Source organism: Rutidosis leptorrhynchoides, chromosome 8, assembly GCF_046630445.1.
Source record: "Rutidosis leptorrhynchoides isolate AG116_Rl617_1_P2 chromosome 8, CSIRO_AGI_Rlap_v1, whole genome shotgun sequence".
NCBI lineage: Eukaryota > Viridiplantae > Streptophyta > Magnoliopsida > Asterales > Asteraceae > Rutidosis > Rutidosis leptorrhynchoides.
Genome location: NC_092340.1, coordinates 89,944,048 through 90,016,136, shown reverse-complemented (window position 1 = coordinate 90,016,136; position 72,089 = coordinate 89,944,048).

The window sequence follows — 72,089 nt, the reverse complement described above, 5'->3', positions numbered from 1 at the left end:
CAATACTTGCAATACCCTCATGAACTTGGACTCTCAAGTCTGAGACACCGTCTGTCTCCTGAAATCAACACAAAAAAACACATTTGTATAGCATCAGAGGTTGCAAACTCATGTAGTTCCATAACAATTAGCAGACCAAAATCTTTTACAATTCGATAGGGAATCGGCTATTTATCGTTCTCGCTCGGGAGCCAAAACGAACACGCGTGATACCTATTGTACAGGACCTTCGACCAGGCCTTTGTCGATTCGAAACCAATACCACTACATTCGCCCCACCCGCATAAAAATGCTTAAAAAGTTGGTCAACGGATCAAAGGCGGTCAAAGTCAAACAAAGTTGTCAAAGTCAGTTAAAATCGGTCAAAGTCAATCAAACTCAAAAATCAAACTCAAAATTTATCTAAGTATGTTGGAAACTAAACTTGATTTGGGCTATGTGTTTTGGATTTGGGCTTGCAAGTATCCAAGTATTTTGGATCAAGATTGTAGTCCATTATGTAGAAACTTCTTGAAATATGTAGTATTGAAAGTGTGTAGAAAAATCTTTTAAAATATCTAAAGATAATACTTAGAAAATATCTAGATAATGCTTAGGAAAAATCTAGATTTTAGTAGATGATGAAGAGTTCTAGACTACTCCATTGAGTAGTATAAATAGAGGGCTTCACTCCTCATTTGTAATCAAGCAATTCAATAAGCAACAAAAGAAAAGCTTTCAATATCAATCAAACATCTAAATCATCAATCCTCTCTTCCACAAATAATATACATAACTTCCTATTTCCAACAAATTGGTATCAAGAGCTTGGTTCGACAAGATGATGGCCAACAATGTCATCACATTTCCTCCCCTCACAAAGGATAATTATGATCGATGGAGCATCCAAATGAAGACCTTCCTAGGTGGACAAGACCTATGGGAGATTGTGGAGGAAGGCTATGAGGAACCTACAGAAAAAGGTTCTCTCAGCAAGGAGAAAAAGTTATTGAAGACCAACGATCAAAAAGCTCTTTCCATCATCCAACAAAGTGTAGATGATGGAGCTTTTGAGAAAATTGCAAGTGCAACCACCGCCAAGAAAGCATGGGAGATCTTGGAGAATTCTCACAAGTGAGTTGAAAAGGTGAAAAAGGTTCGACTACAAACCCTACGAGGTGAGTTCGAATCCTTAAATAAGAAAGACTCAGAATCAATTTCTGTTTATTTTACAAGAGTCTTGGCGATTGTCAATCAATTAAAGAGGAATGGTGAAACTCTGAGTGATGTAAGAGTCATTGAGAAGATTCTTTGATCATTAGATTCAAAATTCGACTATATAGTCGTAGCCATCGAAGAATCTAAAGATCTAGAATCAATGACTATCGATGAACTCATGGGTTCACTACAAGCCCTTGAAGAGAGGTTCAATAAGAATAATAAGGAGCCTTTGGAGCATGCTTTACAAGCAAAACTATCTTTCAAGGAAGAGAGCAGTGAAAAGACTCATCAAACGAGTCAACGAGGTCGTGGTCAAGTACGTGGCCGAGAACGAGGACAAAGATATATCAAACGTGGAGGTTATAGTTCTTACAGAAATGAAGAAAGAAGTCAAAATTTTCACCCGACAAGAGGTCGCGGGAGAGGCTACACAAGTAGAAGGCCAAGGTATGACAATTCTCAAACCAAATGCTATAATTGTCATAAATTTGGCCACTATGCTTCGGAATGCGAGAAGTCAAACAATTACGTGCAAGAAAAAGCAAATTTTGCACAAGAAGATACTGAAGCCGTGGAAAACACTTTGTTACTAGCATGCAAAGGTGAAGATAACGGAGAATTAAATTTGTGGTATCTCGACACGGGTGCAAGCAACCATATGTGCGGTGACAAAAATATGTTTGTGGAGTTAGACGAGGTAATAAGTGGAAATATCACCTTCGAAGATTCCTCTAAAGTCGCGGTTAAAGGCAAAGGTAAGATCCTCATCCGCTTGAAAAATGGAAGGCATCAATTTATCTCTAACGTGTATTATGTGCCCAATATAAAGACAAATATACTGAGTATTGGACAACTCTTAGAGAAAGGCTATGATATTCACATGATAAATCGTAGTCTTTATCTGAGAGACCAAAAAGGAGGTTTGATTGCTAAGGTGCCAATGTCAATGAATAGGATGTTCTTGCTAAATATTCAACATGACATTCCAAGATGTTTAAAAGCATGTTTCAAAGATAATTCTTGGCTTTGGCACATGAGATATGGGCACTTAAATTTTGAAGGCTTAAAATTATTATCAACTAAAGGAATGGTGAAGGGTTTGCCTCCAATTAATCATCCGGATCAAATATGTGAGGGATGCCTTCTAGGAAAGCACTTCCGAAATAGTTTTCCAATAGAGGCTTCTGTAGAGCGAAGAAACCTCTAGAACTTATTCACACAGATTTATGTAGACCCATCAGTCCACCGTCTTTCGGTAAAAATAGATATTTTCTTCTATTCATTAATGATTTTAGTCGAAAGACATGAGTCTATTTTCTAAAAGAGAAGTCAGAAGTTTTTGGAATGTTCAAGAAGTTTAAAGCATTTGTGGAAAATCAAAGTGGTCTCACCATAAAGGCGATGAGATCCGATCGTGGAGGAGAGTTCACATCCAAGGAATTCAAGGAATTTTGCAACAACAATGGGTTACGACGTCCTCTAACTCTTCCATATTCACCTCAACAAAATGGTGTTGCGGAAAGAAAAAATATGACCATTCTTGATATGGCCCGGAGTATGTTAAAGAGCAAAAGGATGCCTAAGGAGTTTTGGGCTGAGGCAGTGGACTGTGCGATCTATCTAGCAAATCGTTCGCCCACTAGAAGCGTCAAGAACAAAACGCCCATTAAAGCTTGGAGTGGAAGGAAGCCCGGCATCTCACACCTTCGAGTGTTCGGAAGTGTGGCATATGCTCATCGGCCAGATCAGAAGAGGACGAAGCTCGATGATAAAAGCGAGAAACTCATATTCGTGGGCTATGACTCAAGTTCGAAGGGTTACAAGCTATACAATCCCAAGAATGGTAAAGTAATCTCAAGTCGAGACGTGGTGTTCGATGAAGAAGCAACATGGGATTGAAATGTTCCCGAAGAGGAGAACTACGACTTTCTCCCTTATTCATTCGAGAGTACTGCAAGGAACGAAGAATATCTAGAAGTTCAAGAACCTTCTAGCACACCATCTCCGCACTCTTCACGTACTCCAACCACTACACCTAATGAAGTGACACCAACATCAGGAGGAGAATCAAGTAGGCTACAACATCACACAAGGAGCATTGAGGAGTTGTACGAGGTAACACAACCTATGGAGGATCTATCATTGTTATGCCTTATTGCCGATTGTGAGCCAATAAGCTATGAAGACGCAACAAAAAGTCAAAAGTGGAAACATGCCATGGATGAGGAGATTCAAGCAATCCAAAGGAATGATACGTGGGATCTTGCTACTCTACCAAGAGGGCATAAGGCTATTGGTGTAAAGTGGGTGTACAAGGACAAGAAGAATTCCAAAGGTGAAGTTGAAAGATACAAGGCAAGGTTGGTGGCGAAGGGATATAGTCAACGAGCTGGCATAGACTATGAAGAAGTATTTGCTCCCGTCGCTCGTCTAGAAAATATAAGATTAATAATCTCACTTGCGGCTCAGCATAATTGGAAGATTTATCAAATGGATGTCAAATCTGCGTTCCTTAATGGCCACTTAGAAGAAGAAGTATATATAAAACAACCTTTGGGATACATCGTGAAAGGCTAAGAGAATAAGGTTCTGAAATTGAAAAGGGCCTTATATGGATTGAAGCAAGCACCTCGAGCATGGAATAGCAGGATACACAAGTATTTCCAGCAAAATGACTTTACAAAATGCCCACATGAGCATGCTCTCTATACCAAAGTAAGCAAGGAAGGAGATGTTATGATTGTGTGCCTATATGTGGATGACTTGATATTCACTGGCAGTAATCCCAAAATGTTTAAGGAGTTCAAGAAAGCAATGGTTCGGGAGTTCGAGATGACCGACATTGGACTTATGGCATACTATCTTGGGATCGAGGTAAAACAAAATAAAGAAGGAATATTCATATCCCAAGAAGGTTATGCGAATGAGGTGCTCAAGAAGTTTAAGATGAATGACTGCAAGTCAATGAACACACCGGTGGATTGCAATCTCAAATTGTCAAAAGATGATGAAGGATACTTGGTGGACCCAACACAACACAAGAGTTTGGTTAGAAGTCTAAGGTACCTAATGAAATGACCCATCATAATCCATCCGCACGAAGTCCATATTGATTACAAACAATTCACAATAATTGATTACATCGCGAGGTACTTGACCTCTATATGATACATTTTACAAACATTGCATTCGTTTTTAAAAGACAAACTTTCATTACATCAAAAGTTTCCGGCAGGCATACCATTTCATAATATATCTAACTATAATTGAATTAATAATAATCTTGATGAATGCAACAATTCGAATGCAACGTCTTTTGAAATATGTCATAAATGACTCCAAGTAATATCTCTAAGATGAACAAATGCACAGTGGAAGATTTCTTTAATACCAGAGAATAAACATGCTTTAAAGTGTCAACCAAAAGGTTGATGAGTTCATTAGTTTAACATAAATAATCATTTCATAATTTTAATAGACCACAAGATTTCATATTTCCATTTCTCATAAACATACGTCCCGTGCATAGAGACAAAAATATCATTCATATGGATTGAACACCTGGTAACCAACATTCACAATATGCATATAAGAATATCCCCATCATTCCGGGATCCTCCATCGGACATGATATAAATTTCGAAGTACTAAAGCATCTGGTACTTTAGATGGGGCTTGTTGGGCCCGATAGATCTATCTTTAGAGTTCACATCAATTAGGGTGTCTGTTCCCTAATTCTTAGATTACCAGACTTAATAAAAAGGGGCATATTCGGTTTAATAATCCAACCATAGAATGTAGTTTCATTTACTCGTGTCTATTTCGTAAAACAGTTATAAAAACATCGCATGTATTCTCAGTCCCAAAAATATATATTGCAAAAGCATTTAAAAAGGGATTAATGAAAACTCACGCATATAAATATTGTAAAACAGTTAATAAAGCATTTGCATGTATTCTCAGCCCAAAAACGTAAAGAGTAAAAAAAGGTAAATGAAACTCACCTAATGTATTTTGTAGTAAAAATACATATGGAGACATTGAACAACAGAACAATACAGGGTTGACCTCGGATTCATGAACCTATATCATTGGTATATTTATTAATATGCATAATTGTAATCGAATAATATATATATATATATATATATATATATATATATATATATATATATATATATATATATATATATATATATATATATATATATATATATATATATATATATATAATTTTATTAATTATATCATTTTTATATTAATAATATATATATATATATATATATATATATATATATATATATATATATATATATATATATATATATATATATTTCATATATTCATTTTGTATAGAAAAATATAAATTTCATTATGTTATATATATTGAATATATTTTTATATAATTTGTTTGTTAAAAATAATGTAGTACCTATAATAATGTTGGTAATGGTAAAACGATAATAATGATAATACTTATTATTACTAATAAAGATAATAATGTTAATAATTATTTTAATGGTTATGGTAATGATAATGAATATCGTAATTATAACTGTAAAATATGAATTTCATTGTTAATGATATTTATGATAACGATTTTTGTAATTATATATTGTTAATACACATGATAATATAAATGATGATTCTTATAATTATATTAGTGGTAATAGTAATAGAAATCTTAAAATTAATTTTTAATGATAATAATAATAACTTATAGTATGATAGTTATAGTATTACATAACTTAACCACAGAAACAATAATAATTGTATCAATCTTATTACTAATGTTAATCTTAATGATAATACTTTTGTTAATAGTAATAATAATAATTTAAAAAAAATGATACGAATAATGTTATTAATGATACAAGTTTGTATTAGTTTCATACTAACAATAATAATAATAATCCTACTTATAATAATAATTATATTAATATTAATACTAATAATTACGCTAATAATAATACTTAGTGATATTTCTTAATAACAAAGATGTTAATATTATTAACCATAATATTTATGCTACATAATAATAATAACAATAATTAATGATAACAATAACAATAACAATAATAATAATAATAATAATAATAATAATAATAATAATAATAATAATAATAATAATAATAATAATAATAATAATAATAATAATAATAATAATAATAATAATAATAATAATAATAATAATAATAATAATAATAATAATAATAATATAAATGAATTGGAAGTGGAACTACCTTTTATGGCTCAAAAAAATAAGTAACTGCCCAGGCCGGGACTCGAACCCGCGACCTCTCCTAAACCCGTCAACACCCTAAACCATGGCTCTGCTAATCACTTTTCTGTTATTCCTATAACTCGTATATATTAAACATGATTTTACAGTTTCTTCTTCTTCATCCCTTATGAACGAATCACTACCAAACTAAAATCATAACGGTGTTTATAAATTGGATTATGACTGTAATTGAAATAGAAACGAATAACAAGTAATTATGTTGGCCAAAACAACAAAGAAAAACAAAGAAACAGATTAGAAAAGGAGCTGTAACAGCTCGGTTGGAACCAAAACGAACTCGATACCTTAATTAGATTTTAAGACGTTTTTAACCAACGGTTTCTACATAACATAGGTAGCAAATGATTCTTAAAAACTTTTGAAATCAACAATTGATCCAGTAACATCAAAACGCCTTCGAATTTTCTGATGAACAAAATAGTTGACTTTTTAAATTGGAAGTTTGACTCTAAAATTCTTATTCGATATTAGAAATTGATGGATGAAACTTTGCAGAAAGATCGTTTAGAACATTCCTAACAACATTGCGTTAACACTTTTTGAAATTTACTTCGAATTCAAAGATTTGCAATTTGAGTTTAGAAACAGGGACGTTGAGCTGTAAAAAAAAAATAACAACGTTTAACATCTACATGTGGTTATAAGCTGAAGAGTTGAGTGGTTCCACTCATAAGTAAGAGATAAAACGTTGGTTTTACAAGGAAAGAGGTATCGACAGACTTTGATCAGACAAGAAGATGAAGCCAAAAAAAATAAAATAAAATAAAAGCAGGTAAATAAGCTTAACAGAAACGTACTGTGATGTTAAGTTGATTGGTACCTTTGATGAAGACTTGTAACAAATTAAGGATATAAACAAAATAATAACACAGTTCGATCATGACAGCAACAGCAAATTGACTCTGTATGATTTCATTCTTAATTAAAATTAATATTGATAATTAGTAAATTTAAATAAATACCTTAATACATTAATAATAATAATATTATTAGTATTAAATATACTGATTTATTTACATATCTGCATCTATTTTTATGGATGGCTGTTATTATGTAATTCGGTATATTCATATATATCTTTATGTATCTATATATAATTGTATATATAAATTTATTTGCATAAACATTTATATAAATATACATTTATAATATATATATATATATATAAATATATTTATATGTATCCGATTTTTATATATGTTTTTATTTATGTAAATAACTAAAATTTGTATATATATATATATATATATATATATATATATATATATATATATATATATATATATATATATATATATACTAATTTTACTTGCACATATCAAGTTTTACACTTTCATATTCATATATATAATATTGATTATTCAAATATTTATATTAATGTTTAAAATGAAGTTATTGTTAGTAATATTAACATTATGGTTATGTTCAAACTTGTAATTTAAAATTTATCAATTTTTATCCTAGTTACTAATTATATAATATATGATATAATAACTTATATCAAGTATTTAATATTTATAATTTACGATCCATATGATATTATTTATGTTTAGAATTCGTATATATATATATATATATATATATATATATATATATATATATATATATATATATATATATATATATATATATATATATATATATTATTAGCAACTTATCTATTCTGTACCTTATTTTTACATTATTAATTTCAATTGATTGAAGTGCATTTTATTAAAAAAATATTTTTATGTATACTTGTATTTATGTTTATATCTATATATTTATTTACAAACAATGGTTCGTGAATCGTCGGGATTTGTCAAAGGTTAAATGAATGTATGACAACAGCTCAAACTTTTTGAGACTTAACATAACCGACTTTGCTTATCGTGTCAAAGATCATTTAAAGACTAAGTTTAAATTTGATCCGAAATTCCCGGGTCATCACAGTACCTACCCGTTAAAGAAATTTCGTCCCGAAATTTGAGTGAGATGGTCATGGCTAACAATAAAAATGTTTTCATGACGAATATGAGTTGATAAATTGAGTTTTATCATCATTGAGTAATATGGATAAGAATAATTTGATTATTCGAAGAGTACGAATGAAGCTATCACCAAAGAGTGAAATAGGAAAGTAAAGATTTATCTTAATTTTTGACATAGTCAGGTTTGAATTTAGAAAATAAGGCGCGTCTTAACTTTTGACATTTCCTTGGTTGAATTCCAGAATTCAAGGGATTTAAAGAAAATCTTGAAGATCTATAAGATCTGATTCTTCGAGATTTATGGAAATTAAGATCTCTTTAATTAAATACAGTGATCTGCCCCCGATTACTACGTCTGATATTTCCTTTATAAATTTACCCTTTCCGTTCCATTTATTTTCACCACTACTATACTCAATTCCCAAATTCAAAAGATTTATGAAAATGCTTAACCTTGTTCTGATCCTTGTTCTTATTCTAACTATCGCAATGATCGTTCTTCCTTTATAACTCCCACCTGAAGAATCTGTTTATTTCTATTATGCACTAGGGAGTATTGTATTTATAGTCCTCCCGTGTCTTTATATTGCTATACGTACAGATATCCACGGTTTGTAATTTCGGTGTCGTCTTTGGGCTTTATATTTTCTCTTATATTTTGGATCTCTTTGCCTTTCTATTATCCTCTCGACCTTAGGTAAAGCGAGTAACGGTCCAGAATTCATAAGTATGGAGTTTCGAATGAACTTACCGTTCTAAATAAGAAAGAACGTAATAGCACAATTTGATTTGCCAAATTATCAGAATCACTGAGAATAGAACTATCAAGAAAATACTTTCTTGATATGTTCAGAAGTTAAGCATAATGAAAGAGTTATGTAACATGGCACGTGATGACGTTAGGATCTGTGAATCATCACGTCCCATTAGAAACTCAGCATGACTTACTGTAATATAATCACGTTGATCAAGTGTCATTATATTATACTAACTCATGCATCAGTTCCCAACATTACTTCAATAACATTCATATTTTAAGCTCGAAAGTTTACAGAATATAGAAACTAACAGTTTCTATATGATGTAATACGATAGCACAAAGAGATTAATAATTTCAGATAAGAATAGTTATAAAAATATCTCCAGAAATATGGAGGATATTTATAATGAAAGATACGATAATATCTCAGAATATCTAAGATCAGTGAATGATAGAAACTATTGTCTGCAAGGGTTTAGAGTAAGGAGCAAGATATTCACTAAAGACTTTAGCAGACATTGAATCATTTGGATTCTTTGAAGTCAAACTTATTCTTTGTGATTTGTCCACGGATTTCTTCATAATTTCGCATAATCTACTTTTCGGTACTAAATTTTCTATTGAATGTTTCCAATATAATGATACACAGGAAGCACGAAGAGGTATATAATTTCGGACGAGAATATTTATAAAAATATCCGCAGAAATATCGAAGATATTGATGATGATATTTTGGAATTTCTAAGTTCGATGGTTGATGGAGAAAGATTTTTCACAAGATTTTAACATGACTTCGGAGCAAGATATTCTCTAAAGATTTCAACGGGCCCAGAATTACCTGGATTCTTTGAATATAGGGTATAGTCCTTGTATTTGTTCTTAGTCTCCTTTACGGTTAGCTCAATCCGTTTTCCAGTTCCAACTTTTCTGAGCTTTTTCAACAAATTATTCTTTATCATCAAACTTCTGACGACTAAGGTCATTTACGGTTGCCTACAGTTTCTGCTGCTTCATTCAGCTTTTTCAAAGTTCAATGTATTGATTCATAAGCTGTGTGCCTTTTCAAAATTTTAGAATGAAAGATCATAATTCTAAGAGATAAATGTTATATGGATACATATAACTATTGATGTAGATATGCTGTGAGTTTTCAAAGTACTGATAGCTGATTCCTGGTAGTTGGTATGGCAGTATTCGTTACAAGATGCGGATGAGTATATGATAGGATTTCGATGAATAAACATAATGATTTATCAGAGAGAGATTTAAACCAAGAAGCAACGAGGTTGCTGGTACGTCTGCTGGTAATATGGTAAAATATGAAAGGTTCCCCGGTAACAATAAAAGAGCACGTATATATATCAAGGTTATAATAAGGTTGTTTCGAACGAAAAGTCGAAGTTGACTTGCTGGAGCTGTGACAAAATTGGCTACCTTGAAAAGGGATAGAAAAATTATTTTTTTGCTAATAAATGCCGAAGGATCTGACGTGGTTACGTGTTAAACTTTTACTCAGTTGCCGAGAGTTTCTCAGGTGCATAACTATATACATAAATCTTTTCTTCCGTAGATGAAGTGCGGTTGGTTCATCCTCTCGATTGAGGTGTTTTCAAGAATCATGAAAGGTTTGAATGCAGAATGTAATCGTGAAAATACAAATGAGGTTTAGGACGAAATCAAGTGGCAAACTTGAAGAATTATTTAGTTTTATATGTTATAATCAATATTTTAATTCATTTTAATTGTCCAATGTCATTAGTCCACAGTCGATAGTCCACCTTTAACAGTCCAATAATTCATATATAATTTAATATATAATATTCGAATTAATTAATACGTATCGTGAACCGTATACATCTCAGACTCGATCACAACTCAAAGTATATATATTATTTGAGAATCAACCTCAACCCTGTATAGAGAACTCGATCATTACTGCATATAGAGTGTCTATGGTGATTCCAAATAATATATATAGATGCGTCGATATGATATGTCAAAACCTTGTATACGTGTCCCGATATTTAAAGTGCGTAAAATAAATACAGAAATTAAATGACGATAAATAAAATGCGTAAAGTAAATAACAGAAATTAAATGACGATAAATAAAATTGCGAGAATATAAATTGCGATAATTAAATTGCGATAAATAAAATATAATCAGTTAGCTAGGAACAATTAGCTGGAACAATTAGCGTGGATTCTTAACAAAATTTTTTTTCGTAGTTAATTTGTTTGTTTCTATCAAATTTTTATTTCATCAAATGTTTTCTTCATTATGCCACTTGTTGGATTCTGATAGATCAAAATCCCAATATGAAATTTGAATGAAAATGGTTATTCTGTGGTGAACGAATAAGTATGTATGTGGATGTAAGTAGGATAGTAAATGACTGTTGAATCAGGTTCGAAGAATGTACAATATAACTTATTAATGTGAAATCTAAATATTCCTCGGGTATTACCTACCAGTTAAAATATTTTCACCATTAACAGTTTGTACGAAGAATTTCTAATTACAATCCTTATGAAAATATATAAACATATATATTTTCTTCAGATGTAATCATGGATTTAATGAGTCAATATGATATTAATCTCATTTGATTTACCGTTAGAACAAGAATATATAATCTCTAAAACATTAGAGATTACATAATCGCCATGTCGAACGAAGATAAATGAGGTAGAACGATACGTAGAACGAAGATCATACTCGAAGTACAGATGGTGATATTGAGGCATGGATTATTGATGGTATTGGTGCTGTTATTGATGGTACTGTTGGTGCCGGTGATGTTGCTGAAGCTGGTAAATTTTGCACCATATTCTCCAAATTTATTTTTCGAGAGCGAAGTTTGTGGACTTCTTCTATTATTCCGGGGTGATTGTCGGTTGGAACGAGCAGATGAATAAGGTTCAGAATTGTGGATAGAATATAATCTTGTCGAGTTACCCTGGAAATGAGACTGAAAATGGTGTTTCGAACAGGTTCGCCGGTAAACGCTTCAGGTTCATTGTTAAGAGGTGAATTCAATTGGTGGAAGGGATTACCTTCTGCGCGTTTCCATTAATTAAGTCGACTACGAATCCATCAGATGAATTGAATATGGCTGATTGGTTGATTCATGCTGATGACGTTGTTTTCGGAGCTTAGGTGAACATCTATGTCGGAATAGCTGTCGGAATAACTATCGGAATAGTTATCGGAATCTGAGGGACTCGAACTAGTTGAGGGATTCATCTCGTACGATCAGATGAAGGATTTTCAAGAAGAAATAGATTATAAGATGTAGATTAGTGAAAGAACCCGTCCTAATCTATCCGGACGAAGTCCATATCGATTATAAACGAATCACAACAATTGATTACATCGCGAGGTACTTGACCTCTATATGATACATTTTACAAACATTGCATTCGTTTTTTTAAAAAGACAATCTTTCATAACATCGACAGTTGACGGCATGCATCCCATTTCCTAATACATCTAACTATATTTGACTTAATAATAATCTTGATGAACTCACGACTCGAATGCAACGTCTTTTGAAATATGTCATGAATGACTCCAGTAATATCTTTAACAATGAGCTAATGCACAGCGGAACATTTCTTTCGTACCTGAGAATAAACATGCTTTAAAGTGTCAACCAAAAGGTTGGTGAGTTCATTAGTTTAACATAAATAATCATTTCATAATTTTAATAGACCACAAGATTTCATATTTCGATTTCTCATAAACATACGTCCCATACATAGAGACAAAAATATCATTCATATGGATTGAACACCTGGTAACCGACATTCACAATATGCATAAGAATATCCCCATCATTCCGGGATCCTCCTTCGGACATGATATAAATTTCAAAGTACTAAATCATCCGGTACTTTGGATGGGGCTTGTTGGGCCCGATAGATCTATCTTTAGAGTTCGCGTCAATTAGGGTGTCTGTTCCCTAATTCTTAGATTACCAGACTAAAAAGGGGCATATTCGGTTTAATAATCCAACCATAGAATGTAGTTTCGATCACTTGTGTCTATTTCGTAAAGCATTTATAAAAGCAGCGCATGTATTCTCAGTCCCAAAAATATATATTGCAAAAGCATTTAAAAAGGGAGCAAATGAAACTCACCATACTGTATTTTGTAGTAAAAATACATATAACGACATTGAACAACAAAACAATGCAAGGTTGGCCTCGAATTCACGAACCTATATCAATTATTTATCAAATAGTATTAACACATATAATGATAGTAAACAAATGTTATTATTATACTTAATATTTATATATATATTCAATTCTTATTAAAATATTTTAATTAGAGTATATATATGTCATTTATTATAAATTTTATATATATACTTAAAATATTATATAGTGTATCAAAATGTATATTTATATGTATGATTATGTTCAAATATATATTTATACTATATGTACATTATTTATATATAAAATTATGGATAATAATATTTTATAACAATTTATATAATATTAATGTAACATGGTATATGTTATAAGTATATTTTATACACAAAATATTTATTTGTTACTAATAATAATTTTGATGAAAATAAAATGATAGTTTTTAATACAGATACTAATTTCAATGAAAATACCAGTTAAAAATTTTAAAATAATGATACTTTTAATAATGATAACCATAATAATACTGATAATATTAATGATTATAATAATAGTAATTTTTATTACTAATGATAATGATATAGTTGTAATAATCATAATAATGGTAAAAGTAATATTAATGATAATGATAATAATAACACTAATATTCATAATAATTAATAATAATATCAATACTAATAATAATAATAATAATAATTCTAATACTTGTATTAATAACAATAACACTCATTAATAATAACGATAACAATAAGATAGTAAATATAGAAATAATAATAATAACAATAATAAGGATTACAACCTTTGAAGTTTGAAGCTATGCTTAAAAAGAATGCACCACGCCGGGACTCGAACCCGCGACCACTCGCTCCACACTAACACCCCCTACCATTCGACTGATCCCGTTTTTCTGTTGTGTTACCCAACTAATTTGCTTTTATAATATTTCTGTTTCTTCTATCTTCTTATTTTTCTTTGTAAAATGTGCAGCGATATGGATCCACAGAATTTGGGTTTCGGCCCAACTAGTAACAAGGATCCTAGCCCAAGATTTATGGCCTAATTATATAAACCTAATTTGTATCTGATATTGATACTGTCACGAGGTTTATTTATTTATTTATTTTATCAATCTAATCGACATATTAGGTTTACAGCTCATTATATCACATTCTCGAAATCACCATCATAATCATTACAGCAACCGTATGTAGGCATACACAGGAACGTATCATCATCTCCATCAATTTTTAATCACGTATCATCACAAAATAAAAACCTGGATAGATTCAGTTTATCGTCATCTTTATCATCATCAGTTCATCACCATCGAATAGCAGCCTTGGTAGCCTGAATATTAGCATATCAGTGATCGAGGATGATGATATTTGTGATGGTTTCAAGTGGTGGCTAAGTGGTAATGGGTTTAGTGGTGTCATGAAGAACCGAAGATAGGAACACATATATAATCATGGTGATGATGTTTGCGATGATTGATTGTTTATAGTAGTCTTCGATTGAAACAAAAACAGTAAGTGGTGAGGATAATGGTTTGGTGATCAATTATTGATGGGTTTATGATGATGATAAAAGTAGAACCCGAAACAAGAAATAACCAAACGGTTCTTACGGTTGATGATGGTTTTGTAGTGGTGGGTTATTGATGGTGGTGGTAGCCGTAGGGGAGAATAAGGAAAACAAGATGGTGGAAGTTTCGAGCATGTAAGGGGTGATAAAAATCTCGATGGTAGTGGTTCAAAGAAAATAATGGTGCTGTTTGGTTAGTATAGCAGCAACCAGAGATGTTCACGAAGGAGATGGTTGTTTGATCTTTGTAATAAAAAACCAGAAACAGTAATAGTACGAATGGTATTGGGTTGCAGGTGAAATTAGGGTTTTGAATTTGATACAATTCGAATTAACTGGTTTACAGGTATGAGATTGTATATTTATTCATAATTTTCATTTGTAGTTCTTGATTTGATTTCATTAAAATTATTGTCTCATATTGTTAAGTTCTAGGTGGTGATTGCCATGGTTGTAGGGTGGTGACCGAATGGTTGTTTGAGGAGGAAAGGATTATTGAGTTGATGATTGATTATCGAATGAGTAATACATGAATGGGTTCTTGCATTTTCTGTTTTACTTCTTCAAATCGTGAGCTTTCAAAAAAATAGCTGTAGTTGATATTGGTGATGAGAAGTCAAATTCAGCTCCTTTACAGCTTGCACTGATCGATTAAGTATCAATTAAAGTTGACAAGAAAGATTTTCAAGGACAGAAGAATAATAAAGAAAAATAAAGAAGTTGAATATGACCAATAACAGATTTTGTCTAAATCCTTTATTTTCTGATTAGTACGACTTTATAGTTATCAAACAAATTTGTTTACAGTACGAGAGAGATGTGAAGCTGAAAGATGTAAGATTCGACATAAAGAGAAAAAATAATAATTAAATAAATAAGATCCTATGCAGTTTTTCTTTTATCAGATTCGTATATATAACTGCTTTCTTTATGTATTCAATAAACATTAATAATTAAAATGCATATATTAATAATAATAACACTAATTAATAATAATTTTATAAATTATAATAATGATTAATAATATTATCAATAATGTGAATAATAATAATTTATAATAATGGGAATGATATTATTAGTAAATATATCATAATAAAAATCTAAAAAAAAAACTTTTACCCTTAATTACAATAAAAATGATATTACTAATAATAACAATAATATTAGTAATTAAATGTTTCCAATTTCATATATATTTTATATATACATATATTAATAATATTGACATTAATATTACTAATAATAACGAAAGTAATAACATAGATACTAATATAACAACTATAATTTAATTTGTAATTTTCTATATTAGTATTACATTTTGCTAATTACGTAATGTCTAATAATTATATCATATATGTAATACATATAATATTTATATATTTTATATATGCTTCAATCATAATGCTTCTTTATAGAAATCATATGTATATATATGTATATGTTTTAATAGTTACTTAATCACTCTATTTATTATTTTACATCATTAATTCAAATGTCTATTTTTAATACTTAAGAAATATTTTATTTCGAATTATATTTCCAATCATTATAAATAATATGTATCTATTTATAATTTGTTGTTCGTGAATCGTCGGGAACGGTCGAAGGGTAATTGATTACATGATTATAGATTTCAAAACTTTCGAGACTCAACATTACAGATTTTGCTTATCGTGTCGGAAACATATAAAGATTAAAGTTTAAATTTGATCGAAAATTTCTGGGTCATCACAGTACCTACCCGTTAAAGAAATTAATCCCGAAATTTGAGTGAGGTGGTCATGGCTAACAATAAAAATGTTTTCATGACGAATATGAGTTGATAAATTGAGTTTTATCATCATTGAGTAATATGGATAAAAATAATTCGATTATTCGAAAAGCACGAATGAAACTATCATGCGAGAGGTCCCAACAGGCATCGTCCACCTTCGCCTAAAAACTTGCCCAAATTTTTAGCCGTTAGTAAAAAAAAAAATTTCAACGGCTATCCCAACGGTCACTTTTACACTATAAAAAATACCAACCATATACTTCATTTTGTACACTCAAGCATATATTTCTTTTATATTTCCACCTTTCTCAAATTCAGAAATCAAACACTCCCAACTGCAAAATGTTAACACTTCCCTCAATGATGGTTTCGTTCGATGTTCATTACGGAGGTGATTTCCGTAATCAAATGAAGGAATATAAGTGGGGCGACAGTATTTCGTTTGAAGATATCGACATTCGTGATGTTGGTTTACAAGACTTGCTATCCTTTCTGAAGGAAAAAGTTCCGTGTGAATTCACGTCTGTGTTCTTTTATAAAGACGATTATGATGCGGATTGTAGGGCAAGTTTTCTGTGTACCGATGATCAATGGTACTTTATAAAAGATACCATTGAAGATCGCGGTAAACGCATTTCTTTGTATGCAGTTCTTGAAGATGAAGAGACGTTGGGTTATCGTTACCTCGATGAATTAGCTGAAGCAGCAGTTGAGGCATCAAGAGAAATTCCGATGTCTCCAGAGTACCTCACGGATGGTGAAATGACTGGTGAACGCAACTTTGCAGATGACAATTGACGAAGACTAGTAGTTTGATTGAAATCTTTTAATTTTTAATTGTCGTGCTGTTTTAATTTTTAATTATTGTGATTTCAGTGTTGTTGTCGAGTTTTATATCTTCCTTTATGTTTCGGAGCTCTTCGTCTTTTTAATCTCCTCTCGATCTCTAATAAAACGAGTAATGGTCTAGAATTTGTAAGTATGGAGTTTCGAATGAATTTAATGTTATAATCAATAAAGGACGTAATAGCACGATTTGATTCATCACATTACCAGAATCATTGGGAATAGAGATATCAAGAATATACTTTCTTGATATGTTCAAAAGTCAATTAAAATGAAAAAGTTATGTAACATGACACATGATGGTGGTATGATCTACTGTGAACCATCACGTCCCATTAGAACTCAGCATGACTTACTGTAATATAATCACGTTGATCAAGTGTCATTATATTATACTAACTCATGCATCAGTTCCCAACATTACTTCAATATCATTCATATTTTAAGCTCGTAAGTTTACAGAATATAGAAACTAACAGTTTCTATATGATGTAACACTGATAGCATGAAGCGATTAATGATTTCAGATAAGAACAGTTATGAAAATATCTTCAGAAATATGGAGGATATTTATAAATGGATCTACGATGATATCTTGGAATTTCTAATATCGATGGATGATGAAGAATATTTACCCGTAAGGGTTTAGATTCGGAAGCAAGGTATTCGCTAAAGATTTCATCAGAAACAGAATCATTTGGATTCTTTGAAGTCAAACTTATTCCTTGTGATTTGTCCACAGCTTCCTTCATAGTTTCGCATAATCCGCTTTTCGGTACTAAATTTCCTATTAGATATTTCCAATATAATGATACACAGGAAGCACGAAGAGGTATATAATTTCGGACGAGAATATTTATGAAGATATCCTCAGAAATATCGAAGATATTGATGATGATATTTTGGAATTTCTAAGTTCAATAGTTGATGGAGAAAGATTTTTCCGTAAGATTTTAACATGACTTCGGAGCAAGATATTCTCTAAAGATTTCAACGGATCCAGAATTATCTAAATTCTTTGAATATAGGGTATGGTCCTTGTTTTTGTCCTTGGTCTCTTTCGTGGTTAGCTCAATCCGTTTTCCAGTTCTAACTTTTCTGAGCTTTTTCAACATACTATTCTTTATCATCAAACTTTCGATGATTAAGGTCATTTACGGTTGTCTATGATTTCTGCTGCTTCATTCAGCTTTTTCAACATTCAGAGTATTGATTTGTGACTGAGTGCTTTTCAGAATTTCAGACTGGAAGGTCATAATTCTAAGAGATAAATGTCATACATATAACTGTTGAAGTAGATATGCTGTGAGTTTTCAAAGTACTGATTGTTGATTCCCGGTAATTGGTATGGCAGTTCTCGTTACCAGATGTGGATGAGTATATGATAGGGTTTCAATGAATAAATATAATGTTTTGTCAGAGAGATTTAAGCCAAGAAACAACGAGGTTGCTGGTACATCTGCTGGTAATATGGTGGAATATAAACGGTTCTCCGGTAACGATGACGACAGGCAAACTTATATATCGAGGTTATAATAAGGCTAATTCGAATGAAAATTGAAGTTGATTTGTTGGAGCTGTGACAAAATTGGCTAATTTGGAGAGGTGTTGTAAAGTTATTTTCGATAATAACATGCCAAAGAAGTTAGCACAGATACGTGTTAAACGTTTACACAAGTTCCGAATGTTTTCAAGTGCATAATTATATACATCAATCTTTTCTTCCGTAGATGAAGTGCGGTTGGTTTATTCTCTCGATTGAGGTGTTTTCAAGAATCATGAAAGATTTGAACGCATATTGTAATCGTCAAGATACAAATGAAGTTTAGGATGAAATCAAGTGGCAAACTTGAAGAATTGTTTAGTTTCATATATTATAATCAATATTTTAATTCATTTTACTTGTCTAATGTTATTAGTTCACAGTCGAGAGTCCACAGTTGACAGTCCAATAATTCATATATATAGTTTAATATATAATATTCGAATTAATTAATACGTGTCGTGACCCGTTTACGTCTCAGACTCGATCACAACTCAAACTATATATATAGATGGGTCGATATGATATGTCAAAACATTGTGTACGTGTCTCGATATCTAAAATGCGTAAATAACAGAATGACGATAAATAAAGTGCGTAAAATAAATAACAGAAATTAAATGACGATAATTAAAATTGCGAGAATGTAAAATGCGATAAATAAAAGGTAATCAGTTAGCTAGGAACAGTTATCGTGGATTCTTAACAAAATTCTTCTCATAGTTAAATTGTTTGTTTCTAACAAGTTTTATTTTGTCCAATGTTTCTTCATTATGCCACTTGTTGGATTCTGATAGATCCAAATCCAAATATGAAATTTGAATAGAAATGGTTATTCTGTGGTGAACAGATTCATATATCTGTGGATGTAAGTAGGATAGAAAATGACTGTTGAATCAGATTGAAAGAATGTACAGTGTAACTTATTAATGTGAAACTAAATATTCCTCGGGTATTACCTGCCCGTTAAAATATTTTCACCATTAACAGTTTGCACGAAAGAATTTTTAATTACAATCTTTATGTAAATATACTTACATATATATTTTCTTCAGATGTAATCATGGATTTAATGAGTTAATATGATATTAAACTCATTTGATTTATCTTTAGAACAAGAATATATAATCTCTAACATATTAGAGATTACATAATCACCATGTAGGACGAAGATAGTTTTTATAGAACGATTCGTAGAACGATGATTATGCTTGAGGTATAGATTGCGAGATTGAGACGTGTGATGATGTTGTTGTTGTTGGTACTCCTTGGTATCCATGGTGCGTATGACTTTGATGTTCGAGGTATAGATTAAGATGTTGAGGTGTGGGATGCAGATGTTAATGTTGGTGGTGGTGATGGTACTGTTGACATTGGTGGTGGTACTGGTTATGCTGCTGGTGCTGCTGCTGGTGTTTGTAACCTTCGCACCATATTCTCTAAAGCCACTACCCGAGCGCGAAGCTCGTTGACTTCTTCTATTACACCGGGGTGATTTTCAGTTCGGACTAGCGGATAAATATAATCTAGAATTTGGTATAGTATATAATCGTGGTGAGATACTCTGGAGATGAGAGAAAAGATGGTGTTTGGAACAGGTTCACCGGTAAGTGCTTCAGGTTCTTCGCCAATAGGGCAATGTGGCGGATGGAAAGGATCACCTTCTTCTTGTCTCCAATGATTGAGGAGGCTACGAACCCATCCCCAATTCATCCAGAATAGATGATGACTGATTGGTTGATCCATTCCGGTCACACTATTTTCGGAACATGAGTGGGATTCCATTTCGGAACCCGAGTGACTTGAACTAACGATGAATTCCATTTTGTACGATTGAATAAAAAATTTTAAATACGAAATGATTTTCTGGCTAATGAGTGGTATTCTTAATTACATAGAATATCCATATATATAGAACAAAAGGTTTCGTAGATTAAGGAGGAATTTACGGGATACGCCAGATAAGGTTTTCAGTAACAGATACGCTAAGATATGAATCTTGTCTATACACTATTCATGCAATCAATGCAGCAAGACGTGTCTAGACTAAGAATGGTAAGCAGATAATTTTTGACACGAAATGATAAGCAAAACTTTTTGACATGCAGACCAGGTCGAAGTCCAGACTCACTAATGCATCCTAACGACTCATCAGTTAGACACACTAATGCAGACCCGGTTCACTAAGACCACCGCTCTGATACCAACTGAAAGAACCCGTCCTAATCCATCCGGACGAAGTCCATATCGATTATAAACGAATCACAACAATTGATTACATCGCGAGGTACTTGACCTCTATATGATACATTTTACAAACATTGCATTCGTTTTTTTAAAAAGACAATCTTTCATAACATCGACAGTTGACGGCATGCATCCCATTTCCTAATACATCTAACTATATTTGACTTAATAATAATCTTGATGAACTCACGACTCGAATGCAACGTCTTTTGAAATATGTCATGAATGACTCCAGTAATATCTTTAACAATGAGCTAATGCACAGCGGAACATTTCTTTCGTACCTGAGAATAAACATGCTTTAAAGTGTCAACCAAAAGGTTGGTGAGTTCATTAGTTTAACATAAATAATCATTTCATAATTTTAATAGACCACAAGATTTCATATTTCGATTTCTCATAAACATACGTCCCATACATAGAGACAAAAATATCATTCATATGGATTGAACACCTGGTAACCGACATTCACAATATGCATAAGAATATCCCCATCATTCCGGGATCCTCCTTCGGACATGATATAAATTTCAAAGTACTAAATCATCCGGTACTTTGGATGGGGCTTGTTGGGCCCGATAGATCTATCTTTAGAGTTCGCGTCAATTAGGGTGTCTGTTCCCTAATTCTTAGATTACCAGACTAAAAAGGGGCATATTCGGTTTAATAATCCAACCATAGAATGTAGTTTCGATCACTTGTGTCTATTTCGTAAAGCATTTATAAAAGCAGCGCATGTATTCTCAGTCCCAAAAATATATATTGCAAAAGCATTTAAAAAGGGAGCAAATGAAACTCACCATACTGTATTTTGTAGTAAAAATACATATAACGACATTGAACAACAAAACAATGCAAGGTTGGCCTCGAATTCACGAACCTATATCAATTATTTATCAAATAGTATTAACACATATAATGATAGTAAACAAATGTTATTATTATACTTAATATTTATATATATATTCAATTCTTATTAAAATATTTTAATTAGAGTATATATATGTCATTTATTATAAATTTTATATATATACTTAAAATATTATATAGTGTATCAAAATGTATATTTATATGTATGATTATGTTCAAATATATATTTATACTATATGTACATTATTTATATATAAAATTATGGATAATAATATTTTATAACAATTTATATAATATTAATGTAACATGGTATATGTTATAAGTATATTTTATACACAAAATATTTATTTGTTACTAATAATAATTTTGATGAAAATAAAATGATAGTTTTTAATACAGATACTAATTTCAATGAAAATACCAGTTAAAAATTTTAAAATAATGATACTTTTAATAATGATAACCATAATAATACTGATAATATTAATGATTATAATAATAGTAATTTTTATTACTAATGATAATGATATAGTTGTAATAATCATAATAATGGTAAAAGTAATATTAATGATAATGATAATAATAACACTAATATTCATAATAATTAATAATAATATCAATACTAATAATAATAATAATAATAATTCTAATACTTGTATTAATAACAATAACACTCATTAATAATAACGATATCAATAAGATAGTAAATATAGAAATAATAATAATAACAATAATAAGGATTACAACCTTTGAAGTTTGAAGCTATGCTTAAAAAGAATGCACCACGCCGGGACTCGAACCCGCGACCACTCGCTCCACACTAACACCCCCTGCCATTCGACTGATCCCGTTTTTCTGTTGTGTTACCCCAACTAATTTGCTTTTATAATATTTCTGTTTCTTCTATCTTCTTATTTTTCTTTGTAAAATGTGCAGCGATATGGATCCACAGAATTTGGGTTTCGGCCCAACTAGTAACAAGGATCCTAGCCCAAGATTTATGGCCTAATTATATAAACCTAATTTGTATCTGATATTGATACTGTCACGAGGTTTATTTATTTATTTTTTTTATCAATCTAATCGACATATTAGGTTTACAGCTCATTATATCACATTCTCGAAATCACCATCATAATCATTACAGCAACCGTATGTAGGCATAATCAGGAACGTATCATCATCTCCATCAATTTTTAATCACGTATCATCACAAAATAAAAACCTGGATAGATTCAGTTCATCTTCATCTTTATCATCATCAGTTCATCACCATCGAATAGCAGCCTTGGTAGCCTGAATATTAGCATATCAGTGATCGAGGATGATGATATTTGTGATGGTTTCAAGTGGCGGCTAAGTGGTAATGGGTTTAGTGGTGTCATGAAGAACCGAAGATAGGAACACATATATAATCATGGTGATGATGTTTGCGATGATTGATTGTTTATAGTAGTCTTCGATTGAAACAAAAACAGTAAGTGGTGAGGATAATGGTTTGGTGATCAATTATTGATGGGTTTATGATGATGATAAAAGTAGAACCCGAAACAAGAAATAACCAAACGGTTCTTACGGTTGATGATGGTTTTGTAGTGGTGGGTTATTGATGGTGGTGGTAGCCGTAGGGGAGAATAAGGAAAACAAGATGGTGGAAGTTTCGAGCATGTAAGGGGTGATAAAAATCTCGATGGTAGTGGTTCAAAGAAAATAATGGTGCTGTTTGGTTAGTATAGCAGCAACCAGAGATGTTCACGAAGGAGATGGTTGTTTGATCTTTGTAATAAAAAACCAGAAACAGTAATAGTACGAATGGTATTGGGTTGCAGGTGAAATTAGGGTTTTGAATTTGATACAATTCGAATTAACTGGTTTACAGGTATGAGATTGTATATTTGTTCATAATTTTCATTTGTAGTTCTTGATTTGATTTCATTGAAATTGTTGTCTCATATTGTTAAGTTCTAGGTGGTGATTGCCATGGTTGTAGGGTGGTGACCGAATGGTTGTTTGAGGAGGAAAGGATTATTGAGTTGATGATTGATTATCGAATGAGTAATACATGAATGGGTTCTTGCATTTTCTGTTTTACTTCTTCAAATCGTGAGCTTTCAAAAAAATAGCTGTAGTTGATATTGGTGATGAGAAGTCAAATTCAGCTCCTTTACAGCTTGCACTGATCGATTAAGTATCAATTAAAGTTGACAAGAAAGATTTTCAAGGACAGAAGAATAATAAAGAAAAATAAAGAAGTTGAATATGACCAATAACAGATTTTGTCTAATTCCTTTATTTTCTGATTAGTACGACTTTATAGTTATCAAACAAATTTGTTTACAGTACGAGAGAGATGTGAAGCTGAAAGATGTAAGATTCGACATAAAGAGAAAAAATAATAATTAAATAAATAAGATCCTATGCAGTTTTTCTTTTATCAGATTCGTATATATAACTGCTTTCTTTATGTATTCAATAAACATTAATAATTAAAATGCATATATTAATAATAATAACACTAATTAATAATAATTTTATAAATTATAATAATGATTAATAATATTATCAATAATGTGAATAATAATAATTTATAATAATGGGAATGATATTATTAGTAAATATATCATAATAAAAATCTAAAAAAAAAAACTTTTACCCTTAATTACAATAAAAATGATATTACTAATAATAACAATAATATTAGTAATTAAATGTATCCAATTTCATATATATTTTATATATACATATATTAATAATATTGACATTAATATTACTAATAATAATGAAAGTAATAACATAGATACTAATATAACAACTATAATTTAATTTGTAATTTTCTATATTAGTATTACATTTTGCTAATTACGTAATGTCTAATAATTATATCATATATGTAATACATATAATATTTATATATTTTATATATGCTTCAATCATAATGCTTCTTTATAGAAATCATATGTATATATATGTATATGTTTTAATAGTTACTTAATCACTCTATTTATTATTTTACAACATTAATTCAAATGTCTATTTTTAATACTTAAGAAATATTTTATTTCGAATTATATTTCCAATCATTATAAATAATATGTATCTATTTATAATTTGTTGTTCGTGAATCGTCGGGAACGGTCGAAGGGTAATTGATTACATGATTATAGATTTCAAAACTTTCGAGACTCAACATTACAGATTTTGCTTATCGTGTCGGAAACATATAAAGATTAAAGTTTAAATTTGATCGAAAATTTCCGGGTCATCACAATTAGTACCCTTCAATACATAGTTTACATATGCATATATAATACTAAAATTCCATAAGTTACAGAGGAATCTACGGAAGCTGTCAGGCAAAGTTAACAATAACAGATACGTTAAGATACGAATTTATCTATACACTATCTATGCAATAGAGGCAGTAAGACGTGTCTAGACTTTAAGAATGATAAGCAAATAATTCCCTAAGAATGATAAGCAGGTAATTTTCGATACGAAATGATAAGCAAAACTTTTGACATGCAGATACGGTCGAAGTCCAGACTCACTAATGAATCCTAACGACTATCAGTTAGTCTCACTAATGCAAGACCTGGTTCGCTAAGACCACCGCTCTGATACCAACTGAAATGACCAGTCCTAATCCATCCGGACGAAGTCCATATTGATTACAAACGATTCACAATAGTTGATTACATCGCGAGGTACTTGACCTCTATATGATACATTTTACAAACATTGCATTCGTTTTTAAAAGACAAACTTTCATTACATCAAAAGTTGACGGCAGGCATACCATTTCATAATATATCTAACTATAATTGACTTAATAATAATCTTGATGAATGCAACGATTCGAATGCAACGTCTTTTGAAATATGTCATAAATAACTCCAAGTAATATCTCTAAGATGAACAAATGCACAGCGGAAGATTTCTTTAATACCTGAGAATAAACATGCTTTAAAGTGTCAACCAAAAGGTTGATGAGTTCATTAGTTTAACATAAATAATCATTTCATAATTTTAATAGACCACAAGATTTCATATTTCCATTTCTCATAAACATACGTCCCGTGCATAGAGACAAAAATATCATTCATATGGATTGAACACCTGGTAACCAACATTCACAATATGCATATAAGAATATCCCCATCATTTCGGGATCCTCCATTGGACATGATATAAATTTTGAAGTACTAAAGCATCCGGTACTTCGGATGGGGCTTGTTGGGCCCGATAGATCTATCTTTAGAGTTCGCGTCAATTAGGGTGTCTGTTCCCTAATTCTTAGATTACCAGACTTAATAAAAAGGGGCATATTCGGTTTAATAATCCAACCATAGAATGTAGTTTCATTTACTCGTGTCTATTTCGTAAAACAGTTATAAAAACATCGCATGTATTCTCAGTCCCAAAAATATATATTGCAAAAGCATTTAAAAAGGGATTAATGAAAACTCACGCATATAAATATTGTAAAACAGTTAATAAAGCATTTGCATGTATTCTCAGCCCAAAAACGTAAAGAGTAAAAAAAGATAAATGAAACTCACCTAATGTATTTTGTAGTAAAAATACATATGGCGACATTAAACAACAGAACAATACAGGGTTGGCCTCGGATTCACGAACCTATATCATTGGTATATTTATTAATATGCATAATTGTAATCGAATAAATATATATATATATATATATATATATATATATATATATATATATATATATATATATATATATAATTTTATTAATTATATCAATTTTATATTAATAATATATATATATATATATATATATATATATATATATATATATATATATATATATATATATATATATATATATATATATATATATATATATATATTTCATATATTCATTTTGTATAGAAAAATATAAATTTCATTATGTTATATGTATTGAATATATTTTTATATAATTTGTTTGTTAAAAATAATGTAGTACCTATAATAATGTTGGTAATGGTAAAACGATAATAATGATAATACTTATTATTACTAATAAAGATAATAATGTTAATAATTATTTTAATGGTTATGGTAATGATAATGAATATCGTAATTATAACTGTAAAATATGAATTTCATTGTTAATGATATTTATGATAACGATTTTTGTAATTATATATTGTTAATACACATGATAATATAAATGATGATTCTTATAATTATATTAGTGGTAATAGTAATAGAAATCTTAAAATTAATTTTTAATGATAATAATAATAACTTATAGTATGATAGTTATAGTATTACATAACTTAACCACAGAAACAATAATAATTGTATCAATCTTATTACTAATATTAATCTTAATGATAATACTTTTGTTAATAGTAATAATAATAATTTAAAAAAAATGATACGAATAATGTTATTAACGATACAAGTTTGTATTAGTTTCATACTAACAATAATAATAATAATCCTACTTATAATAATAATTATATTAATATTAATACTAATAATTACGCTAATAATAATACTTAGTGATATTTCTTAATAACAAAGATGTTAATATTATTAACCATAATATTTATGCTACATAATAATAATAACAATAATTAATGATAACAATAACAATAACAATAACAATAATAATAATAAAAATAATAATAATAATAATAATAATAATAATAATAATAATAATAATAATAATAATAATAATAATAATAATAATAATAATAATAATAATAATAATAATATAAATGAATTGGAAGTGGAACTACCTTTTATGGCTCAAAAAAATAAGTAACTGCCCAGGCCGGGACTCGAACCCGCGACCTCTCCTAAACCCGTCAACACCCTAAACCATGGCTCTACTGATCACTTTTCTGTTATTCCTATAACTCGTATATATTAAACATGATTTTACAGTTTCTTCTTCTTCATCCCTTATGCACGAATCACTACCAAACTAAAATCATAACGGTGTTTATAAATTGGATTATGACTGTAATTGAAATAGAAACGAATAACAAGTAATTATGTTGGCCAAAACAACAAAGAAAAACAAAGAAACAGATTAGAAAAGGAGCTGTAACAGCTCGGTTGGAACCAAAACGAACTCGATACCTTAATTAGATTTTAAGACGTTTTTAACCAACGGTTTCTACATAACATAGGTAGCAAATGATTCTTAAAAACTTTTGAAATCAACAATTGATCCAGTAACATCAAAATGCCTTCGAATTTTCTGATGAACAAAATAGTTGACTTTTTAAATTGGAAGTTTGGCTCTAAAATTCTTATTCGATAATAGAAATTGATGGATGAAACTTTGCAGAAAGATCGTTTAGAACATTCCTAACAACATTGCGTTAACACTTTTTGAAATTTACTTCGAATTCAAAGATTTGCAATTTGAGTTTAGAAACAGGGACGTTGAGCTGTAAAAAAAAAAAAAATAACAACGTTTAACATCTACAGGTGGTTATAAACTGAAGAGTTGAGTGGTTCCACTCATAAGTAAGAGATAAAATGTTGGTTTTACAAGGAAAGAGGTATCGACAGACTTTGATCAGACAAGAAGATGAAGCCAAAAAAAATAAAATAAAATAAAAGCAGGTAAATAAGCTTAACAGAAACGTAATGTGATGTTAAGTTGATTGGTACCTTTGATGAAGACTTGTAACAAATTAAGGATATAAACAAAATAATAACACAGTTCGATCATGACAGCAACAGCAAATTGATTCTGTATGATTTCATTCTTAATTAAAATTAATATTGATAATTAGTAAATTTAAATAAATACCTTAATACATTAATAATAACAATATTATTAGTATTAAATATACTAATTTATTTACATATCTGCATCTATTTTTATGGATGGCTGTTATTATGTAATTCGGTATATTCATATATATCTGTATGTATCTATATATAATTGTATATATAAATTTATTTGCATAAACATTTATATAAATATACATTTATAATATATATATATAAATATATTTATATGTATCCGATTTTTATATATATTTTTATTTATGTAAATAACTGAAATTTGTATATATATATATATATATATATATATATATATATATATATATATATATATATATATTAATTTTACTTGCACATATCAAGTTTTACACTTTCATATTCATATATATAATATTGATTATTCAAATATTTATATTAATGTTTAAAATGAAGTTATTGTTAGTAATATTAACATTATGGTTATGTTCAAACTTGTAATTTACAATTTATCAATTTTTATCCTAGTTACTAATTATATAATATATGATATAATAACTTATATCAAGTATTTAATATTTATAATTTACGATCCATATGATATTATTTATGTTTAGAATTCATATATATATATATAGCAACTTATCTATTCTGTACCTTATTTTTATATTATTAATTTCAATTGATTGAAGTGCATTTTATTAAAAAAATATTTTTATGTATACTTGTATTTATGTTTATATCTATATATTTATTTACAAACAATGGTTCGTGAATCGTCGGGATTTGTCAAAGGTTAAATGAATGTATGACAACAGCTCAAACTTTTTGAGACTTAACATAACCGACTTTGCTTATCGTGTCAAAGATCATTTAAAGACTAAGTTTAAATTTGATCGGAAATTCCCGGGTCATCACACCTAACCGGCACGAGGCCAGATATTCTCTACGGAGTTGGACTAGTAAGTCGATACATGGAAGTACCTACAATAAATCACTTGAAGGCGGCCAAGAGGATACTTCGCTACATCAAAGGTACGATTGACTATGGCCTGTTTTATTCATCTTCTGATCACTTCAAGCTAGTTGGATACAGTGATAGTGATTGGGCTGGAGACATAGATGATCGTAAGAGTACGAGTGGTTTCGTGTTCTATATGGGAGATACGACATTCACATGGAGCTCGAAGAAGCAACCCATTGTGACTCTGTCAACCTGTGAAGCCGAGTTTGTAGCTGCAACATCGTGCACTTGTCATGCAGTATGGCTGAGGAAGTTACTAAATGAGCTTAAGTTTTTCCAAAAGGAATCTACGGAGATATATGTGGATAACAAGTCTGTGATTGCTCTAGCAAAGAATCCAGTCTTCCATGATCGAAGCAAGCACATCGATACAAAATACCATTTCATCAGGGAGTGTGTTACAAATAAATAGGTGCAGATAAAGTACACGAAGTCATTTGACCAAGTTGCTGATATTTTCACAAAGCCTCTAAAACACGAGACGTTTCAGAGACTACGAAATATGCTCGGAGTAACTAAATCAAGTTTAAGGGGGGCTGTTGGAAACTAAACTTGATTTGGGCTATGTGTTTTGGATTTGGGCTTGCAAGTATCCAAGTATTTTGGATCAAGATTGTAGTCCATTATGTAGAAACTTCTTGAAATATGTAGTATTGAAAGTGTGTAGAAAAATCTTTTAAAATATCTAAAGATAATACTTAGAAAATATCTAGATAATGCTTAGGAAAAATCTAGATTTTAGTAGATGATGAAGAGTTCTAGACTACTCCATTAAATAGTATAAATAGAGGGCTTCACCCCTCATTTGTAATCAAGCAATTCAATAAGCAACAAAAGAAAAGCTTTCAATATCAATCAAACATCTAAATCATCAATCCTCTCTTCCACAAATAATATACATAACCTCCTATTTCAAACAAAGTAAATAAAAGGTAAAGAGGTTTATTCAATGGAGATAACAAAATTTGAGACCGTGTTACAAGATGCTTAAAAGTTTCTGCACCTATGGTCAGATCTGAATGGTAAATGCGGATTGGAAGCCTTCCATGTTATTTTTACGTTGTGAGCTTAAAAAAGCACAACACAAAATGAAGGTTGCTTTGAACAACAATAATAAAAAAAAAAAATCTTATGAGCCTATTATGAATATCATTTTAGCTAAGATGAAAAGTAGACTTGAGGTGTGTTTGGATGAAACTAGCTGGAGCTCATAAGCTCCAATAAGCTTGTGTGCCAAACACACCCTTGATACAAGCTTAGGGGCTGTTTCTTTAGGCCTTAATGAACTTAGGTGCCTAGAAAGATTATTCGGTAATTTATTTATGTGTTTACTTGAGACTTTTTCATTCACTCCATCAATATGAAGGCATTTTTGGGACAGGTGAAAATGTGATGTGCTCCCCATATAGATGACTTTTTTACACTCTCTTTCCTAAATTACCCCATTCCTTTTTAAAATAATTATTCCTTATTATATTATAGATTAGTTGTTTGGTTTTTTAAATATACTCGTATGATTTAAGGTTTTGTACAAAGTGTAATTACCCGTGAAAATAAGGGGTTTGTTTAAATGAAACAGTTTAATGATATGTTTTAGGTATTAAGTGAATGTAAATATTAAACTCATTTAGTTTATTGGCCCGTGGAATCACGAATTCCGACTAAAAAACTTGTCGTTGATTTTACAAACATAAAGTTCGCTCGAAGTTGAGTATTTATACTTATATATTTAACAATAATAATAATAATAATGATGATGATGATGATGATGATGATGATGATGATGATGATGATGATGATAATGATGATGATAATAATAATAATAATAATAATAATAATAATAATAATAATAATAATAATAATAATAATAATAATAAAAGAGATACTAATAAATGAAGCTACAGGACTTGAAATAAGATGCAAATAAGATGAAAAATTAAAAACGAAGAGAAAATTATATAAATGTTTCATATAATTAAAAGGGGTAAAAAGGTCAATATTATCATTCAGACTTTTTATTCAGCATAAAAATAAACAACATTAATCATTCACTTATATATCCATTCTGCCATCTATGTCCATTTTGACATCTTTATCCATATAGAACTTAATGAGAAAAAAAGTAAACAGCCACTTAGTCTCTGGCTGTTTTCAACCCATCCCTGACACCACTAAATATTCGTCATAGACAAGATTTGAGCCTAAGACCTCTTGCAAGGAACTTAGGCCCCAACCACCGGGCTATCTTGTGAAATATTTATGTTTGAACAATTAAATAATAATGTTTGAAATACAACAACAACAATACCCAATCCCGCGCATGCGAGGTATGAGAACATTCATATTCGATATTGCCTACCAGTTGGAACATGATAGGAAATCATAATGTTTGAAATATATATATATATATATATATATATATATATATATATATATATATATATATATATATATATATATATATATATATATATATATATATATATATATATATATATAGTGGTAGGATCAAGAGGGAAGTAACCATTCGGGGGGAAGCGGGGGGAAGCAAAAACTTTTTTTTTTCGTTTTTTGAAAAAACTTTGTTCACGAACATTATAGATGAGATGAAAATATGAACATTTAGTAGAGACACTTTGTGATAAATGTTTTTGTTTTGGCGAGAAAACGCTCGAAGAAGTAATATATAACAATTATCGTGTTTTTCGAGCGTATTTTGAGGTTTTAGCTATTGGGGTTTAGATATTAGGGTTTAGATATTAGGGTTTATAGGGTTTAGATATTAGGGTTTAGAAATTTAGGGTTTAGGGTTTAGATTTAGGGTTTAGATTTAGGATTTAGATTGAGTTTTTAACACGAACGGTTTAGGGTTTAGGGTTTAGGGTTTAGGGTTTGGTGTTTTGGGTTTATGGAATAAACCCAAAACACCAAACCCTAAACCCTTAACCCTAAACTCTAAATCGGACTAAATTTTACTTCACAAAACATGGAAAAAAAACGTTCATATTCTTCACGAACAATATTATCTTGAATGTTATTTTTGTCGATCGTTTTCCCGCCTAAATAATAACATTCATCACGAAGTGTCTCTTCTAAATGTTCATATTTTCGTGTGATCTTGATACCGAAAAAACAAAATTCAAAAAAAAACAAATTTTTTTTTTTTTTGCTTCCCCCCGCTTCCCCCCGATTGGTTACTTCCCCATTGATCCTGCCCCTATATATATATATATGTTTAAGAGTCAACGTTCGACTATACCATGACTTGACCGACTAGTCCCTCCAGCAAGGGCGGATCTACTTTAGGCTCAGTGGTTGCACGGGACACCACTGAAATTAGCGATGTAGTGGAAATATTTTTGGGTTTTTAACTAGTGACACAAGTGGATAGTGTACATTTTTTTGAGTGACACCATTGAAATAAGACATCTAGTAGAAATTTTTTGAGGTTTTAACCTGTGACTACCAATCATAGATCCGCCACTGGCTTCCGGGGTCCCACCAACTCCCTCGTCTCCCGACTTTTACAACCTTAGAGATTATATTGGTTAACCGGAAACCGTGTAATCATTGCAATATCTAAAACTGTGTGGACAATTTGATTGGGACCAAGTAGAAGCAAGTTAACAAATACCGAGTGACATATCGACATTAAGATGAATATCTGCACCACCCAAAGTATCGATAAAATTGAAAAAGAAAAAAAAAAAAGATGCAATTACCTGTAAAGCACTTGACACAGAAGGTACATCTCCTTCACTCATTGTTCCCTCAGCCTCCATACACAAAAACATATTATTAGCTTTTTCAAGATAAATTTGATACAGTATGCAAGACAATTTAGGCTATAGTAATACACAACTCATCTTTCTGCATTATGTTAAATTTGCAATAACTATAACAAACAAACAGATATATAAATGATATACTCCAGTATTTTATGTCACATATTTAAACAACCAGTTGGTAGGCATTCATAGGTTGTAATAATAATAACCATATACATACAAAATTAACAAAAGGTGGAACCTGGAAGAACATGGTGAGGATATCTGAAGATAACACTGGAACAGTTATGGTGGGCTCCACCTCCCCTTGTTCCTCTTGTTCAGTGGGAATTACTGTTTCCTCTTGTTCAATGGCAGAAAACCTTATCCTGTTCAGTCTTTTATGGGGTAGGCGTGAATTAGGGTAAGAATTGGGCATGCTAATGGCTAATTGAAGTCTAATGGGTGAAGAACTTGAGCCATTAGTAGCAGAAATTCCAGTGGGTAGAAATATAGATATTTTTTTATGGGGCTTGAAAACTGGGTAAAATGAGATTGAGGGTGATGCAGAAATTGTTGCCATTATTTTTTGTTGGTTTCAAAATATGAAAAAAGTAGAGTCGGTGTTGACGGTAAAGACTAAAGAAGATGAGCTGAATTTATATCACCCTATCCAGCCAAAAAAATTACTCAATCCCAAAAATAATTGTTTACTTTATTATTTTAGTTTATCGATAAAACTAGGTAAAGACTCACGAATTTGCGGGACTTTTTAAAAAAATATGTACAACAGAGTTTTATATATGAGAAAGAAATTCGGAATGATGAGAAAGAGATTTGAAAATGATGAGGAATTATAAAAATTTAGAATCCAGAGAGCAATAATAAATTTAGCCAGGAATCATACTATTAGTTTATTTACATTCCCTTAATCAGCGACTACGAAAATTATAAGTTATAAGACATTCATAAGATACATACTAAGAATAAAAAAAAAATACAATACACACACATATATGTTTGTAATGCAAATTCAGACATGACCTAAAGCATGTCCACAATATAAACCATCAACCTCAAAATTTGATACATATAAGCTAGGTTCATTCCTTATTTTCTCAAAACATCACAAGTTTCGTAACCCATTATTACCAATTACCTCTGCATTTCTTTCGACATTAACAGTTGCAATCACTGCACCAACTTGTGCCCTTCAAACCAAAAAGGGAACACTTGAAAACATTTCAAAATTCATATAACAAATAATGATACGAAAAGCAAACACAATATACAACACTATCATCAATAAAGAAGAAAGACCAATCTAGACAACAACCACCAACTCAGGCAACTAATAAATTTAAATCGTCGCAGATTGCATGCTTTAGATTGCCGATTGAGTAGTTTAGTAAATCCCGCCTACAATACAATATCAAAGTACATAATATGATGATCGATCAAAAGGATAATTTGGGTGAACAAAAACCAAAATTACAATAAAAATAAATGTTTATGATACTACTGTAAATACCTCTCCATCAAGCTATTTGGTCAGTAGATGCATTGTTGATATCCTTTGAGGATTTTGATATCTTTTTTCGCGAGTAGTATCAATCTCATATACACCTGGAAAAACAAGACCTATGCAACGGTCATCATATAATTACAACACACACATTTATATATAGGTTTCTTAGGTATAAATCAAAACCAAGACCTACAAAACCCAAAAAGTACACAAATCAAGTTTAAGAACCAAGAATTTTTGTTAGTATTGTGAATTCTTTTCTTATTCTTATTTGTATCGCCAGGGGTTCAACCCCGTTGAAGCCTATGTGGCAGGCCGGCAACGCCGAAGCTCGGTCGTATCCCGGCGTTGGCCGGTCACGTTTTTCAGGCGTTGGGGAGAGTCCAACGAGGTAACCAACACACGTTTTCACCATTTTATTAATTTTTTATTATTATATAAATATTATTTTTATCTCCTTTATAATACTTGCCCAATTATATTTTGCCACATCAGCATTCTACTAACAAACAACACTAACATCCAACACCACCACTACTCCATTCACTAACACAACACAAACTAGTCAGCAATAAAGTGCAAAAAATTCACAACACGAACCTACAACACGAATGACCACTACAATTTATATCATGTATGTGCATTGTATATTTGAATAAGTAATAAATAACACATTAGCAGATGTTCAGAGCAAAAAAAAATAAAAATCCATACAGCTGAAATCATTTACGAAACATACAATGTCAAGATGTTACTCCGCACTGATAACCATGGCATCAGGACTAAGTAGTGTACATGAAACAGCTGGAAACGTTATGTCATATAGCAAATAAAAGAATTAAAAAAAATATCAATAGAGGTTCACATATATTAGTTAGAAGAAGGTCAAAACTATTGATGTTTACATTAATATGTAGCTTTTCCCCTCTAGACGTATCAACCACAAGTTTCGATTATGTAACTTTTTTTTTTTTTTTGAACGTCGATTTTTTTGGCATCAGTATATCATTTATTTCAACGACTCTCATCGTGCCATATCTCACACGTTCGGACGGAAACCCGAACTTGATCGACGATACCCGGGAACACATCCATTCGGGCAGTGTTCCTGGGTAGAGGTCCGTGAACGAATCCGGTAAAACCTCTCTATAGGGTCAATACTAAACTTTAAGAGCCCGTGCGTTGCACGGTTGGCTCTATTATGTTAAGGGTTAGTACATTAGGTGTTGATGATTGTATGTAAAAAAAACATTTTAAATAAAACATAATAGTAGATGTGAATACCAAAGATAGTTCTTGAACAAATGAAATGCAAACACATTTATGAATAATTTTACTAAACATCAATATAGATAGAAAGCGCGTTCGTCGAAATTGTAGGTGAAAACCCAGGTTGTTCCATACTTCAAACGATTTTCTTTACGAAACTGATGAAAACCGTATGTAACTTATAGGTTTGGCTTTTCCCTTGAGTTTTCTTGTTTAAACCGCCATTTGTACTTCTCTCTTGCTAAATTATAACATGAAACACTTTACCAGATGCTTTTCAAAAAAAAAAAAAAAAAAAAAAAAAAAAAAAAAAAAAACCAACTTCACCAAGAAATGCAAAGCAAACAAATCCATTCCCCATCTGCATTTACAAATAAATTATGTCGAAAGTATGCAGAAAATAATATTCATTATCACATAAAGCATAAAGCATACACAGAGAATAAAGCAAATATCACATAAAACATACACTGAGCATTCCAAAATTATACCACGATATTATTCAACCCATACATTCTGAAGAGCACCAACACTCAATTCATGCATGGTCTCCACAACAATATTGACAAAGTAAAACAGCAACTAACGCGATAAAAACCTAAAGGTATACAAAATAGGAAATTAGCAACCTTTCTTTATATTCTCCACCAATTTATCTTCTTCGCTTGTCAAGCTATTTACGAAATAAAACCTTCTTATAAAGCAAATTAAAACCACAATCAAATCCTAAAAAAACAAAAATACAAATTGTTGCAACAATCGCCCCTAGACCCGTATACCCTGACTCAAACCCCTACCCAAAAGTGTCAGCTTTCGAGTTTCTCCATCGAGTACAGGTTTTTTTTGCCATCCCTACCTAGATAACATTATTTCTTACCGAGTTATTCATGGCGTGGGTTTTGATCATAATACTATCGTGTATGATATTGTCGATGTAGCCATGTGGAATTGGTCTAGTAATCGAGGAACGTTATATCTCCAGTTACAATATATATTGAGCTCCCTTCGTTGTGATATGGCACAAATATTTTTATATGGTTGAAGAAATTTAATTGTTAAATCATACATGAACTCATTTGGAAGACATGCATAGCATCTGACAGTATAACCAATCATCATATGCTAATACAAAGTGACAGAATAAACAGTAAACACATATAACGTTAAAAGAATTTTAATTTTTTTTTTTTTTGACAACTGATCAACAAGCTGTCTCACAAAAAAAAATAATAAAAAAAAATTACCTTATCGGTATCATAAAGCCTTTCACGTGCTGATAGTAACCTGAATATCCTATAAGCTTCTCTTCCATATATTTTCAGCACAATAGATTCAACCTGCAGAAGATAACATGTGTTACGACTTCAAAAATATATTGGTTGACAACAAATCAAATAGGTTGAAGTAGTATTTTTTTTCAATACATATAATAAAATATCCCACATTCCCACCTCATTCTAGTTCGATTAGTTTTGGAAACATTTTTTATGTACCATCGATTTATGGAAAATTTTACAATTTTTGACATCAATTACTTTCCACACATGTCAAAAGTTACAATTATGACCTATTCTTTGAGCTATCAATATTGGAATCTTTAATAAGTAATTAGAAGAGAATAAACCTCCAGGGCTTGAGCCTGATCAATAATTGTCTTCAAATCTGTGTAAAATATCAATAACAAATTAAAACACAGTCATGGGTCAAACAGGTTTAGTAGCGTGACGACAAATAAAATGGGCTTACCAATGCTATATGTTTCGTTTATCCCGATTGTTAGGTGTTCACAACTGTAACACCACAGCTTAACATGACCACAATATTGTCCGCTTTGCCCGCAGGCGCACGGCTTTTTCTTGGCGACCACACACGAGAAGCACTTTCCCAGGAGGTCACCCATCCTGGTAGTGCTCTCGCCCGAGCACGCTTAACCATAACGTACTCGCACTTTTACTCAGCCTGTGATCCCAAAACGCGTTGTGTCATTTAAGCGTGGGTATTACCTTATAATCCCATGATCACTCATGTATGTGGGCGATGTGGGATTTGCCTAGGGTGTTACATTCACCCCCTTAGGGACTCATCGTCCTCGATGAGGTTTGCCCCACCACCCCCAACGGCACATGAGTGGCTCTGATACCATTCTGTAACACCCCAGCTTAACATGACCACAATATTGTCCGCTTTGCCCGCAGGCGCACGACTTTTTCTTGGCGACCACACACGAGAAGCACTTTCCCAGGAGGTCACCCATCCTGGTAGTGCTCTCGCCCGAGCACGCTTAACCATAACGTACTCGCACTTTTACTCAGCCTTTGATCTCAAAACGCGTTGTGTCATTTAAGCGTGGGTATTACCTTATAATCCCATGATCACTCATGTATGTGGGCGATGTGGGATTTGCCTAGGGTGTTACTGTGACGCCCCATACAAAATCATCGTGTACGGTACATCAACAACAGGATCATTACAAGGTCAAACACTATATGATGTTTGAAAACTAGTTTTGCATTCATGAACAGATAACGTTTTACAAAAGATGAATAGGAAACATTAACATGAGTACATGATACTAAGGTCATTACAAAGCTATTGTTTTGAAAATAACATAAGTTGGGAATGCAAAGTAAAAGTTTCATGCTTGAGACATCTCTAAGTAATGCAGCGGAAGTCTAACACAGCAAGTCTGTAAAAGCAAGTCTATACACCGAGACTAGAACAGCAAGGCTAACAGCAGAAGCAACAACGTCTAAACACCTGAGAAATACATGCTTAAAAATTCAACACGAATGTTGGTGAGCTATAGTTTGTTTGTATTCAGTAATGTAATGTAATGTAGGCCACGAGATTTCAGTGCTTCAAACAAGCATTTCAAATCAGTAATTCAAATCAGTATGATAAAGTATATGTATAACCGTGGGCACTCGGTAACTAACTTAATATTTATACCCCTTGAAAGTACACTTGGCAAGTGCGTATGTCTACGAAGTATTAAACACTCGTTAAATGCTAGCGCGACTAGCCCGAGTGGGGATGTCAAACCCTATGGATCCATATCTAAGATTCCCGTTCATGGTTCAAAAACCAATGATTAAACGTTACCGAGCTAAAGGGAATGTTTATGCCGTTGTGTAACCCACACATATATAAGTTTAAGTACTCGTGCCTAGTATGTAAAACATAAAATCCGCATGTATTCTCAGTTCCTAAAATAAGTTAAAGTAAAAAGGGAATGCTATAACTCACAGTGATAAAAGCGGTAAAATCGGTAATGAAAGTACGCAAGTAGTAAGTCGGTCCGAATGGTCGTCAACCTAAATCAAGGGTTACTAGGTCAGTAGGTTGTTTTTATAAATTCTAATAGTGCATAAAATAAGTTTAAGTGTCATCATCATCATCATTCATCATCATAAAAGCTAAGTAAGTTCGACAAGAATAGAGATCGAAACAATAGGCTGACTTCGGTCAGCTGCTGCGACCTCTACGTAAATCGAAAAGATGCATAGTCAGTGGCTATGGCTCCATATGTGAGTCCCCTAACCGTTGACCAATTTTCAGAACCTAACTCGTCTTCGTTTGACCGTGGCGACGGTTTAAGTGCGAGTAGGTCAGAAATTTCAGCACAACGTTAATAGGGTGTAGTGACTCTCGGAGGGCCATAAATCCTAAACCGTAACTCGGATTAAGACGAGGCTTAAACGGAAAATCATCTACTCGAACCGAACTAACTGAAAATAAACTTTCCAGTAGCCCAGGTGGTCTGATCAGATACGAAAATCAGTGGACAAGTGCTCCGGTGAGGTTCTTGGTGCTTGATGCTCATCACGGTTCTCATCCTTGATGCTTGTAGCTTCAATTGTACAACTCGTTGATGGTTTAGCATCACTTTTGACCAAGATTCTACCATAAATACACAATATGTTAAGACCAAGTGGTAACAAAACTCATTTAAGAGTCTTAGATGGATGATGAACCAAGGTTACATCATATCCTTAGTCTTAACACAATTACAAGTCCTATTTACAAACAAAGTTACAAACTTTACATCAATCAAACAAGTATGAACATGATCCAAGTCAAAAGAGGTGATGGAACCCTAAGCTAGAGAGCTTGGATCCCTTTCACACAATTTATAAGGTCACAAAGCTAGAAAGCTTGAACCTTTAGTGTTCTTGAAGATCTTGAAGCATAAAGCTTGGATCTTTAAGATATATGAAGATAACAAACAAAAGTTTGAATCTTTATCAAAAAATAACAAGATTAAAGTAAAAGAAAGATGAATCTACAAAGTTGGTGAAGATTCAAAGCTAGAAAACTTGAATCTTCCATGTTCTTGAAAGATTCATGCTTGAATCAACAAGATATAAGCAAGATCAAAGCTAAAAGGAACTTTGATCTCCATAATATGATGATGATGGCCACGAAAATGAAAGGAAAAGAAGAAGAAAAAGAAGACTTACAAGCAATACTAGAAAGGAAAGAAAGAAAGAACAAGTGTGTGTGAAAACCAAATGAGCAAGTGATTTGAATGAGAGGTAAATGGCTAGTATTTATAAGCAAGGAATTTGACAAGGATTGATGACATGGACAAGGGCTAGTATTTATAAGCAAGGAATTTGACAAGGATTGATGACATGGACAAGGGCTAGTATTTATAAGCAAGGAATTTGACAAGGATTGATGACATGGACAAGGGCTAATTAATTGGGTCACTAGCTAGAGTAGGGTGGGCTTGAGCCCAACAAGGTAGAAAGTCCAACAAGACTAACTATTGTGCATAATTAAATTACTACGCGTAATTAAGCATCCAAAAACCCAGGTAATTATTATTATAAAATAATAATTAATATTTCGCAGTCATAATATTCCGATTATGACAAAAGTTAAACGTGCGCGCAAGTTCGCGGTTTATTCGAAACGTCAAATAACACTAACGGTTATAAAGGCTTCCAATGATCAAGTTATGTATCCTATGTACTCTAAGGCACGTTTTAACATATAAATGGAAGTAAACCACGTAAATCAAGTTTCCAGAGTATAAAGTAACACAGTACGCACAAATACGCAGTTTCGCAAAAACACAAGGCACAAAAGCAAGTCGAAAAAGTCGGGTCGTTACATTACCCACCTGTTAATGGAAATTTCGTCCCGAAATTTGATGAGTGACAAAAAAAATGATACTGTATTTAAATAAGAAGTAGCGTATCAAAGTTCCGAAAGATTCGTGGGCTAAAAAGTGAGCTATTTACCTTGAAAGGTACTCTGGCGTATAAAAGTAAGAATAGGTATATGCTATTAATTAAGTCTCTTAGGAGATCAACAAATTGATTTCGTTTCTGGTTAACAAGAGTATGTTGTCTGAATATATCCACAAAAGAAAAGATGATGTTTTTAGCCTTACAGGCATCTTTAGTAAGCTGGATGCATGAAATACATCATGAATGTTACTAAACTCATCTAAAACATTGAGCGCTTATGTCACAATACAAAGCAGACAGGTAGGATGGAAAACATGGTGATCATAACCATTCGATTTGATGTCTGGATAGTGTTAGCCACGGATTTTACTAACCCCTTGATTTCGGAAAGAGACCATAGGCATAAAGAACTCGATATTTAAGAACGTTTCATTTAACTATATAAATTGAAACTTTTGCTGAAAGTGAATAATCGGACTTATATGCAATGTAAGCCATAATTATCTATAGTGCCTTCAGGACGGTCTGAACGAACAATGAAGGATATCACCCAGTTTACCATACTGCAGGTGAACTTATCCTTAGATGGAATGAAAGAACAGTTCCATAATGTAACTTTATCCTTTCAGTTACATGTTGAAGTTAGGGTTAACATTAACTAGAACAACATATAGTTGCAACCAACGAAGAAAGGAGTGTGTAGAGTAACCATATCCGTATTACAGATGTTTTAAGCAGTCCCTTCCAAGAGGATAACAAGATTCATAGATTCCTAAAGTATGTTACTTTACATTTCCGAAAGAGAATCGCATGAAAGGTGTGATCTTTGAACCAGGGTGAACTCTTCGAGCGGTTTGTTCTGAATTTATCCTTATACTTAAGGAGATGCACGGACAAGAAGATACGTGGACCCTTGGTCGTAAAGAACGGTTTACTCTAAGTGAAAAGAATCTCAAAACGATTCCTTGTACCTCAACCTACTAATTCATAGAGATGATTTTTACGAGGATGTTGCGATTAGCCGTGAAATATTGAGAATAGAAACCCACCTAGTGCCCTTCCTACAATGGGGTGACCATTGAGTGTACCTCAGAAAACTGATTTATCGGCCCGCGATTTTGCCATGTTTAACCTTAAAAGGAACATTTTTCGAGTACAAAGACTTCCTAACAATTTTTTTTTTATAAATCTGCCACCCAAAGTGGCTCAAGCGTTTTTAACAAGGATTTTAATAGTAAGCTTCATCCCTAACGGAGGGAGAGAAGAAGTGTGATCCCTACATGGTGTAGTTTAATACGGAAACCTTTAATAAAATCAACCGAGGAAGTTTTGAAAAACCTTTAAACGTTTGATGCGACAACATAAATGGAACGAAGTTCTTGGTAAATTTAGAAGTATGTATAACGAGTACCATTTGCACAAAATTATTTGACTTAAAACAACTCAATAAAGGAGCGATTTTTAATCATCTTGAAGGTATAACTTAGTATGTACTAACCCAAAATAAGTAAGGGTAAATTTATACATATATGATTTTATAAATCGCGTAAGTGATAGAAAAGTTTTTAGTACTTTCATTTGTCCATAAATCTCGTGAGGACCGCACAAATAAGCAACGTGTAAAAATTTTGATAAACATAGTTTTTCGTATTTCAGAGGTTACGAGTTGAAAAAGGTCGAGTGAAAAATCTTTGAATCATCGGTTGACATGTTACTAGGTAATGAAAACTAATGAATTAAATGTAGTTTTGATGATTATCCGAACTTAAGTCTTTGGCCCAAAAATTTTTTACGTGCGAAGCCATTGCTAAAAAGTGAGGTATGAAGGATAGAGCATGAGGATGAGAAGTTAATCTCTTCTTGACTTTGCAGAATGCCACACAGGTTATGGATAATATTAAAGTCGGAATACTAATGATGTTAATATCGCTAGATGAGAATTTCCTTGGAATAGGTCAGGACCTTGAGTTATGTAAGATAGAGCATCGCTCTGACAGATGTGAAGAATAAGATCCCTGGGGTAACGCAGTAATTTTGAATGGTTTAAGTGTTTGTGGATGCCCGAAGGCTCTGCATGACGTGGTAGTAAGTGCCTTCATCACATACACACACATGAATCTCTTAGTTTCGACAGTTGTCTGTCTTCATGATGACTTGGATACGAATAAGCAACGAAAAATTTTATATTGACAAGCAACGAAAATTTTATAGAATTCATTTAAGGTGACGATGTAAGAAAAGAAATTAAGTTCTTAGCAAACTAGGGTTATGTACAACACGTACCATTCTAGGTAAAATATCCTTTGAATAAAAGATTTGATTTGTAAAAGTGAAAGTAAAATTTCATATGTATTTGTCAAAAAGAAGTAATTATTTACTTTATTTTATATAACGTATACGATTTCAAAAATTTGCACGAATGGCAAATAAAATAAATTTATTTTTATTAAGTTTTGAGAGGATCGCACAGTAAAATAGTGTAAGTAAAATTTTGGCAAACAAAATTTTCATATTTCGGAGGTTACAAGTTGAAAAAGATTGATGAGAATCGAGTAAAAGACTTTTGAAAATCTCGGATGATATTTGAGCAAAAATGTTACGAGGTAATGAAAACTGTTGAATTTTAATGTGGTTGATGACTATTAGTAGGGCATAAGTCCTTCGACCAAAAACGCTTAAGTATAAATTTGTTGCTTATAAGTGAGAAACGAAAGGGAGAGTATGAGGACGGGGATTAACTACCCATTGATTTTGGAAATTCCGAACTGGTATGACTAATATCGAAGTAAGAAGGGTGATGGTGTGATTATCATTGATTAAGAATTCCCTCGGAATAAGTTAGGATTCAGTGTCGCATAAGAATGAGTATCAAATACGATTCTTGGGTAGTATAGTATTTGAATTGCTGAAGTGACGGGATACAATTTCCTTTATGTATCGTTGTCCATTGTATCGGTTTCTTTCATGGCTAGAAAGTGAGCAGATTTGGTGAGGCGATCAACGATAACCCCGATAGTGTCATAACTGCCGACTGTTTTCGGTAGTTTCAGAATGAAATCCATCGTCATCCCTTCCCATTTCCATTGTGGGATCTCGGGTTGTTGAAGTAATCCGGATGGCTTTTGGCTCACCATTCTCGCGAGGTATACGAATAATCTTCTTACTATAAATAACTTTCGCTTTCGTCCTTGAAAGTCAGTCCGTTCCAACTATTTCCTCAAAGCTTTCTAACTCGATGAGTATTAGGTTAATTTTAAGGTCCATTCCAACCAAATCTTATTATACTACCGTGAAAATTTTTATCAACCTTCTCAAATAACATCTACTTGTGCGCAGGTAACTAATCCTTTCCAACTACTACTATAAAACTTCCAAGTTTTGTTGGCATGAGGTCATCTCCAAATGACCCACCTATTAATTTTTAAGGTACTATCTTAAATTACTCCTCTATCTCTGCCAACTTACCATTAGCTTGTCCTATAGAATACTTAACTCTCATGATTGTTAATGGCTTATTAGTCATCACACTAGGATTCTTAGATATAAGGTTTCTATCACTCTAGTATTAAACAATTCCGAGACGATAAATCGTTGTGAAGAAACGTACCCTAACTAAAATCAGGATCCATGCGAGTCTCCATAGCTGAGATAACGATTGCTCTATCGTATGTGAGTCCAAAGTTTTTTTTTTTTCCTATTTGAGAACTTTTTCCTTAAGTATCCAGGGTGTCTATATCTATAACAAATTTTCGGGTTATCAATTCTGCAGTCCAGGCCCTTCTCGTACAGTATCTAGACTAAGTGGTTATTCTTGCCTTTATCAGACCATAATGCGTATACTCAAGTGGTTCCTACCAAAATTTCCTTTGAATCGCTTCATATTCCTTATGTAGTAACATTGGGACTTCTGCATAATTCACTTCAATATAATTACGCTGGCCTGGCGTCATTATATTGTACTAAATCGTACGTACATTCCAATATCACTCCATATGGTCAATGTAACGTGATCACTTTTAGTTCTACTCAATTTCATCCAACGGTGCTTTATCTATGCTATCTCAAAACAAAATCTACATAATTAATCTCACGGTTTCTCGGTGTGGGAGCGTAAGTTCCGTAGGTCATGCACCAATGCCTAAATGTCCTGAAATTTCTTCAAAATGTTCAGGTTCAGGTAACATCGTTAGGTTCCTTTCTAGAAATTCAATCTGGGTCTCGCGTCGAGTTGTATGTGTAGCAAGTAGTAGTACGATATGTCTTGAGGCAACTCCCAAGTCTTTGGGTATGGTTGAGCATCAGTAGAAGGCACTCTGACCTTGTGAAAGGAGATGTCCTCCCGACTTCCCCAATGCCTAAGAGTGTTAGGGTACTAAATCCAGAAATGTCATCAGATCGTCGAGCAGTGGTGAAGAACGAAAGAGATAAGTGACGGTCATGATAGCGTACGAGATACGAGCCATCTTGCAGGAACTGAACAACCTTCGAATGTTCACACATCATACGTGGCTATTTAGAGTGAGCTCTGGGGGTGGTTACTCTGACAAATCCTCCAATATCTCCTCCTCCGAGGATCGACTTTAGTGGGCGTGTAATCCGAGGGGTACTCCTCCTAGATTACGTGAAGAATCGTTTCGATCTCTGGAACGGTGGAACAGTAGTAACAGGTGGATTACAATACTAATCCTTAGGGTTAGACGTGTGGGAAATGGGTTCAGAAGAACATCTGAACTAGGAAAGGTAAGTTTTTCCAAGTCAGTGCAGCGAATAGCAGGCATGAAGCAAGCACGTAATCAGGCACTACATCAACCTAGCTCGTTTACAGCAGTATATAGCATGGCAATATTAACAGTACTAAACAGAAGTAACATGCAATCGAAAGCAGATAGTAGCATGCAGTAGCTAGAATAAGAAAGAGCATGCAGCGAGTTTACATAGCAGTAAAAGGAAACGGTAGCATGCAGCAAGTTCATACGGTAGTAAAAGTAAGCAGTGGCATGCAGTAGTAGTAAGCAGTAACATGTAGTAATATAACACAGTAGCATGCAGCAGGTTCCGCAGAAACAAGTAAACCAGCAAGTTGTAGATTAGTCCTATTAGTGAATCCTACTCGGGTCGGTCCTAGACTCACTAATGCAACCTAATTCCCTACAACCAATGCTCTGATACCAACTGTGACGCCCCATACAAAATCATCGTGTACGGTACATCAACAACAGGATCATTACAAGGTCAAACACTATATGATGTTTGAAAACTAGTTTTGCATTCATGAACAGATAACGTTTTACAAAAGATGAATAAGAAACATTAACATGAGTACATGATACTAAGGTCATTACAAAGCTATTGTTTTGAAAATAACATAAGTTGGGAATGCAAAGTAAAAGTTTCATGCTTGAGACATCTCTAAGTAATGCAGCGGAAGTCTAACACAGCAAGTCTGTAACAGCAAGTCTATACACCGAGACTAGAACAGCAAGGCTAACAGCAGAAGCAACAATGTCTAAACACCTGAGAAATACATGCTTAAAAAGTCAACACGAATGTTGGTGAGCTATAGTTTGTTTATATTCAGTAATGTAATGTAATGTAGGCCACGAGATTTCAGTGCTTCAAACAAGCGTTTCAAATCAGTAATTCAAATCAGTATGATAAAGTATATGTATAACCGTGGGCACTCGGTAACTAACTTAACATTTATACCCCCTGAAAGTACACTTGGCAAGTGCGTATGTCTACGAAGTATTAAACACTCGTTAAATGCTAGCGCGACTAGCCCGAGTGGGGATGTCAAACCCTATGGATCCATATCTAAGATTCGCGTTCATGGTTCAAAAACCAATGATTAAACGTTACCGAGCTAAAGGGAATGTTTATGCCTTTGTGTAACCCACACATATATAAGTTTAAGTACTCGTGCCTAGTATGTAAAACATAAAATCCGCATGTATTCTCAGTTCCCAAAATAAGTTAAAGTAAAAAGGGAATGCTATAACTCACAGTGATAAAAGCGGTAAAATCGGTAATGAAAGTACGCAAGTAGTAAGTCGGTCCGAAAGGTCGTCGACCTAAATCAAGGGTTACTAGGTCAGTAGGTTGTTTTTATAAATTCTAATAGTGCATAAAATAAGTTTAAGTGTCATCATCATTGATGTTATGCGAGGTGTATATAAAATAGTTTATATTTTACTAGAAAAAAACTATTAAATACGATACAATTTTACACAAGATATTTATTTATTTATAGAATGGATATACTTAAACCTTGCTACAACACTTATAGGCAGTGTACCTAATCGTACAGTAGTGTAGTTTTTAGTAAGTCCGGTTCGTTCCACAGGGAAATCTTTAAACAAAGCGTAACGTTATATTAGTTTACTTTTATAAAAATACAAACATATATATAAGTAATATTATTATTATAAAGGGGGGTTTTTACCGTTTAATGACCGGCTTGTCGATTTTAAAACTTTTAGTTGCAGTTAAAACCTAATGTAAAATATTAAATAAATAAAAGACTTAAATTAAAACTTAAAGTAAATAACGATAATGAAATTGCGAATAATAAAAGTGTGATAAACTTGCGATAATTAAAAAGTACGATAATTAAAAGTGCGATTAAATAACAATAAATAAAAGTGCGATAATTAGAAGTGCAATTAAATATAAAATAAAGGAAATTAAATATGAAATAAAAGAATTATGCTTATTTAAACTTCCGTAATCATGATGTTTGACGTGTTGATTTTAGTTTTATGCCCATGGGTTAATTATCCTTTGTCCTGGATTATTTAATATGTCCGTCTGGTTTTTGTCCATAACAGTCCATCAGTCATAAATATAAAGTGCGAGTGTCCTCATCAAATTATTCTTATACCCGAAGTTAAATATTCCAACTAATTGGGGATTCGAATTGTAACAAGGTTTTAATACTTTGTTTAATGAATACACCAGGTTATCGACTGTGTGTAAACCAAGGTTTTACTACTTTGTTAACAATTACACCAATTACCCTTGAATGTAATTTTACCCCTGTTTTAATTATTCTAGTGGCTATTAATCCATTCCCGTGTCCGGTTAAATGAACGATTATTCGTACATATAAATACCCCGCCCATCGTGTCCGATTGAGTGTATATGGTAATTTATAAGGACGCCCAATTGTAAATCTTTATATTAACATTAACAAACTATCATTTAGTTAAACAAATATAAAGCCCATTAATAGCCCATAGTCTAATTTCCACAAGTGTCGTTCTTTTGTCCAAACCCCAATTATGGTACAAAGCCCAATTACCCAATTTTAGTAATTAGCCCAACATCATGATTACTTCGTTTTAAATAAGCATAATAATAACTTAGCTACGAGACATTAATATAAAAAGGTTGAACATAACTTACAATGATTAAAAATAGCGTAGCGTTACACGGACAGAATTTCGACTTACACCCTTACAACATTCGCTAACATACCCTTATTATTAGAATTATAATTAAAATTAAAATTAAAATATAAATTATATATATATATATTTTACGTATATATGAGAGAAGAGAGAAAAAGATTATGAAAAATGATCAGAATTCGGTTTGCTTTATAGGCAGAGTCGATTTTTGGGGCTCCGCGACTCGCGGCAAAATCCTCTTCAAACTCCGCGAGTCGCGGAGAATGAATTTACAGCTCACACCCTTGGAGTCTTTCTCTGCCGACGGTTTTATAATATATATATAATATATATATAATTAATATAATTAATTATATATTATATTATATTTATATACATAGTTAACTTGTAATTTTTAGTCCGTTGCGTCGAGCGTTAAGAGTTGACTCTGGTCCCGGTTCCGGATTTTCGAACGTCCTTACGTACAATTTTATATTTTGTACTTTGCGTTTTGAATCTTGTACTCTTGTAATTTCGAGACGTTTCTTATCAATAATTGGAACCTTTTTGATTGTCTTTTATACTTTTGAGCTTTTTGGTCGTTTGCGTCTTCAATTCGTCGAATCTGTCTTTTGTCTTCACCTTTTATTATTTAAACGAATATCACTTGTAAATAGAACAATTGCAACTAAAAGCTTGTCTTTCTTGAGGAATAATGCTATGAAATATATGTTCGTTTTTAGCATTATCAAATATTCCCACACTTGAGCGTTGCTTGTCCTCAAGCAATATCGTCTTGAAATACAAGAATCACTTCTTTATTCTTCACACTTTGTACATCAGTGATTTCTATACGGCGGTATAAACAATGGTAGTAACGATATGGTTTACAGTCCCACATGACTATAAAAATTTAGATCCATTAAGGAAATTGGATCTTTATGAAAACATTTGATCTTTTGAAAATTAAATCTAGTTTTTACCCTAGATAAGTTTTCCAGAATAACCCTTTACCGGTGTTTGCAAAATATTTTTGTGGGTTTGGTGGGTTTTAGATTTGAAAATTTTAGCTCAAAACTTGCGGTTTTGTGTCACCCACTTGCTAACCTTGTATTTGGAAAGCAACACGTCCAGTTTACTTGTCCCGTATATTACCTTTCGGTAAACTACCGTCCGGTTGAAAAGGAAAGCGTTGAACAAGCAACTGTTAAGGCAATGTCCCCTGACATGCTTTTAATTATGGTCTATAACGTGTCGGACGCAATTACTATCCTTGGTAGGAGCAATAGTAAAGCTCACCCTTATAATTTTTCGGTATGGCACAAGGTCCTGTCTTTGACCACTATGCAACCACCGTTCTTACGGTTGACACCCGATTTAGTTCAGGTGACCTAATGAATTCCAGGTGAATTCCTAGGATTTTACGTTCAATGGTAATGAACGTATTGAAAATAGGGTTTTCAGAAAACAAATCGGTTTGTAATTTTGATCAAAATATTTTCTCGTTCAAGCTCGAGTTTAGATATCATTGAATTCCATGAGTTTGTAATTCTCAATCTTTAAGGTCAATCTCTAGGATTGAGTAATATCAGTCTTAAAAGCTGATTTTTAATCTTTAAGGAGATTATCCTTTCTGGGGATCTGATTCATTAGTCTTATCAAGCTAATTTGCACGGTGCCCCCCATTGTACGAGATAAATCCTTCTCATGGTTAGGATAAATCTGACCACATGGCGACCCTGTTTAATGCTGAGGTCCGTGGATTTCCTGCTGATTTTAGTGATGACTTTTCTAGATTTTTCGTCAACCTACAGCTGGTCTGGACGACAACTTCATTACCTAAATCAAGAAGTGCGTGTCTTTTTCGGAAGACTTTACTTCCTTTTAATGATGGAATTGATTCATCGTGTAGATCCATCTCTTCTTTTCTTTCATCGGGTAAAACAGTTTAGTTTAGTCCAAAGCAAAAGTATTTTCAGTTATTTGTTACAGATATATGTGACATATGTTTAAGATAACTTGGTAAATTTTCCCACACTTGGCTTTTATTTTCCTTTTTATCGTCCTCTATTCCATTTTAAATGAATTTTGACATTTTAGTTTGTTTCTTAATTTATGTCCTTTCCGAGGTAATAATAATTTCGGTGTTAAAACCTAGTTTTATCGTTCATAAATATGTATAAACATGATTTTGAATTCATTTAATTGAAAATTTTGAAAAAATTTTACTAGAATTGGGTAGTCAGTATATAAGACTAGGGCTGTTCTTTTTTTATCAGAGAGCACTAGATTCTAATACAACTACTGCTTTACTAGTATTTTTAATGGTAACCAAGTGTATAAAGTAAAAAATTTTAAAATCCGAAAGAATTTAACCCCTTCCCACACTTAAGATCTTGCAATGCCCTCATTTGCAAGAAATCAGTAACAATTTAAATTATTGAGGGTGATTTGTGTGAAAATGATTAAATTTTACCAAAGTTTCCAAATATATTGGCGTTTGTTTGCTGAATGATAAATGGTGCACATCATTTGTTCATTCCGTCTTGTTGTTATTTCACATATATTTTGCATCTTGTCGTCAAAATTAGTTGCTTTTGCTGAACTTAATGCCAGTCTTTGAAAATGCGTTGTTTTACCCTGTTGTGTTCATAAGATAAACTGCAAACATATATACATATTTTTGAAGTTTGGTATATTACCCCACATTCAAAAATTATTAAAATCTAAGAATAAAAGTTAGACAATTATAAAAATGATTACAATATTAATAAAAGTATTAAACGTATCAATAATTACAAATTACAAAATAAAAAATAATAATAAGTAAACTAAGGATGATATTGGTACCAATAGGGGTTCCAGGCATAACCATAGGTGCTATAGAATGCTTCGGCAGGGTCATACGTAGGATATGGTGGCTGCATCTCTATAGACCAAGGAGGGAAGATGGGTTTCGGTGTAGGAATATAGTTTCTACCTATATGTTGGCAATGAGCTATGATTTGGTTCTGATGAACTTGCCAATCTTCAAATGCTCTCTGTCTAGCATTTTCGTATTCCTGAGAAGCTATAAACCTATGCATTTCTTGCATCTCATTCCCCCCTCCTACATTACCTTGCTGCTGGTTTCTCTCCACCTGTGGATGTCTACCATGGTATCGTACTGCGGCGTTATTTCGCCTCTTCAAAACTTTCGCACCATGGTATACATTTAAACCTATAGTATCGCGGGGTTCCGGTTCTTCTACTAATAATCCCCCCCCCCCCGACTTATATCCACACCGAGATATTCACCAATCAAAGTAATAAAAATACCACCTCCTATTATGCTATGTGGTCGCATCCCCCGAACCATAGCTGATAAATAATAACCTACACAATATGGTATACTTACAGCGCTTTGTGGGTCTCGAATACACATATGGTAAAACAAATCTTGTTCATTTACTTTTTCCTTGTTCTTACCCCTTTGTGTAATCGAATTAGCTAAAAACCTATGTATCACTCTTAATTCGGCTCTATCTATATCCAAATAAGAGTAATTTCCCCCTTTGAAACGGTGATGGCTTGTCATTTGACTCCACACACCGTGTGTATCAAAATTTTCATCTATCTTTCTACCGTTTATTATCAATCCTCTACAATCGGCAGACGCTAACTCCTCAGGCGTATATATACGTAAAGCCTGAGCCATGTCCAGTAAAGACATGTGGCGCATCGAACCGCCTAATAAAAATCTAATAAAAGAACGATCGGTTAAACTAGCTACCCGATCATTCAACTCTATACTACATAACAATTCTTCACACCATACTTTATATACAGGTCTACGTATGGTGAATAAATGTACCCAGTCATTAAAAGAAGAATTACCATACCTCTGTACAAGTAATTCCCTAATTGGCCCGGCCAATTCTACAGCTTCTAAGGGTCCCCATTCTATGACCCTCGGTACCTCAACAACCTTAGAATGAAGAGTATGCAAACCCCTTTGATATTTTGGATAATCTATCCAAAGTCTGTCAAATCTCAGGTTCGGGTGCAACTCTTCCAAGTGCATATCAGAAAAGGTCATGACTGGATGAGGTATATCCTGCTTGTAGTAGTTATCCACCTCCTGTTGTTCCAAATTCTCAGCAGGAGCATTGCAGGCTTGGGATGAAGATTCACCCCTTTCATTCTGCAAAACACATCAAACACAATTTTTGTGCATCCAAATATGCATTAGTGTCAGCAAAATCATCAATCAAAATAATTACAATGACATTATCAATTTATATCAAACTTAAGCTCATTTTCACATTTTTATCAAATCTACACTTTTTCAAATAAGCATATACGAAAATGTTCGCCAAGTTCATAAGCATTCAACTCAAATAACATGTCAAAATAATCATTACTAGCAATTAAACAAGTCTCAAATGGCATTATCTTTCAAAAATCAAGTTCATGAATTTTAGACTTGAAAAAGTCCACTTTAATTCTCAAAAGCATGTTTAGGCTCAAAGTTTGGATCATTTAACTACCTAGACATGTTACACTACTCAATTTAGCAACAATTCATGACAAAAATCGGCCATAACCTGTTTATATCAAAAAGCCCCAAATTTGCTCAAGAACACAAACCCTAGATTATTCAAAATTTGAAGTTTAAGGCTTCTAATCATGTTAAACAGCATCAATCTAGGTTATACAAGCATAATACATAAACAATTTAAGCCTAATTACACTAAAAAGCATCAAAATCAAATTGGGAAAAAAATTGCTCAAGAACATCAAATTTCGAATTAAATGGTGTTTAGGTGTAGAAATTTACCGTTTTTCTTGAGTAATTCTTCGATAGCATCCTTCTCAACATGATTTTAGCAAAAAATTTGGTGATTAACGGTTAAAAATTGGGATTTTTGGGGTGTTTTTGGGTGGTTTTTCGGAGTTTTTTCGTGCAGAATTCTGTTTTGGGTGTGTGAAACTGAGCTGTTGCAGCTCTATATTTTTTTTCTGATTTCCGACCCCTCCGCGAGTCGCGGAGATTTAGGCTCCAAACTCCGCGAGTCGCGGAGTTTGGTGTTTTTTTTTTTTTTTTTTATAATCATTAACTTATTAAAACAATTAAGTAATTAATTATAAAATTTTGTTTCCCTTGTTATTTAGGATGAGGTCGTTTCGGATCGATGTCCTAGTCGGTCCTTCGACAAAATTTTAAAATTTGTCTTTTTGTAGCGATTGTTTTAAAAGCTAAGATTTTTGGGTTTTTTTTCAATGTTTTTGGCATACTCTAATTCAATAAGATTGAAAATAATGATAATAAAAGTTCTCGTCCCTCCCTCGGGTAAAGCAATTTCGGTTCAAAGACCTAGTCTTCAACTTACGACGAATTTTAAAAATCATATTCTTAACTTAATGAGATAAAGTAAATTTTTGTTTTTAAATTCACACAACTTAAATATGAAATTCAAAATTAATATTAAAAATTCACACCAAACTTAAAATTTGAAATGCATAAAATTAAAAATTTATATTTTAAAAATTAAAAATTCACACCAAACTTAATTTAAAATTTTATAAATTCATATCAAACTTATATTAATTTTTCAAATATTTACAATTTTAAATATATTGTTTTTACAAAGTTTACAATATTAATTTAAGATTTAAATATTAATTTTAAAAATATGGTAAAAATAAAATTAAAAATCTTTTTGTCTTTTTATCCCACTTTAATCAATCAAATATTATCAAAAATATGCGCCCCTCTTTTCGGTAAAGTAATTTCGGTTCCAAGACCTAATTTAACTCATGACGAATTTTTGAAATATTTTGGGTTGATTGATTAAAGATATTTATACCTTAAGAATAAACGTTAAATTTCGCAGTGATGTAATAAATTTTTGAATGATATCAATAATTTCGGTCGCCAAACCTAATTTTATTCAATACCAATTTAATACTTTTTAGCGAACAAATTAGCGTTTATTATCAAAAGGTTAAAAATAAAAATAAAAATAAAAACTGTACAGACATACCTGTGAAATAGATTTCTTAGTTATATGATCTATCCCATTCATAAGATAGTCGGTTTAATTGATTTTCCATGGCTACATAGGCGTAACCTCGAGCTTTCAGTGTCTTTTCTTCTAAACATATGAACGGTCCGTCTCTGCATAAAGTAACAAATTCGGTATTTGAATAGGTTTGATTATTTGAACATTTACCTCCATGTGACCATTTTCCGCATTTGTGATATCGTTCTAGGTGTCGTGCTCTTCTTTTCGCTGCGGATTTTGATTTTCCTTTACCAAATTGTAACTTATTATCTTCGCATCTGGATTCTTTTCTAACTCCGTCCATTCTTTCTCTGATTACTGATACTATTTCACTCGGTAGTATGTCATTATTACGTTTAGTGATCAAAGCGTGTAGCATTAGACCATGGTTTAGTTCACAGGCAGTCTTCATTTCGTAAAAACCTAAAAAAAATAAAAATTCAGAATGGGGGGAGAAGACTAGTTCTTTAGGGTCTGCTAGGGAAAGACCATTCGGGTTCCATTTTCGAGAACTACACGAAAACAGACAATCTAACTCTAACAGAAATACATATTATCCTTTAAAGACTTGATTCTCCCCACACTTAGTTAGCTGTGGTGTCGAAATTTTGATTAACTTCGTTGTCGACTTCCATCGGACCATGTATGTAATGTTTAACTCTGTGACCATTAACTTTAAATTCAATCCCATTTGAATTTATTAATTCTATCGTTCCGTATGGGAAAACTCTTTTGACTATGAATGGTCCAGACCATCTTGATTTCAATTTTCCAGGAAATAGCTTGAATCGTGAATTGAAAAGAAGAACTCTGTCTCCTTCTTTAAATTCTTTTGAACTTCTGATTCTTTTATCATGCCATTTCTTCGTTCTTTCTTTATAGATTAACGAATTTTCGTATGCTTCATGTCTTAATTCTTCTAATTCATTTAGTTGACTTAATCGTAGACGTCCGGCTTCATGTAAATCAAGATTACATGTCTTCAAAGCCCAAAATGCTTTGTGTTCAATTTCTACTGGAAGATGACATGCTTTTCCATAAACAAGTCTAAAAGGTGTGGTTCCAATTGGAGTTTTGTAGGCTGTTCTAAAAGCCCAGAGTGCATCCTCCAATTTAATGGACCATTCCTTCGGATTTGATCCTACGGTTTTCTCTAAAATACGTTTTAAAGCTCGGTTGGTATTTTCAACTTGTCCACTTGTTTGTGGATGATATGCGGTGGAGATTTTATGAGTTACTCCATATCTTTTAAGAACTTTCTCAAGTTGATTATTACAAAAATGAGTACCCCGATCACTTATTAAAGCTTTCGGTGTTCCAAACCTTGCAAAAAGACGTTTTAAAAAGTTGACTACAACTCGTGCATCATTAGTTGGGAGAGCTTGTGCTTCCGCCCATTTAGATACATAATCAATGGCTACGAGTATATATAGATTATTATTAGATTTTGGAAATGGACCCATAAAGTCAATACCCCAAATGTCAAATACTTCACATACTTGGATGACATTTTGTGGCATTTCATCACGTTGACTTATTTTTCCGGCCCTTTGACATGCATCACAGGATTTGCAAAGAAGGTGTGCGTCTTTGTAAATTGTAGGCCAATAGAATCCAGCTTCATAAACTTTTCTTGCTGTTAGTTGAGGCCCATAATGCCCTCCTGTTGGTCCTGTGTGACAATGGTTTAAAATTTTACTAGCTTCATCTCCAAATACACATCGGCGTATTATTCCATCGGGACAACTTTTAAACAGGTGTGGATCTTCCCAGAAATAGTGTTTTATATCACTGAAGAATTTCTTTCGTCTTTGGTACGATAATCCTTTTTCAAGGAATCCACAAACTAAGTAGTTTGCATAGTCTGCAAACCATGGGATTTCTTTATAATCTATCTTCAATAGATATTCATCAGGAAAGTTGTCTTGTATGGCTGATTCATTTAGAACTTCTAATTCGGGATTTTCAAGACGAGAAAGATGATCAGCGGCGAGATTTTCTGCTCCTCTTTTATCTCGGATTTCAATATCAAACTCTTGTAAGAGTAAGATCCAACGGATTAATATTGGTTTAGCATCTTGTTTTGAAAATAGGTATCTAAGAGCAGAATGGTCGGTATAGACCACCGTTTTTGCTAGAACGAGATATGATCGAAATTTGTCAAAAGCAAAGACAATAGCAAGGAGTTCTTTTTCAGTAGTTGTATAGTTCGTTTGTGCTCCTTGTAATGTCTTACTAGCATAATATATAGGTTGAAATCGTTTTTCAATCCTTTGTCCTAAAACGGCTCCCATTGCAAAATCACTTGCATCGCACATTAGTTCAAATGGTAGATTCCAATTTGGTGTTATCATGATCGGCGCATTAGTGAGTTTCTCTTTAAGAATATTAAAAGATTTGATACACTCATCTGAAAAGATGAATGGCGCATCCTTTTCTAGGAGTTTATTCATAGGAGTGGCAATTTTAGAAAAATCTTTTATGAAACGTCGGTAAAAACCGGCATGCCCTAGAAAACTCCTAACTCCTCTAACATTGGTGGGATGTGGAAGTTTAGCAATTACATCTACTTTAGCTCTATCCACTTCAATTCCTTCTTTTGAAATTTTATGTCCAAGAACGATGCCTTCTTTAACCATGAAATGGCATTTCTCCCAATTAAGTACTAGATTTGATTTTTCGCATCTAATTAGCATTCGTTCCAGATTAACTAGACATGATTTAAATGCATCACCGAAGACTGAAAAGTCATCCATGAATACTTCCATGCATTCTTCTATCATGTCGTGAAAAATCGCCATCATACACCTTTGAAAGGTTGCAGGGGCTTTACAAAGTCCAAATGGCATGCGTTTGTAAGCAAAAGTACCATAAGGGCACATGAATGTGGTTTTCTCTTGGTCTTCGGGTGCTATTAGAATTTGAAAATATCCGGAAAATCCATCTAGAAAACAATAGTAACTATTTCCGGCTAATCTTTCCAACATTTAATCTATGAAAGGTAAGGGAAAGTGATCTTTTCTGGTGGCGTCATTTAATTTTCTATAATCAATACATACACGCCATCCTGTTACAGTCCTAGTAGGAATAAGCTCATTTTTCTCATTTGTGATGACAGTCATGCCACCCTTCTTAGGTACGCATTGAACTGGCTTACCCATGGACTATCAGAGATTGGATATATCAAACCTGCATCTAGCAGTTTAATAATCTCTTTCTTAACTACATCTTGCATATTAGGATTTAGTCTTCGTTGGCGTTGCACATACGTTTTATGACCTTCTTCCATAAGGATTTTATGTGTGCAATACGAAGGACTTATTCCTTTAATATCATGAATCTTCCATGCAATGGCTGGTTTATGAGCTTTCAACACAGAAATGAGTTGTGATTTCTCATTTTCAGTAAGAGAAGACGATATTATTACAGGTAATTCAGATTCACCATGTAAATAAGCGTATTCCAAATGGTTTGGAAGTGGCTTTAACTCTAATTTCGGAGGTTCTTCTATCGATGATTTATATCGATATTTGTCTTCTTCTTTTAGCATTTGAATTTCTTCTGTTGTTGGTTCATATCCATTAGCTATAAGTGTAGCTAACATTTCAGCTTCATCAATTGGTTCATTACCTTCTCATAAAGAACATTCACCTGTTCCTTGTAATTCTGGAAATTCTTCTAATAATTCTGCATGTGCATCTATAGTTTGAATATAATAACATGTATCATCTGCAGATTGTGGTTGTTGCATTGCTCTATCAACTGAAAAGGTAACACTCTCATCCTCTATACTTAGGGTCAGTTTCTTACCGAACACGTCTATCATTGCTTTAGCCGTGTTTCAGAATGGTCTTCCTAATATGAGAGGAACTTGAGAATCTTCTTCCATGTCCAAAACAACAAAATCTACTGGAAATACTAAAGTACCAACTTTAACTAGCATGTTCTCCATTATCCCTCTAGGATATTTTATTGATCTATCGGCTAGTTGTATGCTTATTCTGGTTGGTTTCAATTCTCCAAGGTCTAGTTTAGCGTATAGTGAATACGGCATTAGATTTATACTAGCACCTAAGTCTGCCAATGCTTCTATTGAACTAAGACTACCCAGAAAACATGGAATTGTGAAACTTCCTGGATCAGATAGTTTTTCTGGTATCTTATTCAACAGCACTGCTGAACAATTAGCATTCATAGTAACAGCCGAGAGTTCTTCCATTTTCATTCTATTTGAGATTAGATCTTTCAAGAATTTAGCATATCTTGGCATTCCTGAAATCACATCAATGAAAGGAAGATTTACATTTATCTGTTTAAACATATCCAAGAATTTGGATTGCTCGGCTTCAAGTTTCTCTTTCTTCATTTTACTCGGGTAAGGAAGTGGTGGTTGGTATGGTTTAACATAAGGTTTATCCTTAACTGTGTTATCTTCATTAACTTTTTCAACTACCGGTTCTTTTTCCTTATCTTGATCAGGTTGTGGTTCTTGTGGAGTAGGAATGGTTTCATCAGAAGTTACAGGTATTTCAGGTGGTTTAAGTGTTGTACCACTTCTTGTGGTAATAGCTTTAGCTGTTTCATTCCGGGGGTTAGCATTTGTATCGCTCGGTAAACTTCCCGGTTTTCTTTCACCTATTAACCTTGCTAGGTTACTTACTTCTTGTTCCAGATTTTGAATAGAAGCTTGTTGATTTCTAAATGCTTGAGCATTTTGTTCATTAGTTTGTTTTTGAGATGTGAAAAACTGCGTTTGAGTTTCAACTAGCTTCGTCATCATATCTTCTAAATTCGGCTTTTTATCATCGGTTTGTTGTGGTGGTTTGTTTTGAAAATTAGGTCTTTGCTGATTGTAAGTATTATTGGATACTTGTTGATTGCTAGGACCTTGTTGGTTGTTGTATGGAATATTTCGGTTATAATTCTGGTTTTGATTGTAAATCGGTCTTGGCGGTTGATAATTATTCTGATAATTATTTCCAGGCCTTTGGTTTATGTATGAAATATTCTCTCTTTGTTCCATTGTTAATTCAATACTGAGACAATCTTTTGTCAAATGTGGTCCTCCACACTGCTCACAACTAATTCGTATTGAGTGAATATCCTTAGTCATCTTTTCCATTCGTCTCTCCACAGCATCTATCTTTGCGGAAATGGAATCTAAGTCATGACTAGAATCGGCTCTAGCTGCTTTAGATGATCTAATGATATCTTTTTCTTGGTGCCACTCATGTGAGTGGGAAGCAGTGTTATCAATAATTTTGTAAGCATCAGTTTCGGTTTTCTTCATAATAGAACCACCAGCTGCTATATCTATGTCTTTCCTTGTAGTGATGTCGCATCCTTGGTAGAATATTTGTACTATTTGACAGGTGTCTAAACCATGTTGCGGACATCCTCTTAACAACTTTCCATATCTTGTCCACGCCTCATATAGAGTTTCATTTGGTTTCTGTGTGAACGTAACAATTTCTGCTTGAAGTCTTACGGCTTTAGATGCAGGAAAGAATTGTTTAAGAAATTTGTCAACTAAAACATCCCATGTATCAATCGCCCCTTCAGGTAACGATTCCAACCAATCTTTGGCTTCTCCCTTTAAAGTCCAGGGAAATAACATGAGATATATCTGTTCATCCTCCACTTCTCGTATTTTAAATAGTGTGCAGATCCTATTAAAGGTACGTAGATGTTCATTTGGATCTTCCTTCGGCGCACCACTAAATTGGCATTGATTAGTCACCATGTGTAGAATTTGTCCTTTGATTTCATAATCTGGCGCATTAATGTCTGGATGAGTAATTGCGTGACCTTGGCCAGTGCGTTTAGCTCTCATTCGGTCTTCCATACTTAAAGGTTCCAGATTCTCCATAATTGAATTTGTTGAATCGGTATCACTAGATGATTCTGATTTAATGGTTCGTTCCTCAACAATCTCTGGTTGAATGATTGGTGGTTCCGGAGGAAAGTTTAGTGGTTCAGGATCTACGAACCGTTCCTAAATATTTTCCGGATTCTCAATTGTGAGGTTGGGTTCAAAAAATGGATTATCGGAAATTTGAACTGAAGTACTTGGTCGACTGGATGACGATTCTAAAGAAAAATCAACGGCGGTTATATTTGCTAAATGTCTTGATCTAGTTACAGGTGGTGAACGTACAAAAGGTGATGAACGTCTTGCTCGGTGCATTCACTGAATATCCTATTAGTTTTTAAAAAGGAAAGAAAATTTATAATAAGTTATCCAATTAAATGACTTTTCTGATTTTGCCCACGTTTCGAATAGCCAAAAGATGCAGCAGAGGGGCAGGATTCGTTTGGTCTCAATATAATTGAGGACTGTTTGGCTCCAATAACCCGGTCCACGTACAAATCCAACTATTACTACGAACCAGAAAATTTTGATGTCTATTAATTTAACCACTTAAAATAAATTTTCGTAATTTTAAGAAATTTAGATAAGAAGTAGAAAAAATTCTAAGTCCTAAAACTAGAATAGCGAGAAATGAGAGAGAAAAAAAAGTTCGTCGCAAAAGGTCGAAAAAGAAAAAATGGTTGAAAAATAAAAGGTGACGGAAAAATAAAAGAAACTTATAAAAATTTAAAAATACTTGACTAACCTAACCTTATTACTACAACTAACTTAAAATTATAATCGCAAATTGAAATTACTAATTGGAATGATAATTGATACATAGTAAAAGGTCTAAAAATATTAAAGCTTACAGGAAAAACTGAATCCCAAATGGAAATAACTTAAAAAAGAAACTAAAACTTAAAAAGGCGTCGCAAAATTTTAAAGTACCTAAATCTTAGTCTAAAGAGAAAGCACTTAAGGAATTCTACGGCAAAGCCTAAAAATCTAGGAGTAAAAATAACTATAGCAAAAACTAAGTTTAAAATTAAATATGAGCTAAAAATACAAATATTACGCTACAACGATTAAAAAGGGACAAAATATAAAAATATACAAAAAGTTGTAAAAAGTACAATTTTTATAAAAATATTATTTTTATATTATTTATTTTATTAAACTATTAATTTTATAATTTAAGTAAACTAATTAATACTAAATAAAACAAATTAAATAAAAAGTAAATCTTAAAATAAAACTAATGATAATAATAATTAGGGTTAAATAATAATAATAATTAATTAATACCCGTAATTAATGCTGAATTAGGGCTTCTGTCCGTGTGTCAGAAAGTCTCCGCGAGTCGCGATAATTAATGCAGAAAACCCCGCGAGTCGCGGGGTTCAAAAATTCAGATGACAGCTTTAAATTCGACGCGTTTTTTCTTTATTTAATTTTTTTTTTTATTTTCTGTTTTTAATTTTTTTTTTCTATAAATAAAAGATAGTTAATAAAACTTATATTTTTATAAACTAAAATAAAAATAAAGAAACTTATAAAACTTAAATATTTAACAAAATCTTAAAAATGCTTATATTTTTGTTTTTCTTTTTATATTTTCGAATATTTAAAACGTATTTTTACAAAAGCGAATTTTAATAAAAGTAAACAAAAAATCTTTTTTTTTTTTTTTTATATTAGCGTTGCGCTTCCGGCGTTTAAGAGTGTTCCCCGGCAGCGGCGCCAAAAATACTTGATGTTATGCGAGGTGTATATAAAATAGTTTATATTTTACTAGAAAAAAACTATTAAATACGATACAATTTTACACAAGATATTTATTTATTTATAGAATGGATATACTTAAACCTTGCTACAACACTTATAGGCAGTGTACCTAATCGTACAGTAGTGTAGTTTTTAGTAAGTCCGGTTCGTTCCACAGGGAAATCTTTAAACAAAGCGTAACGCTATATTAGTTTACTTTTATAAAAATACAAACATATATATAAGTAATATTATTATTATAAAGGGGGGTTTTTACCGTTTAATGACCGGTTTTTCGATTTTAAAACTTTTAGTTGCAGTTAAAACCTAATGTAAAATATTAAATAAATAAAAGACTTAAATTAAAACTTAAAGTAAATAACGATAATGAAATTGCGAATAATAAAAGTGTGATAAACTTGCGATAATTAAAAAGTACGATAATTAAAAGTGCGATTAAATAACAATAAATAAAAGTGCGATAATTAGAAGTGCAATTAAATATAAAATAAAGGAAATTAAATATGAAATAAAAGAATTATGCTTATTTAAACTTCCGTAATCATGATGTTTGACGTGTTGATTTTAGTTTTATGCCCATGGGTTAATTATCCTTTGTCCTGGATTATTTAATATGTCCATCTGGTTTTTGTCCATAACAGTCCATCAGTCATAAATATAAAGTGCGAGTGTCCTCATCAAATTATTCTTATACTCGAAGTTAAATATTCCAACTAATTGGGGATTCGAATTGTAACAAGGTTTTAATACTTTGTTTAATGAATACACCAGGTTATCGACTGTGTGTAAACCAAGGTTTTACTACTTTGTTAACAATTACACCAATTACCCTTGAATGTAATTTCACCCCTGTTTTAATTATTCTAGTGGCTATTAATCCATTCCCGTGTCCGGTTAAATGAACGATTATTCGTACATATAAATACCCCGCCCATCGTGTCCGATTGAGTGTATATGGTAATTTATAAGGACGCCCAATTGTAAATCTTTATATTAACATTAACAAACTATCATTTAGTTAAACAAATATAAAGCCCATTAATAGCTCATAGTCTAATTTCCACAAGTGTCGTTCTTTTGTCCAAACCCCAATTATGGTACAAAGCCCAATTACCCAATTTTAGTAATTAGCCCAACATCATGATTACTTTGTTTTAAATAAGCATAATAATAACTTAGCTACGAGACATTAATATAAAAAGGTTGAACATAACTTACAATGATTAAAAATAGCGTAGCGTTACACGGACAGAATTTCGACTTACACCCTTACAACATTCGCTAACATACCCTTATTATTAGAATTATAATTAAAATTAAAATTAAAATATAAATTATATATATATATTTTACGTATATATGAGAGAAGAGAGAAAAAGATTATGAAAAATGATCAGAATTCGGTTTGCTTTATAGGCAGAGTCGATTTTTGGGGCTCCGCGACTCGCGGCAAAATCCTCTTCAAACTCCGCGAGTCGCGGAGAATGAATTTACAGCTCACACCCTTGGAGTCTTTCTCTGCCGACGGTTTTATAATATATATATAATATATATATAATTAATATAATTAATTATATATTATATTATATTTATATACATAGTTAACTTGTAATTTTTAGTCCGTTGCGTCGAGCGTTAAGAGTTGACTCTGGTCCCGGTTCCGGATTTTCGAACGTCCTTGCGTACAATTTTATATTTTGTACTTTGCGTTTTGAATCTTGTACTCTTGTAATTTCGAGACGTTTCTTATCAATAATTGGAACCTTTTTGATTGTCTTTTGTACTTTTGAGCTTTTTGGTCGTTTGCGTCTTCAATTCGTCGAATCTGTCTTTTGTCTTCACCTTTTATTATTTAAACGAATATCACTTGTAAATAGAACAATTGCAACTAAAAGCTTGTCTTTCTTGAGGAATAATGCTATGAAATATATGTTCGTTTTTAGCATTATCAATCATCATCATTCATCATCATAAAAGCTAAGTAAGTTCGACAAGAATAGAGATCGAAACAATAGGCTGACTTCGGTCAGCTACTGCGACCTCTACGTAAATCGAAAAGATGCATAGTCAGTGGCTATGGCTCCATATGTGAGTCCCCTAACCGTTGACCAATTTTCAGAACCTAACTCGTCTTCGTTTGACCGTGGCGACGGTTTAAGTGCGAGTAGGTCAGAAATTTCAGCACAACGTTAATAGGGTGTAGTGACTCTCGGAGGGCCATAAATCCTAAACCGTAACTCGGATTAAGACGAGGCTTAAACGGAAAATCATCTACTCGAACCGAACTAACTGAAAATAAACTTTCCAGTAGCCCAGGTGGTCTGATCAGATACGAAAATCAGTGGACAAGTGCTCCGGTGAGGTTCTTGGTGCTTGATGCTCATCACGGTTCTCATCCTTGATGCTTGTAGCTTCAATTGTACAACTCGTTGATGGTTTAGCATCACTTTTGACCAAGATTCTACCATAAATACACAATATATTAAGACCAAGTGGTAACACAACTCATTTAAGAGTCTTAGATGGATGATGAACCAAGGTTACATCATATCCTTAGTCTTAACACAATTACAAGTCCTATTTACAAACAAAGTTACAAACTTTACATCAATCAAACAAGTATGAACATGATCCAAGTCAAAAGAGGTGATGGAACCCTAAGCTAGAGAGCTTGGATCCCTTTCACACAATTTATAAGGTCACAAAGCTAGAAAGCTTGAACCTTTAGTGTTCTTGAAGATCTTGAAGCATAAAGCTTGGATCTTTAAGATATATGAAGATAACAAACAAAAGTTTGAATTTTTATCACAAAATAACAAGATTAAAGTAAAAGAAAGATGAATCTACAAAGTTGGTGAAGATTCAAAGCTAGAAAACTTGAATCTTCCATGTTCTTGAAAGATTCATGCTTGAATCAACAAGATATAAGCAAGATCAAAGCTAAAAGGAACTTTGATCTCCATAATATGATGATGATGGCCACGAAAATGAAAGGAAAAGAAGAAGAAAAAGAAGACTTACAAGCAATACTAGAAAGGAAAGAAAGAAAGAACAAGTGTGTGTGAAAACCAAATGAGCAAGTGATTTGAATGAGAGGTAAATGGCTAGTATTTATAAGCAAGGAATTTGACAAGGATTGATGACATGGACAAGAGCTAGTATTTATAAGCAAGGAATTTGACAAGGATTGATGACATGGACAAGGGCTAGTATTTATAAGCAAGGAATTTGACAAGGATTGATGACATGGACAAGGGCTAATTAATTGGGTCACTAGCTAGAGTAGGGTGGGCTTGAGCCCAACAAGGTAGAAAGTCCAACAAGACTAACTATTGTGCATAATTAAATTACTACGCGTAATTAAGCATCCAAAAACCCAGGTAATTATTATTATAAAATAATAATTAATATTTCGCAGTCATAATATTCCGATTATGACAAAAGTTAAACGTGCGCGCAAGTTCGCGATTTATTCGAAACGTCAAATAACACTAACAGTTATAAAGGCTTCCAATGATCAAGTTATGTATCCTACGTACTCTAAGGCACGTTTTAACATATAAATGGAAGTAAACCACGTAAATCAAGTTTCCTGAGTATAAAGTAACACAGTACGCACAAATACGCAGTTTCGCAAAAACACAAGGCACAAAAGCAAGTCAAAAAAGTCGGGTCGTTACAACAACCCAGCTGGACAAGGGAAGCTCTAACACGCTCTAAAGTCAAAGTCCGGCCTTGTTGACTTTTTGTTGCTTCCGCATATATGGTTTCCAAGGTAAGGGGAACTGGAGATGAGAAGAAACACAGAATACTAAAATGTAAAAAAAGAAAAGACAAATAACTATCAGTTGATATATTCTCCAGCAAAAGATGAATCTAACCTGTTTTTTCCGTTTTGACCTTAGTTTCATCTCATCTAGTTGCCTCAAATATTGCACTTAAAATGATGTCGACTACACTATCCATATGTGTTGTGACATGGGAAACACAAGACTATACACAACATATATCAGACCATATATATAAAGATTTCTAACAATAAATTGACCAATCTCAATAATTATGAAAGAAAAACAACCTTATGACAAAGACGTAGATGCTGAGCTCTGTTAGTGTGTTAATAGTGGTGATTAAATTGGTTGCGGTCGTAATAATGGGATACATTTGACGAAAGCAGATTTGGGATACCTTTGAGCACAATGTGTTCCTTTATAAAGGTAAATAAGATAAGATAGTTGCCAATTACTTAGGATGCCCTACTTCCCCTACTTCACCTTATTTTCATGCCTCCGGTGTACTTCTTGGATGGCTTGTCGGCAACCCCACCATTGAATAAATCAACACTTTTAAGAGATTCTTCAACTGCCTAAAGAACAACATATAGAAGTTTATCAGTTCAGGAAAGCATTTTCCTACAAGATGTCGTTAATAGTTATGCCCTAGGTGATCATGTTCCAATTTAACACAAAATAGATCAAACGGGTCAAAGGGTCAAAATGTACAACCAAAACATTTTATGTCATTATAACATTGAGACTACCATCATGTCCATCTAAAACCCGACGTTTATGAAATATTAGAAACTGTAAGTGCACATGTCTATTCATATTGAAAAATTGACAGACTATGTATATGACCAAATAGGCTTACATTTTTCTTTTGAAACAACCAGAGATGGGCAACCCCTCGTTGTACTCAAGCTCGCTATCTTCTTCCAAGAATGTTCTCTAAGATTAAATCTTTCGGCTGTCCCGTGATGATTACCGGTTTACACATCAGTAAATATAAAGTTTAGCAGGGATTATACATCATTTTCATCTTAATTACGTACAAGATTATGTACCTTAGATAGCCATTTTCATCATAGCCACCTACAACATAAATTGCCCCATTAAGTTCGGCTGCAGCGAAAGCAAAATATAAGAAAAAAAACATTAGGTTTTCTCAAAGTGGCCCCACATTATCGCTAGCGGCTAAATGTGGGCCCCATATAAGTTTCCAGTTATCAATCCTTTTTACCACATATTAGTGACATGTTTATAACGAATTAAGTATATATAAGTTTACTAAAAACGCATAATTTCAACCTTATCACGCATTGAGCGCGTTTGGAGCCAAGCATCAATATCAAGATCCAACATCTCTACAGCTGAAAAGCATTCTTCACCATTCCCACCACCAACTGCATAAATTTTTTCGTTCACAATGGCACCAGGAAGACTTCCATTTTTTTCTCTTTAAAGGAAGACATGTATTCCATAGATTTCATACGTGATTATACGATTCAACTTCACATAAATAAAAAAAGGAAAAAACAAAAAAAATGTTAGCTAATAAGTAAAATTATCTACTGTAAGATATAACTAACTACATGCGTCGAAGCACTGACCACGGGTCCCACCACCAAACACGAAAAGTTCACTTTCTAACTTTGAAATTGCTACATAACATCGTTCACTATGAATGGGATTAAGGGATTTAGTCAGAATTCGTGATGGCAAGTAGCAATCGACTTATGACAACCATCTTCAAGTAAACCATCTTCAACGATTTGTCTTTCTTTTGTATCTTCAAATTCTTCAGGCCCCACCGATATTGGTACCTCTAACATGTTACGTGTGCCTTTTAAGTTGTTAATTTCGGTTTCTGCTTCAGCCTGAAAAGTCATTAAAGTAATAAATCAATAGCATGTAAACTGGAATGGCAATAATGACTTGAGTATGTATAGCCACTAAAAATTAATAGACTTGTAATGGCTGATGAGTGCACAATAGTAGTAGGTTTAAACACGAAGGGAACCAAACTTGCTATAATCGATAAACATTTTCGTTCCAAATTGAAGTATGATTCAATTGTAGGCAACTACATGCATCAACATCAAAAACACTATAAAGGTAATTTGTATGTCAATAAACAAATTCACGATCACATCCTCGAACATATTGTAATTAGTATATCAATAAACAATTCACATTCACTATAGTTTAGGAGGCTGACTTCTAACACTTAAAAATTAAAATCCTATATACTTAGTTGAATATCATATTCAAAAAATCAATTACTGAGTTGAATCTCATGTTTTAAAATCAACATCAAAAACATCATCAACCACATGACATTATCAATTCACATGAGCATTTAATCAAACACCTAATATGCATAATCATAAACCAAATACCAATAACAAAATCAACAACGATTTATTACCTGTGTAGCAATTAACTCAGAATAATTAGCCTGAATCTGTGATGACATGTACTGACGTACATACTTTCCAGCGAGTTTAACTACTGATCCTAATTATTATTATAACAAAGCATAGCAGATGTGTGAATCTGCATATACATATTCAACGATCAGATCACACAGTACGATATCTGAGTAATCTTCCAATGATGATCTTCTAAAATAAAAACCCTAACATTTTAAATTGAGAAGGAACCAAAAATTGAAACATGATGTGAAGAAGCATAATTGATTCTTCGAGTACAAAGCAGAAAGAATCAATTAAACATACCTGAAAACCGTTTATCCTCTGCGTTATCGAATAGTTGAATCCATGGATAAACAATGGATCGATTATACAGGCGGTTATATGAATTAGAGGAATTGAAACGAATGGGTACTAATTGAATCACGATTAAATTAGGGTTAGATGAGACGAATTGAATCAAATGGGTACCAATTCAATCACGATTAAATTAAGAACGTATTAGTCATGCCGTGTAGTAATTAAAGGTTTATGAATCATTAGGAATCCGTTTTGGGCGTAAATTGAAGAAAGGAGGTTAAAGGAGATGAAAAACCTGGAGAGGATTTGATGAAACTGTATGAGGAACGGATTAAAATCCGTAATTTTAGTTGTTGATTAAAAAAAAAATGAAAGAAAATCAGAGAGTGATGACACGTGGCGATTGGAAAGAGTGTGTGGTTGTGGGTCTGACACATTGGATTTAATCACCATGCTTTATGTGAGGAAGAGATATACCACCATTACTGGTGTTCAATTGTTTTAAAGAAAATCATGTCATCCCTAAGGATCGAACCCGTGACCTCTCCCTATCCCATGACACAAAGTACATGGGGAGAATTGTTGGGCTTACCCGCAAATTAACCACAAGTTTCGATTATGTAATTGTGTGAAGATATAGCCCTGCAATCAGTAAAGACATCTTTTAAGTCAGAAGTGTAGTTCTCTAGTATAGTAAGAAAGGTAACTCGAACCAATTTCAATATTGTAACTTTTCATGATTTGTCATTAAATCTTGAATGATAAAAGTAAACGATCGGTTTTGGCGATGTAAAACCAAATTGTAGTATCTATGTCGAAATATAAAGCTCCGATGGGTATACTTTTTATAAGTGGATTTGAGTTTTAAATATGTGCTTTGGATTTATCAATTATATATATACGTGTATTTATTAAGAATTTGGTGAATGCCTGTTTTCGTAAATTGTGGATTGTGGTTGTAGAATTGAAGAAGATAATATATGGATGATGATTCCGGATTTGTTGCGATTCTTATTCTTATAATTTAGGGGTATTCAATTAAATAATCAAATTGATTTGATAAAATTTGCAAAAATTCCATTCCATGTTTATAATGATTTGTCTGTGGAAATAATATGTATTTTTGAATTTAGATTCCGGAGTTGTTGGTCAAATGAACGATGTAATTTACAATTTTTGATGTAAGCCCACTTACAATGGTTTGTAATTTTAACACTACTTTTACTTAGGGGTGTGCATGGTTCGGGTGGGATCGAAAAAAACCGAGGACCGAAGAGGAACCGAACCGAAACCGAAATAACCGAGAATATTTGGTCCGGTTCTTGGTCCATATATCTTGATTATTTCGGGTTTCGGTCCGGTCCGGGCCAAACCCGAAAAGACCATTGGTCTGGACCGAACCGAGAAAACATATATCTTTGTGGCCCACATATATTACGTACTGATGATATATCCTTGTTACTAATATACATATGTATTATTATGGTAATGATCTTATAGATATTAAGTTACACATATACTAAAATACAATACATAATAACTATGTAAACAATATCTAAATAATTATAGGAATCTTAGTTATCGTACCATATCTTGGAGCCAAAGCAAATAATGAATTACAATTGGTATATGATAAACTATATAAGGTCCTTTCTATGTATATACATATATATAAATATACGCTATTATAGTTCGTATGGTAAACGGTCGGCTGTGAATTATATACCCAAATGTTAAGTTTGTGTTCTTATCGATCATCATCCTCGCTTTAGTACTTTGATAATTTGGTATTATTTGAAGTTTCATTTTGTACATTGATTTTGAACTTGGATTGATTTATTTATATGATTACGTTTTTTTCATTTGTGTATGCATATATTGATAATTATATGAAGTGCGTTATAAATAATGGAATGAAATAATATACATAACATTTTTTCAAAAGTATATATATATATGGGTCGGGTTTTACCCGAACCGATTGGACCGAAGTTAGAACCGGACCGAACCGAACCGTATATTAATGGTCCGGTCCTCGGTTCGTATTTTCATAAAAAATTGGGTTTCGGTTCGGTCCGGGTATTGCCTGGTCTGTAACACCCCAGGTAAAACGTTCCCCGTAGCATGATATTGTCCGCTTTGCAGAGATAGGGACATACCCTTGTCTCCCCCGTAGGTTGCTCACGGATTTTTCTTGGCGACCACACACGACGAACACTTTCCCAGGAGGTCACCCATCCTGGTAGTGCTCTCGCATGAGCACGCTTAACTGCAAAGTTCTCATGGGATCTGCTGCGCTTGTGGTCCCAAAACGCGTCATGCTAGGAAAGGTCTCCACACCCTTATAAGGCATGCTTCGTTCCCCTCTCCAACCGATGTGGGACGGATGTAACACGGGTGTTACAATCCTCCCCCTAATGGGACACAGCGTCCTCGGTGTGCACGTTTGGTCCGGGGCCTGGCTCTGATACCATTCTGAAATGTCCCGTTCTTATTGATTAAAAACGTTCCATATTAATTGATTTCGTTGCGAGGTTTTGACCTCTATATGAGACGTTTTTCAAAGACAGCATTCATTTTAAAACAAACCATAACCTTTATTTCATCAATAAAGGTTTAAAAAGCTTTACGTAGATTATCAAATAATGATAATCTAAAATATCCTGTTTACACACGACCATTACATAATGGTTTACAATACAAATATGTTACAACAAAATA